At 36.9% G+C, this 67,579-nt stretch overlaps 2 protein-coding genes across 2 annotated transcripts; both read left to right on the top strand.

The window, feature by feature from the left end:
* Window positions 1-33,078: 33,078 nt before the first annotated feature.
* LOC107220233 lies at window positions 33,079-66,989 on the top strand. The gene is made up of 12 exons (XM_015658738.2): window positions 33,079-33,905; window positions 34,112-34,226; window positions 36,702-36,901; window positions 55,469-55,589; window positions 56,258-56,423; window positions 62,766-62,959; window positions 63,080-63,249; window positions 63,332-63,514; window positions 63,597-63,675; window positions 63,767-63,945; window positions 65,665-65,853; window positions 66,638-66,989. Exons 2-12 carry the CDS (start codon window positions 34,215-34,217, stop codon window positions 66,702-66,704), a joined length of 1,560 nt encoding a protein of 519 aa, XP_015514224.2. The 5' UTR covers window positions 33,079-33,905; window positions 34,112-34,214; the 3' UTR covers window positions 66,705-66,989.
* LOC107220234 (probable small nuclear ribonucleoprotein E) lies at window positions 61,347-62,184 on the top strand. The gene has a single exon (XM_015658743.2). The coding sequence runs from the start codon at window positions 61,478-61,480 to the stop codon at window positions 61,760-61,762; it is 285 nt and encodes a 94-aa protein (XP_015514229.1). The 5' UTR covers window positions 61,347-61,477; the 3' UTR covers window positions 61,763-62,184.
* Window positions 66,990-67,579: the final 590 nt, after the last annotated feature.

The raw sequence follows: 67,579 nt of genomic DNA, 5'->3' as shown, positions 1-67,579 counted from the left end.
TAACAATCTCCATTTCTCTTCACTCGTATCTGCGAAGCAGCAAACTCCGAATATCAAAGAACATGAAATAAATTGAGAAAAAAAAAAACGAAATATAGTAACATTCCTTTATCGCGAGAATCACAAGCGGAGAAGAGACGAAGAATCCGTTTTGTAGTGACGAAAGAGTTTTATCGGTTGCCTCGCGGAGGTTTTCATATCGCTGGCTGCAATATCGTGCACCTACCTACCTACTTTCAATATGTCGTCATCGATGAGTATCCAACAGGCAGGCGCGTCTTATCTTATCTGAAAATGTGTTTTTCGTCAAGAAACGAGGTTAACAGCCCCGCAGGATCGAGGCAGGCAGGACGTTCAGACTTGGCTCGATTCCCTGGCAGTTACACGAGTATTTCCTCAACATCCTGGCCCCTGGATTTCGAGTCGCGGCTCGCGTTTCACGTTCGAAATATCGCACTCGTGTATTAAATATTCGCCCGTTGGTGCAGCAACTGCAATTCCTTCCGCTCCTCTTATGCGACTTACACACTTGGTGTAATCTTCGACAATAAATGGCGTCTGGGTACCGCGACGAATTCACCGCAGAAGCTGAATTTCACCGAGGCAAACTTCTTATGGAAATTTATGGCTCAGCTGTATATAACAAACTTATATCACCAACGCTCCGTTTCATAACCAACTCACCGCCAAGTTTATAACACCTAGGAATACTTTTCACGTGGCACGTTAAATATATTACAAACCGCAGAAATGGGAACCAAGAACAAATTTTACAGTGGACTGTAAACATTCACGAATTACGAAGCGTTAATCTTCCAGGGGAAAAAATATTCACTATTTTTTTAATAATTTTTTTCACACTGTATATGAATTTGTATAAAATGGTCTTCTGAATTGAACGATTAAACATCCTAGAGTTAAATGCAACGAATTTATGGGATTTTCAACAATGTTCAAGCCATTTGAAACGAAGGATCGATATCTAAGCTTTTATTTATAATTTTAGCCGTTTTTATTTTCGCATTTCCAAAGTGATCTTCATACCTTACAATCACAACAAATTGACACATACTCAATGGACGATTGTTACCGCAATAAAATTAATGAAAAGTATCGATTTTCGAAAAACTAACCCTGAATTATTATTACGTCGATTTCAACGCGAGTCAGATTGGATTTTTGAAATTTGATATCAGATTTGTAATCAGCCACCCCAAAAATCACAGCATACATTTTTTTGACCGGATTCGAAGAAATTTGAATTTTTCGTCCGCCTATATTGGATCTGTCATATCCAATCCGCCATCGTAAATTTTCCAAATCTGATTTCAGATTCGTAATCAGTGACCTTAAAAACCCACACACAAAGTTTTCTTTGAATGGATTATATTAAATTAGAGGTTTTTTGAAATCTGATTTCCCATTAGTAATCAGCCATGCCAAAGTTTTTTGACTGTATTCGATTAAATTGGAACTTTGCGTCCACCCATATTGGATCCACCATCTTGTATTTTTCAAATCTGATTTCAGATTAGTAACCAACGACTCCGAACCCACCGTCATCAGTATTTTGACCGGATACGATCGAATTTCAAATTACCGTCCACGACATCGGATCCGCGATCTGGAATGTTTGAAATCTGATTTCAGATTTGTAAATAGCCACCTCGATAATAACTGCATTAAGTTTTTTGACTGGATTAGATTAAATTAAAAGTTTTCATCCGCCATATTGGGTCCATCGTCTCGAATATTAAAAATCTGATTTCAGATTAGTAATCAGCGACTCCGAAGCCACCGTCATCAGTATTTTGACCGGATACGATCGAATTTCAAATTACCGTCCACGACATCGGATCCGCGATCTCGAATGTTTGAAATCTGATTTCAGATTCGTAATCAGCGAGCGTAGAAGCCGCGGAATATCGTCTTGTCGTCAAAGTTGACTCAGCGCAACAATGTGTGACTCAAAGGGTTAAACGCATACGATCCCAGACACCCAGAAGATCTGCACTTCGTCGATGGTTAGAGTTTGCGGAGGAAGTCGAGTCGTAACAACAAACTTGAAGGCGATTAGTCAATCCGGTTTAGCCGGTATTATTGTTAGGCTTGCCATAAACCTATCAAGGGCCTCATGCGGGGCTCGTATAGCAGTCACTGTGCCCTCGGTGCTTCGCCGCGTGAGCTACTACCCAATGTGTCATTTCGGACACGGTGTGTATACGCACCCCATATCTACGTATAAACGAGAGAGCCCTCCTCACCTCGCACGAATATCCTCCCGCCATCCTCGGAGAAAGGAACGCAAACGTCCCACCAGCGAGCCTCTTTAGTCTTTACACTATTATCGTAGCAAACGATACGGTTGACTACTCGGCTGCTCTCCATCTTTATCCTCCTGCTTATTCTCGCGCCTCTTTCACACTTGAAATCTGTCGCCTGGCACTTTAATGCAGGAGTGTAGTATATTCGAGGCGAGATATCATCGAGGTGGAGCGATTTCATATTCAAAAATAACGCCTCGGTGATGTTCTTAATTTGTTGAAGTTATCGCTAAATGGTCCAGATGTCGACTCAAGCTTTCACCTTTTTCGACTAATTCGAACTGTCACGGACTCACTACAGAATTATTCCTAACCTTGCGGGACTTTTACTTTTACGTTTCTCGATATTGTTCGAATTGGGTGAATTGATTGAGCTTCGGACGACAAAAGCTCATTTTAATCAGATTCGTATTACAGGGCACAGGAAGTAACTTCATCTTCAGAAATAACGCCTCAGATGGGGGTCAAAGTATGGAGAAATAAAAAATGGAAAGATCGCAGTACCGAACTTTTAAAGAAGTGAAAATTTGATTTATGGAATTTATAAATGGTGAAAGTCGAAGCATGAAGGTGTAGAAAAATAGAAAGGTCGGAATTTCGAAATTCAAAATCGTCAGAATTCGTTTTAAAAATATGAAATCGTATACAGACCATAGATTTTAGCGTTCCATGTTTTGACCTTCCTATATTTTGTCTTCCAGTATTTCGATTTTCTATATTTTCGATTTTCTATACCCGGATGTTCTAGATTTCAATAATTCTCCGAATTAGATTTCATCGTCTTTGAGAATTCGATATTTGGGTCCTTTTATCAATCGGCTATTCTAGTATTTTACCCCCGCACCTTAACGCCTCAGTGCTGTTCAGAATTTATTGAAATTATCGTTAAATACTGCAGGATTTGATTAAAGACTTGAGCTTTATCAATTAAATCGAATTATTACTGATTCACTTCTTGAATTTGTTTTCTAAAGAAGTCGAACGTTTTTTGAAATTACTCGAAGAAGATGAATCGATTGATCTTCGAACGAAGAACGCTGATTCCGATAAGGCTAAAATATTTTGTCAAAATGTTTTCAGATTCATGAAAGTAAATATAAACCACGATTATTAAATTTGCATTACAAATTAAGATTTCTGCGTACATCTTTTTTTGTACTGTGAAGAAATGGTTCACTTTTGAAAGATTCTGTGTGAAAACTAATTTGCTTTCCTGCATTATCTTATCTTCCCTACTCGTGATTTCAAGATTCTAGAATAACAATAAAAATTTTACCCATAATAATAAGCGTTTCACAAAAGATTGCAAATGATTTCATTACAATTTTAATACAATAGTAAAATTGATGTGATTTCAAAATATTTGACAGACAAAATTCTACGAATTTAAAGACGTGTCACAGGATTGTCCAGAATTTCAGAAAACCGCAGAAAGGAAATAAGGACAGGAAAAAATTGAACCTGTTACCACACAATGTATACCAAGTTTCAAGAAGATTCGCTCGATTTTGCATAATTTTAACAATTATTCTCTCAAATTTCTCGGAAACAATTGACAAGGTTTCATTTCGAAATTGAAAATGCGAGACACCATAATTTGGTGTTTTCTACATAAAAATACTTGATGCAAAACCATTGGAAATGTGTTACATTTATCCCCGTAAATCGAAGGTATGTAAAGACGGGTAAAATTCATAATGAGTCTGTCTACAGCACCCGAAATTAACTTTACTATCGCGTAGATAAACTACAGGCGAGACAATTAACGATGGCGTGAGATTGTCGTGGAATTCAGGGAGCTTTACGACTTTTGAATGACCGACTCGAGTGGCGGTAAGCCGTAAAATTGGGCGTAAAAGCAGCAATTTTGACACGCCAGCTTGTTTGTGAATTAGGCGAAAAGTGTATTCCACATTTTTCCGTTACCTGCATGGACGTTTGGTCGAAGAGACGAAGGCCAAACTCCGGGTAAAATTTTATCGCACCAATAAAACTAAACTACCCCGTAATTGATATTTAAGATCAACGCCGCACGCGGAGATTATGGTTAGGCTCATTTTGTAGAGGCGAAATCTCCCCCCGGCAATTGTACAGAGATAATCTCTCCTTCGAGGAGGTCTCAGATTTAACCGAGGGAATTAAACTGCTCGGGTAGGTCCGATTCGAACGGTGGTTGGAATACGTCAAAAATGGGCAAAAAACACGTCAACGACTGAAAGTGAAATTTGTAAGATTTGCAGTTATCGAAAACAAGAGATTATCTCTTGTAAAATATGATCAAAATAATGAAGACTGTTTTGAAATGAATAAGGGATGAATTTGGCACAATATATTCGAAAGTATCGAAGAAAAAATTTTCAAAATCAGTCAACTTCTGGCGATACAACGGAAATTTTCGTTTCTTAAGACGAAGTCGACTCAACTCTTGGACCTAAATTAATCAACCTTAAATAAGTTTTTATTCCAATTTGCGATTTTTATCTGAAATTTTAATTCAATGGCAACAAATTGAGAGAAAAAGTAAAAACACAACAATGTCGACACAAGCTTCAAAGTTTGTTTTACGTTGAAATGCGTGGAAAATTGAAAAAAATTTTGAAAACTGTCAACTTTTACAGATATAAAGGAAAAAACTTTAACTTGTTGAAAGTTACGATTCGATTTCTCGTATCCATTATATTTGTGTATATTTTTATCACCAAGTTTGCAGCAATTTTTTTATCAAAACCTATCGAAGTTTCGATTGCTTGCTTTCATAGCCTGCAGGTATTCGAATTTTTAGAAAGTAAAACTTGAACATTGTTTCAAAATAATTAACTAAATATTCATATCAGAATTATCATCGTTTCTATAAAATATTGAAAAAACAATATATTTTTAAATCGGATAACAGAGAATAATTTTCTCCTCGATGCAGTCCCGGCGTAATTTTGCCGAATCAATCGAATCAAAGTAAATACACAGGATCATGGTGAAATAAAATGACAGTTGAATCAAAAGAATTGAAGTAAAATAAAATGGATCGTTGCAATTTTACGGTGTTAAAAACGCGAAAGATTTTTTCAAGCAAAAATTCGATAAGAGAAAGTGCAGCTGGTATGTGAAAAGTTTTCAACTTATTTTACAGAAAGCTTATACAGGAATATAATGTGAAGTGGAAGGCGATTTGAAGAAGAATAAAAACGAGGAAAAAAGAAAGTAGAAGTTCCGCGTTTTCATTTGCTTGAAATAAAAATTATTATCGTTTGGTTAAACAAATTACCTCTAGATTTAATAATCGCTAATTTATAGACAATGGCGCAGCCACTCTTTTTCTCATTCTTTCTCTCTCTCTCTCTCTCTCTCTCTCTTTCTATTTCTCCCAAGTGGCTTCATTAATGTTTCAACTTGATTGTGAATCCAGTCGCAACGAACCGCTGCTCCGCAGGTTACTGGCTATATATATATAAAAGCCGTGTGCGATTATACTCGCTCTTTTAATTGGGTGGAATTTGCAATGCAGATTACGCAAACTAACAGACTGTCTACATGTGTCGATTGCTGATTACGACCGGACTGTACGCGATTATTCCCAACTCTTCGCAATGTATGGGGTGTAATCTTACGTCAATTTTGTGTGTATAAGGCATTCCGACTCAAGTTGAACGTTATTCTTTCCTTTATTACGTTTTAATTATTGCATTTATATCTATTTATGTAGGCGGCATTCCACGCCAACTTTGTAAACGGTCAATTCCATCAAGAATTTTTCCTCTGTGAGTACGACCATTGAAAAGTTTTATTTTAAAAGAAATCAAATTCCTTCAATCACTCGATTTTACCGTCAAAAATATTTTTAAATCCTCTCGAAAAGACCCAAATTAATTTTTATGAAGCATAAAAAAAAATTAATATTCCGTTTTTGGAATAAAACATTTTCGTACAAGGTTCGGAGTGAACGGACGTTTTTTTTATTTTTTTTTATTTTTTATTATTATTAATGTTATTTTTTTTTTTTTTTTATCGAGATTCACGGAAATTTTCTGTCAACTGAATAGGAATTTGATACAGATCTTTTTTTCGAAGTTCATCACTTTTTTTTTTTTTTTTACGAATAAACTCAGGAGCCGTAAAATGTTCTGCAAATATACCGTGGTATACTTTTGGACAGAATTACAATTTAGGATCACAGTAATAATTATCCTTCAATCGACTTGTTTTGAACGCGTGTAATTAAACGCATGAATAAACAGCGAATGAATCTCTCTGAAAGTTTTATAAACGTTTTTCTACCGTTTAAATAAATCGTTTGATTTATGTAAGCGTTTATTTGTTGAGCATACCGGGAAGGACTGTTGATTATAATTTTGGTTTTCGTTTTACACTACGTATTCATAATTTCGAGACAGCTTCTTCACTTAATCTCCTTTTAATAGACAGCTGAATCTGTATCAAAAGAACAGCTTGTCCAAATAAAATGAGTACTTTTTACTCGCTTCAACTCGTCGTAAAATATTTAAGTTTAGAACATTGATTGATATCAAATTGTATAGGAATATTGAATTAACTAATAAAAAATGAAAGAAAACGATTTCAGTGAATTTGTAGAAATTGGTTTTCTGAATAAAATGAGCTTATCAAATATACCTGCTAGATTTTTTACTGAACCGAAATAATTTTATGGATTGCATCGACGTATCTGAACTTCTGTTTATGATTACCTTATTTTTTGTTTTTGTATTTTTAAAGAGATCTTCCGAGCCTGCGAATGTAATCCGAAAGCGCCAAATTCGAAAAGTTTGGGTAGCGAAGCCTGAAGTAAAGAACTCAAACTTTGACGGAACATCAAAATTCCGAAAGTGCAAAAATGAGAAAATTCAAAAATCTGAAACATCGAAATTCCGAATGATCGAAGATTTTTAGTTCGGTGAATTTCTAGCGTGGCGAAATTTCGCCACTTTGATCTTTCTTTCTTTCGGATATTTGATATTTTTGCGTTCGTAATCCTAGTCACTCTGATTTCTAGTTTTTCTCATTTTTCACACCCACTCGTTGAGTAAACTCGAAAATTTATTTTTCGCAATTTCGTTCCGTCAGAACTTTGCTCTATCGTAACTTGAATATTCGAAATCTTGTATTCCGTAACTTTGAGCCGTCGGGTTTCCGACCATTCGAAACTTTGTTGTTTCTTCAAAGTAAGATATCTTCACTCCAAGTTTCGCCTCCAAATAATTCGGACTCGGACGCTTTCGGGACTGTTCAAATTCGGAACTTGATCGCCCCTTTTTTGTCGAGCTACTTTATCGAGCCACACAACAATGTAAAACGATTCCTCAGCCTCTCTCTTTCTTCTCCTTCTTCTTCTTAGCGAGTGACTCGCATTATATCGTTCAGCAAACTTGTAACCATAATAAAGATGGGTAGGTGCAGGACACATACGAAGATGTTACGCCGTCACGCATTGCGGATAAATAAATAAACACGGGTGGCTGTATTATTTTACAACTAACGGTGGCTTTGCTTTATGTGTGCGTATAGCCGAGAAACACCGAGGCTCAGGATTCATTATTACACCTCCACCGTCTCTCTGCTGTGTAATTAGGCAGCTCTATATGCCTCTACCGCCGGACCCATTGTATATACTTAGGGTGTTGATGATTTCTTTTCAGACTATCCCCAAAATCAACTATAAATAATTAAAAAACAATTTCCTAATTCTTTCAGATTTTTATATCAATTCTAACCCGTGCCTGTAAATGGATGGATATCACCAATTAAAATATAACCTGTTTCAGATACATGCTCAGCATATAATTTATTGTAAGAGGGACGATGTTCGAATCAAACTGTAATTGCGAAGATTTAGTGAGTATTAGTTCTACTGTCTGAGAAAAAATTCACATCATCGTACCAACCAATCTCGACGAATTGCACACCCCAGAAATTTGACTTTTTCTTTTTATTTATAAAAAATGCAATTGTCTATATTACCTGGTATGATGATGTGAATTTTTTCTCAGATAGTAGCACTAATGCTCGTTAGAACCTCACATTTATGGATTTTTTCGAACATTATTACTCTTACAGTAAAATATATACTGAGAACGTGTCCGAAACACGTGTATTTTAAATTGGGAAATCCTTTCTCTTACAGGCACGGGTTACAGTTGATTTTCAGATTTTCAAACTCGAGATATAATCAAGATTTTCGCGTTTTTGAAAATTTTACATTACATGTTTTCCAATCTTTCTGAATTTTTACTCTCACACGAGCAATGTCCTCAGTTTTTTTTTTTTGTGAGAGTCAAGTGTAATTATGAAGAATTATAAAACCAGGTTTGTTTTAATCAGATTCAATATCAATGTCGTTTTGTTGAAATAAAAATAAGAAAAAATCAAGCGATGTGAAAATACCGAGGTTTCATTTACAGCGATATTGGATTACCTGCACGCGTGTAATTATAATTAACGGATAATTCAATCAAACAAGGAAACGGTTGATGAAGAAAAAAATTCTAGCGAACTTCAATTTCGTCCCTGTATTAAATACTCATCGTTCGTCTGTTGATTTAATTATCGTCAATTGGTAACGAAACACGCGCCTGGTATAGAAAAAGTATTTTTTGCCATGCCAATCCGATAAACAAATTAAACTGAAAAATGAGAGTGGAAAAAATTGTATACTTGATTTTCAAGTTTTTACTTTTATCGAAATTGAATGAATTTCAATGTAATTTTATAACAAACATGCAATAACTATTATAATAAAAATTATTGTGACGAGACAGAAACAAAAATGTAACCTTAAACAAAGATTATGTCTCATTCATTCAAATATAAACGTAATATCACTCAATTACAAAAAATTGTTGTGTTCAGACCGCACTTTTTCTATTGCATCAAATGACATTTCTTTTTAACATAGAAACAAACAACTTCATCGTCGCGTATTTAGTAAAGTGAACGAATCATTTCACTGTGTGGCAAAAGATTGGTATTTATTCAAAAATTTGAATGAAAGCTTTTTCATATACTTCATGCTCACGATTTTTCGCTGCGAACACTTTTCTCGTCAAGAAAGAAAAATGATGAGCTTGCGTCTTGCATGACTTAAAAACTTATCAGTATAACGTGGATACAGTATCAGAAAACGGAGTGGACGAAACAGAAACAGGAGAAAATTCTCATTTAAGAAATTCTTTTAGTAATTAAAAATTGCCTCGTTGCAAAGTCGAGGCGCTTGAGGTGTCATCGTTGGCAGCCGGACTGTCAAAGGCAAAAAGCTGAGCGGTTGAAGCGCGAGTTTCGTTAATAAATTAATGTCTTTTTCCCGCAAGGATGTTCTGGCGGTTTCTCGTTCCAGCCAGTAGCCGATTTGCGACGGGCATACAGGCGGAATTTCCGTAAAGAGACGTCGAGCTTGCATGGCGAGCGCGCGAATTATGCACGCGGCAAAGAAGCTTTACGAAAGCTATTTCAGCCCACTTCGGCGGTGAGGTCTTTTTAAATCGTATCTGCGTATGATATTTTAACTCGGTTGTAGGAAATTTTCTTACCTTCACTTATCCTTCGGTCGTTTCTTCCACTCGACTTCCTCCTCCTCCTCCTCCTTCTCTTACTGCTTCTCACCAATTATCGAATTACCTGGAACAGGTAAACCGAGCTTTCAGCGCAACGTTTCTCTCTTCAGGATCAAGCGTTGTTCGAGGTGAAATATAAAATTCGAGATGAAATCATTTGATTATAACTATGAACAACTACGTGAATAAATTAGCGCGTGTGGAAACATTTTTGCTCAAAGATACAGAAAAAAAAAATAAATAAATAAAAAACAGAACACAGCTTTTTTTGTTCACAAGAGTATATTTTCTTCACCATTTGGCTTCAAGCTTTCGATTAATTTTTTTAATTCGGTATAATTTTTTCGTAAATTCGTAGTTCGTGGCTAGATTTTTCATTTTAAAAAGTACACGTTTTTTTAGTTTAATAATTCTTGGTTTCGATAATTTTTAGAAAGGTCTCATGCGTTAACCCTTTGAGTAATAGTGGTAAGTATTCTTACCACCCATTTTACATCCGTTCTTTGTATATTACCCTGCGGTTTTTTGCTATTTCTTATATTATACTAACAGGTTTTCAGTGCTCGAGAGTAATCATCGCGATATAACGGTAATTATTATTTTGTTGGAAACAAATCGATTGAAAAAAATCGTTCTCCACATTTTGAGGAATCTCTAATAGTGTGTGTGTGTGTGCGATCAATTTTTTCAGGAACAGCATTTTTTTGTTTCAACAATTTAACTGGGAAGCGGGTCGATTACATAAAAAAAAAAAAATTAGCTGAACTATATCCGAGCTAGTCTCAAGAATAAAAATGTTGTTTTAATATTTGCGAATGAAGAGAATAACGAAAAGAGAATGAGGAGTAATCTTTTCAGACCAGTCAATTTTTCACCGTTAATCGGTTTCGTTTGTTTTCGAAGAAATTTGCAATTTCAGGAAATCTTAACCTCTTACAGATTAGATACAGTCCGTGCAAGACATATCGAGTACCTAAAATTTCGTAATAACCGCAGAATATACAGAAAATCTACAACTTGTGGCACAGTTGAATAAAATTCAATATAAGAAATCAAAACAACTTCACCCCGGACTAAAAAGACATGTGAAGGATGCTTCGACGCAATAATAATCACTCGACGTCGAATATCGCGAAGGTGAACCGCGAAATACGGCGAGAGATTGCGCGGCGGGTTTCGAGAAGATTGGGGAGTGAGGATTGGTTTCATTTCCCGAATGGGACCAGGATAAAAGTTCCCAACTCGACTCGACTCGCGTGATCTTACTATTCACGGGATAAGTCCGTGTAAGAAAGGGAGTAGGAAGGGAGGGATACGAGACTGGATGGGGTCCTGAGTCATCGAGGACAAAAGTAATACTCATCCCGAGAGTAATTCTTCACCCCCGTCGAGACTCGGTCTCTGGAAGACAGCCTGGAGGCTGGTATCAGCGACAGGAATTACAGACCAATACCAACGAGTCCATCGCGAATCCAATAATAAACGGATCTGCGGGGTTTGTTATGCCGGTGAAACGGGGAACCGTCGAGCCTATAAACCGAACAACCGCCAACCACGCCCCGATAATTACTCCTCACGGTGCGGCCAATTATCCGCCAATCACCGTCGACCTACCATTCGTTGACATCCGGGCCGTTATTGAAGGTCCTCTCCTCCATCCGCCCACGCAGTCGAAATACGGGGGACCCAAGCCTCGAGTGCCCGCTGAGAATTGGATTGCATTAGGTGTTTCATTAGGCGCTTGATAACCAAATCCAACCCACAAAACGGTCCACTTGTCCCCGTCTTCTCTCCACCTTCCATTCAAGGGAAACAAATCATCGCTCCGAATCTTCTAGCCTTCTGACAACTTCCACTCTGCATACGACAGGCGACGTCTAGTGTGACCTGGAGTACCTGATCGGTTGTTCCGGATGAAGGGTTTTGTGTCGGTCGACTATCGGTGGCCAATTATCTGATTCTCCTCGTGAAATCGACGAGGTGAAAGTACAAGTTGGATTACGAGGTCAGAGGGAGAAGACATCGCCACGGCATATTTTGGTACTTGTAGTTTAGTTCAAGTACAAGCACATGTTTAGTGTAGTTCTGAGATATGATAAGTTTTGTCGTTTGATGAATTGAGTAGTGGCTACGATATCGTCACGATTCATTCAAGAGAAACAAAATTCCGATCGCCCTCTCATCACTTCGAATCTTCTCATCTTCTGCCAACTACAGGCAACGTCCGGTAAATCCTGAACTTTCGATAATCCGTGGTCCTGGATGAAGGCTTTTGTCCTGTTTAACCATTGCTATTCAATCATCTGAATCTCTTCAATTCTGGTACAGTGAAATCCACAAGGGGAAAGTTCAAGTTGGACAGCGAAATTAGAGAGACAAGAGATTGCGACAGTCTAGTTTTGGTACTGATTTACAAATGGAAGCCATGTTTAGTGTAGTTCTGAGCAATGATAAGTTTTGTGGTTTGATGAATCGAGTGACGGTCGCGACATCGTGACGATACCGCTGCCGGGAAGCTGTTAATCTAATAATTGTCAGTTTGAATGATGAATGGTTCTCGATGTGGAATCAGTGAATACGCAATTATGCCCACTGATCGTTGGTATGGACAGTGCGTGTATAATTACATATTATGTGCAACCGCAATCAGTGAAATGTCGGGTACATTCAAACGGAGAGATGAGACATGAACAGACTGGTCCAATCAGTAATTAAAACAAATGTGTTTGGCACAGAGAAGGAAGAGTTACTACTCCAGCATCACGTCACGTTGTAGCAATGTCATCAGAATATTCGTCGCTTTATCTGGTTTGCAATATCGCCACATTTGGTGAAATTGTGCAACATTTGAACAACGAATACGATTAGCGTTTATTTACGGCATTTTATTGATAAACAAACTTCTGAAATCAGAATGTTTCACTGACCATTAAATTCGATTTATGAAACACTGGAGAGTTTTCTTTAAGCGACTGAACTTCTTAGTACTTACACTTTGAAGATTTCACGTGGTTTCACTAATGTGATTTCGAAGGAACCTCTAATCAATACACGGTATTGATAGATTTATTGCGTAATCTCACCATCCTCATTAAGACTCACTAATTCACCCCTTGGTCAAGAGAAATCTTTGTGGATAAGTAGTAGAGCTCAATTAAAGAACGAATCGAGTGGAAACCTCTCTATCTCTCTCCTTGATAAACAACTGTGGATAGTCTCCGACGAATTGAAAAATGGACTACGAAGCCGATGCGATAGGATTATAAGCTAACTTCCCTCTATTTAATCTATCAGAACTTATTATACACAAATCAAGATTCCAAGCGAAGAAGATGAAAGAAAATTTTGACTGAAATCAGCAAAATCATTTTATGTGTCGTTTCTTCTTGTTTGCCCGTTTTTTAAAAGAAGTGGAAGATAAATTTAAGCATTTTTCCTCCATCGTGAGGTTTTCCAATGATCTTCAATATACAGTGGAATACATTCTTGAGTTTCTCCGAGTGTTGTCCAAATCGTGTTACCTATTTTTAATCCTATCTATAACGATATCATACTTGGCCATTTTGAACCCACTTAGAAGTGTCCCAAAATTGCAGAGCAATTTAGGGAATTAGCTTAACATTTCTTTTTGATGATCTAATAGTTTTGCAATTTTAAAAAGGTACCGAAAAACCCAAAAGTTAGACGTAACGATATCGTTACAGATGGCTGACGTGGGGTCGACAAATCGGAAGTGGGAAGAAAAATTCTAGCTCCGACAAGTATTCAACTTTTCACATCTCTCTATTCTCTGGTCGGAAAAGGGCGAAGATAGATCAATCCGGAACGTGGGTGCATATAAATAAGAGTTAGCATGCCGGGAGGTTGGAATGGACGCGTGTCTCGAGCCCCTCGGCGCTGCTATCCGAGGCCAATAAGCGGAATGGGTACACAGAAGAAGTACGTGCACGACGGGCGAGAATTACGATGCAGGAATAATCACCGCAGTATCTAATACACATCGCAGTGTTGTCGAGCTGTCGGGAGACAATCATGGACCGCTAAACACACATCAACATCACCGAGAGAACGAAGGGGGACACGGACGTGTGTTTCGTCCAATCTGGATATCGCCCCGGGGAAAACGGAGAGGCGTGAACCGCGAACCATTTCATTGGTTCACCGCGCACTGAACCTGCAACCGGCACCACCGACGACCAGCTTTTGTCCACCCCGACCTCCGGCTTCGAAACCCTTCGACGCAACCGGTCTCTGCAATCCTCAATGTTATTCGTACGCATTAGACACCCGAGATCTCGCGATAATAATCTAATCGCACGTTGATGGTGTTGCACGGATTTGATCTCGTGCGGAATCACCCTTCTGGAAACCCAAAAAATGGCCGACCCGATTCGTAGTCGTTTTTGGTTCTGCTGCAGAAGTGTTGCATTCAAAAACTGTACGTGTTTTTGAGACACGAGGTTGAAGCTGTTTCAAACATAAACTCAATTTGTAGCTTTAATCCTCGTAGCTTAGGTCCCAAGAAACAGCCGAGTCGCAGTAGTTTTTGGTTCTGCTGTACAAGTGTTACATTCAAAAGCATATATATGTTTTTGAAAACCGACGTTCAAGCTACTTTAAAAATGCACTCAATTACTAGCTTCAACCCTCATAATTTGAGTCCAAAAAGACAGATAACAACGATTCACAGTAGTTTTGGTTCTGCTGTAGAAGTGTTAGATTTAAAAGTAACCAATCTGTGGAACGTGAGCGCGGTGATGAGGACACGAGATCTTCAGCATCTTTTGATCGTGAAATTAACTTTGAGGGCCAACATTCTGCGCAGTGTCAAAATTTGCCGATGCGAATTGAATCCTCAATCCTGATCACCGTACAATACGAATACTATATATAGTGGGACAAAAATTTTACTGGATGGTGAGAGTTGGAGGTATCAAAGAGCGCGGTAAATACGAGTGACAAGTCGAACCGCGCCAACTCTAACCCAATGAATATGAATGAGTCAAAGAGAGAGAGAGAGAGACAGAGAGAGAGTGAGAGTGAGAGGTGGCGGTGCGGACGTGCAATTGTATGAAACGGGTCCGTGCCGACAAAATTACGGTGTAGAAATTTGAAGCCTATATAGCCGGAGGGGTGCGCGAACGAAGTATATATATGTGTGTGTGTGTGTGTGTGTGTGTATATATATATACCCACGGTGCGCTTTCGACGGGGCGTCGCGTTGCTGAGCTTCCCTGTGGAAATGTCAAATCGGAAGTGACGTAACGGGGGAACCAACGACGAGTTCCCAGCGGTTACCAGGTCTTGTGCGTTTTAACACAATAAACTTTCACGCTATGTTATATTATAGACATGCTTGTGTGAGTGCAGCGTATAAATCATGTTTCAACAATTGTAAATTCCACTTTAGCATGAACTAGATTATTTTTGACGTATATTAATTGTCTCGAATTTTATCCGTGATATCATATTTTAATAAGATTTTTAGTATCTCGAACAAGCTACTCATACGAATGACAAATTTTTTTGGCTCACTACAAATACTTTTTAATATACTTCTTTAATCGTATTGGCTGAAATTTGTACGATGTAATAATATGAAACGATTGAAAGACAATTTTGCCAGTATGATATATTCGGTGAAAAAAGTCACCGAAAAAAGCTTCCAATATTGTGCAATGAATGCAACCTCATTTTGAATAAGAAAATGTGTTTGAAAAAAAAAGTTGTGAAACGAAGCGAAAACTTGATTGGTCAACTAAATGAAAAGATTGAAATATTGTTTAGACGGATCACACTCCACTTGATCAATTTCTACTGATAATTGTGCTCGAGTAATTCGCGTGATTCGAATCACATGTTTTCTTTTTGCTCTGAATTACAAACTAGGGAATCGAATTTTGTCAAACAATGATGACATCTGCTACATTCCATCTGTGGACGCACAGTTTTCGCAGAAATATTGGAAAATTAACTTAGCTGCGATGACGAAGCTCCCTCAATGGAACTGTGTGTCTGTGTGTGTGTGAAAGAGAGAGAGAAAGAGAGACCAACACGGATGTGAACATGAGAGCAAGGGCCACGGGCGGTCCATCATGCTTTCTTACCCTTCGTTAGGCAACAGCCGTTACATTTCGAGAGGTTTTATTCAACCTTCATGAAACGTTCGATTTCACGGTTGCTCTGCCATAAACGTATATATACACGTTTTACGGTACGTGAAATTACTGAATGTTTTGCTTCCAATGTATCGGAAATGTCAACCCTTGAAAAAGTTCAACATTCTCCAACATTCGTAGGTTCGTTTTTTTTCCAGATTTATTATATATGCAAAAGCGCCGATTTTTCCAAAATCAAGACTTCGAATGCAATCCAAAACGGCTTTTTATTTTCTAGATAAACAATAAAATGTATGCCCTCATTTTTTTAACATTCTTTTTCCCTCTTTTTTCCGTCTGAATTTACGATATTGAATATTATAATAAAGCCGACTGTTGCTTTAGATCAATATTTTAAACTGTTTGAATGAAATTGATGAATATAGCAATTTCAAAAATAGCCAATAAAAAAAGTATTCGGAGATGTGAAATCTTGACACACTGAGAGAAGAGTTTTTTCACTCCGAACAAACGCATATTTGGATATAGAGAAATAAATGTGTCGTTATTGTTATCAAATTTTAGTCGAGTCAAATGACGATCGATAGAAATTTATTAATTCTCAACAAATCCAATCCAAATATACGTTTGTTAACAGTAAATAGACTCCTTTCCCAGCGCAAGTATATTAAATATCGTTTCTCCACTTTGTCATCGTTTGAATGACACTTCGTATTTTTCGCAAACCAAACGCGTAACGTTAGGATGAAAAATCAGGAGGTTATAAAGTACGAAATATAATACACAATCCAGCCGAGGATTTGTTAGCCCGAAAAACAAATTTTCATTACAGCGGCTCGGAGGTGTTTGAATGAAAAAACTTTATTTAACCAAGTATTTCGAAACGATGTTTACAGTCTGAGACGAATCGTCGCGCGGCGTTGAATTTCGCCCTCTTTTAGTTTATTCATTTTCTTGCAATTCCTTCATTTGCCTCCACGGACTCGGATGTAAATCTCTACACGTGAATGCATACACACACACACACACCCACACGCGGACACAGGTCGTTTTCGCATGCAAACAGCACAAGGGCAGCCGAGGTCCACGTAAATAATTACGTCGGAACAACCTGAACGCAACTCGACGGCTGGAGGAAAGGAAAGGGAGAGAAATCGTTTGAAGGCGAGGCAACAAAAAGCTCTGCAAAGCGAGCCAAGAGTACATATACATTACGAATTCAAAACTATCGTACATGCACGTATACCTGCAACTTGCCAGGCGTTTGAAGAAAACTTTTTTACTCTTATCTTCTTTTTTTTCTCTCTCCTCTTCCTTACTTTTTTTTTTTGTTTAATTTTTTTTTTTCTTCACTCTCACAACAGGGTAACAAATGTCCCAACCTTGCTTCAGCCGGCAAACAACTCGAGGAACACGAACGCCAAAATTCATCGCTGATGCAGGACTTGCGACATTGACGAAGAAAATTTTCATCAATTTCAGCCCTGATATCGTAATCAATTCTTACTATTCATAATCCCGTTTTATCGCAGTTATTGTCATTTCGTCGTAGTTATTGGAATTATGAATTTTGGTGATGAAGAAGTAACGGCGAAAATACGTTTTACGATAATTGAATTGGGGTTTTCGAAATATCGACAAAGTGCAATCGTAAGCTTCTGAACTATGAACGATGAGATCGAAAAAAAAAAAAAAAAAAAACAACAATTCATTTTCTGAACGAAGAAGAAGTTTAGGTTAGTAGAAAAAACTTATGTTATCAGCTGAAATGTTTCTAAAAAATTAATGACTTGATAGAACCGAATCGAATTGAAACTGTCATATTTTCAAAACAAATTTTGGAAATAAAAAATTTCTCCAATATACTCTGCAAACAATATTTTTGAATTTTTCACTCCGTATCGATTGTTGTGAATTAGATACTTATATTTTTCCATAGAAATTGATTCATTCAATTTTCATTCTATCGACAATTGTCACTTTCATTGATTTCTTTCATTACTTTAATCATTCATATTATCAATTTTTTCGTCTCATAACCATTTCCATTCCTCATTTTGACTTTTTCGTTCTTACGATGACCTGTGTAGATGCCATACTATTTTTCTGATCGTCAGATTGCATGGTAACCGGTGAATACTTGCTGTCAATATTATCGGGAAATAAAATAAACATACATATTATATTAATAGACTCGTACGTCAATCTCGATTTTGAGTTTCAATAAATTCTCTTCCCTATAAATAGAACTTGTATTACACGTACGTGATATAGATTAAAGCGGTTGGATATTTCGGAACCAAGCGTAAAATATCACCCGTGTAACCGATATGATCGCGACGTTATTATTATTTCTATGTACACAAATGCGTATAATAACAATGAAAATTCGGGGTGCCAAGATTCGACTTGGTAGAACCGTGATTTGAGTGACAGTAGAAGATAAGACCCTGCATCCGTTTTCCCCAATATATCTATGCCTATATGAATAGTATGTAACATATATACACCGTGCAACCGCAGTAGCTCTCAATTTCCGTTTCGCGCTCCGACAGAAGAACGTTTGCTTTCCTCTTCTTTTTTTTTTGTCTCTTTTACTCTTTTTCATCGATATCAATCCCCGGATGCATTCCCAAGTCCGTTTTCTTCTCATCCCGATTTCTCCCATCAGCCTCACGGACTATTCTATCCTGCGTGTAATGAATATATAATAAAACGTACTTCCCATTTTTTTGACAAGTCCGTTAAGTTGGCAATCCAGAATCAGCTCGCAGCGCCACCGCCGGCCGGCTTCGAAACAGGTTCAATCTTCGTAAGCGTAACATAACGCATGACCGGCGAATTTTGTATTTTTGGTTGAAATTCTACGGTTACAGTTCGATATTGTATTTTAAGGTTAGATTCGACGGTCATGGGTCATGGGTTATGTCATGTTTACAAAGATTGGTCCAAATTTTGTATTTGTAACTTGGATTCTACGGTTAAAATGCAATTTTGTATTTTTAGGTTAGATTGGACGATTACAATTCAATTTTATATTCTCAGGTTAGATTCGACGGTCATCGGTTATGTAATGTTTACAAAGATTGGGTCAAATTTTGTAATCTTAGGTTATATTCGACGGTCATGGGTTATGTAATGTTTACAAAGATTAAGTCAAAGTTTGTAACCTCAATTACAATTCAATTTTGTTTTTATAGATTAGATTCGGCAGTCATGGGTTGCGTCATGTTCACAAAGATTGAGTCTGTTTCGCAGTCAGTCAGCGGTGGCGCTGCGGGCTGATTCTGGATTGCCGCGTTGACCAACTTGTCGAAAAAACTGGTCGTTATATTGTCAGAATTACTGCGGACAAGTGTACTTGCATAAAATGCTGATCCTTAGGGAGAATTCGTTCGGGCAAGTCGAAGCAAATTGGACGAGTTAGCGATCTACACGTTCGAACGGATGTTACGTGTCAAGTTTCGCAATTGGACTTGTTTGCGCATGTGTGTTTACGCATACGGAGCTCTAGTTTTCTCATAGAGCTAGTGATGCCCTTCCCTTCGAACAAATCTCTGCTGCACAATTTTTCCCGACTGTCATTTTTTTACCTCACATTTTCACCTTCATGCACATATGATACTGGAAAATTTGTCATCTACATTGTATCTTCGAAAGAAATTTGTCGTTGAAATTCTCACCAAATTTTCACTCAAATTTGATTCCAACATTTGTTTCTTTTTTTTTTTTTCTCTCTCTTCGTGTGATTTGTGTATAATCGTGGGATCAGAGCGTTATATTCTGAGCGTCTTCGACTTATAGACGAGGCGCAGAAACAGCAGCAACAGCAACAGGCAGGAGCATTTAGGAGCAGCTGCGTATTTGACTTAGATTAGTACGTTAACATGTGTAAGACACGCGATATCTCTGCGAACAAACATGTCAGTATGAGCGGTCTGACACCTTGTCAAACTGATATAATAATATACCCTCGACGTTGCTGAGGTATAAATTTTTTCGTCTATTTTACTCTTGGGTTCCAATTAATTGAAAGTCATGTTCCGGTGCAGCAAACGGCTTGAAACTAGTTTCGTATTGCAAAAGCTCTGTGTGTTAAAAGTAATTTTCAGTTGCTGAAATCCTTCCGTATAATACAGACTTATTTTTCGGACTACTTACCGGTCACTTATTTCAGTTTGTTCGTATTATAGTTCACCACGATTTTACTAGTTTCTTTCACACGTACCAAAATTGTGGAAATCAAAAGTGTTCAAAACCTTAGATACAAATTATTTAAACTTAAAATTTACAACAAATATAGGAGTCAGAATACGGTATTTTACGAGATCACTTGAAATGTTGCTAAACTTGGACCATTTTCAATCCGAACAATCAAAATTTGCGTGGATTCAACAAAAAACGATGGGAATTTGGGAAAGCTTGTGAGCATTTATCTTGGACATTTTAATTCGAAAAAAAAACACACACACACATACACAATTTATCAGTCTAGTTCAATCGATTATTCGCGCAATTCTAATATCGATTCAAACTTGTTTTGAATCTTGGTATTGAATAATGGTATTACCTTGAGGTATTCAATTTTATAGAATCAAAAAAGGCTATGAATGCCTGGGGCTAGAAATTTTTGAAAAACAGAGAAAAACTATTTTTCTAGCTGTGGATTTCTTTTTTTCTTTTGTTCAATAAAAAAAAAACTGGCACTCGCAGTTTTTTTAATTCTTTAATTGAAATTACAATCTTCAACTTTAAGTATACGTGGAATCGCATAATAGAATTTTGCTGAAAAATTTCTAATCGTAAGCTGAAAAAAGCTTTTTCCTCGCGGCTGGTTTTGGATTCACGCGTTCCAACACCAAATTGTTGCGGCAAGAGCAGCAGGGTTACGTCTTAATTAAACGTTATCACGGTAGCCGCGTAAGTCTGACTCAACCAAACTCGCACATCGCGCCGTATCACGTTCAAAATAATTCTCTTACAGAGGCAATTCGAGCCTGCAAACTGCCTCGGAGGATTTCGTCTACATATCGTAGACACCGCCTGATTCGGGACCACAACAACTAGGAGTGCTTGAGCCCTTCCAGTTACGAATTAATTAGACGAAACATACCCGTAATATGGTTGCGTGTAGACAGCTGTAAAAGCTGCAATCCACGTTATTAACCCACAGCACGTTGCACAAAATCCTGGACGGTGTAATCTTTGTATTCCCGAGGTTTATTCTAGCTCTTCAATGGGGATTGATGATCGTTGTAAAATGATACGCGAAGAGAATAAGAATCAGGCAAAAGGAAGATGTCGGGAGATTTAAAATATTCGAGATAAAATTTACACACTAGTGTGTTACTACAATGAGAGAAATTTTTAGTTCCGGTTGCCGCTCAGTCCTTAACTATTTTCATTTTTTACCAGAATTGAAAAATATAGTTCTAGGTACGAAATGAAAATTAGATTTGTAGTTTTTATCAGAAAGTCTAGCATCTGTTATTATTCTTTCTATATTTACTATAGTTTACTATAGTTACTATATTTTCTTGTAACTGTTGCGAAAATTTAATGCTTGTGTAGCAATAAATTGATGCTAAGGGCTTATTTAACTAAAAAAGCAAAGTAAACCGAACAAAACGATTTTGCGTTGCAATAACCAAAAAAGGATCGACGATAGCGCAAAATGGTTAGGCGAACCTCTTTTCTCGTAATTCCAACAATATTCAAACAGTTTTTTTTAACGATACCTGTTTTACTGAATTTTCCTCAGTTTAGTCCGTTGAAATGTTACGACTGAGGTGACACGACATGAAAATTCTGACTAGTTTGTAATTAAGAGAACCAAAAATACGATCATTGCGAGATCATATATCCAGTATCCAATTTTTTTATTTGTAATTTACTTCGGTAAATATAATCGGAAATTTCTCTTTTTATCTCGGCTTCTGGTTACCTAATTTTGGAAGAATTGCAGACTGTGAAAGTAGGAATATTTGTAGTTTTCGTATCCTGATGCGTATTAATTGAATAAAAATTCTTTATTTTCATATTTTTCGAAAACATACTTGACTTGGTTTGATGCAGGATAATTCCAACTGCTAATTCTACTCTGAGTAGTAAATAATATCTTCAAATTGAGGATGTCCTGATTAATTTTACAATTTTTTCATTATTCTTCACACAAATTCTATATTATAGTTTGTAAAATTATCAATCATTTTCTGATCAACAGAAGTATAAGTCGAATATCTTCCCTATGAATTCTATGAAATTTTTTTTCAGGTTACATAAAAACGAACAATATCACTATGACGGATAGCAAAATAAAAAAAAAAAAAAAAGATAACAGTAGCGGTGGAAGGGAAATTTTTGTTCATTGCAAGACTTGAGTCTTCGGTCTAATGTTCCTGCGACTAAAACTGATGATTCTCTGTCTACAGCAATTATATTCGGTTAAATGTGTATAAAAGCGGGTACGAACAGAGAGCAAGAACGAGCGCATTGTCGGCTCCGGCAGTTAGGCACTGCAGGTGGTAAATCCGGGGAGTGAAAGAAGGACTGCAGGAGCTGCTGCAGGGGGAGAGAGAACCGATGTAATATCTTAATGCATCAATTTGTAACGCCGGTTTTATACTTGTACCTCCGTAAAATACACGTGTGCAATTCGTGGGATGCGAAACGTTTATGCACACATAAATGAAGGACCTTCGTACCTACGTACATACTTGCAGAAATGTGTGAAAGCGCGATACACTCGCGATTTCCGAGTCCGTTAAGTGATCACTCAGTAATAATTTACATTGTCAGCGGTATCTCACGTATCCATTTTTGCCATGTCATATTAATAGTAATACAAGGAGAATTCCGGATAAAGATTCCTTCTACCGACACTTACCGACACTTTACCCAGACTCAAACCCTTCTTCGCTAGGACGTCACCGCGAGCGGACTCCTGCTGTACCGACCGAATTGTTAAAATGAAGCTGCCTTACCGACACCTCTTTGTATTACTACTTATGTTTTTACTTCCATTTCTATTTTTTCAACGAGATTTGAGGAAAGTAAGTTTTTTATGATGTGTTAAAACGTTTATTTATCATTCAGGCTCGGAGAATTTCTCACTTTGAATTGAAGCGACTTATTAGCCCAAGTTTTCCAATTTTTGTTACTGTGTTCTCATGAAACGATTATTGCAATGCTCAGTTTGACGGAAGTTTGCAGATATTTCAGCGCTTTTAAATATCTTCAACGATTTTTACCGACCGAGCGTAATTAATAATTACGATTGTTCGGTTACCAGATATTTTTTTAAAGATTTGTTAGGTTCGAGTAAAATAATTTTAAGAGCATCATAACTTTTTTTTTTCTTCTCTTTCTTCAAGACTGACGGAAACAAACGTTTTTTCAATTGTTCATTTGTAACTTACAATTTGATTCAAAGAAATTCAATGATTCCTATATCAGCTACGTACAACTATATAAATGGTTCGCATATCTTTTTCAACCAATAAAATACTTTTTCCAATTCTTTATGAATATCATTTCAATTCGATTGAGGTCAATTCTAACGACTAAAAAAATTAAATATAAATCATTCGATGAATTGAAATTGTTTGGAGAGTCGACCTTATTGCTATTACAGATAATTTAGTTTTATAATAACTATTAAACCAGGAATGCATTTTGTCACAGTCAGTCAAACATGATTCCAAGGAAATGAAAAACCAATTCGACGCTGACACGAGTTTTCCTAGTTCCTCGTATAAGCGTTTCAACAAATTTAATCGAGTAAAGGTGACTTCACATTTTTTCAAAACGCGTACTCGAGTTTCTGAAAATGTCCGTTCGAGCTTGAAAAATACGTTATAAAATAAGAACTCATTATTGCAACGCCACCTTGTTTTTTCCCGAGGCGCGAAACCGCGGCCCAGTAGTATTGAAAACTTTCAGGGCATACAATATTATACGTACAATATGAGGTACAGTTAAGCGGCAAGTTTCCATGGATATATTCCCATTCACACGTCGACTGTGAGAGGTAGGTATTATTTTTTTAGTGCCAATGCAAACCTAGAGCATAAACATGTACCGCGCATAATGCTGAACTGCGATGTAGAGACTCCGTGCAAGCTGCTGCAGTTGCGATGCAAAGAATCTTTTCATCCATACAAAATTATACCTCGAGCTATTAAAATGCGCTCACATATATACAATACGCGTATAATCTATTATTACTTTTAGATTTTCCCCTGTTATTATACAAAAATACTATTACTAAAATACCATTGTCACTAATTCCACCTTAATCATCGTGAATTTTGATACATTGAGAAACTCTCTATCAAAGTTCATGTATAAAATGCTGGAAAATAAATCGATATCGTTTTGTGCAACTCTTTCTTAATTTGAGAAATTTCTTTGTCGAGCAGTCATAATTTATTAAGAAAGAGAAAAAGTAAGAGGAAAGACAATTTCCAGACTTGAAGATCGTTTAATTCTTGATCACATCGTGTCTTACAAGAATTTCAATGATACAGCAGAGGAATAGATTTTTACACATCTTTTGACATTTTTAGCAATAAACAATCTAAAGTATGAAACTATTATCTCTTCAGAAGTTTTATTTTTCCTGCATTTATCTGGTCTCGCAGTTCTCAGAATCCAGACAGTCTCGTTCTACACATTACAAGTCCAGTAGAATATTTCAATCCCCGAATTATGGGTAGAATAAAATTCCTAACATCTCGAGTTCGAGAAAAACATGAAACTATTTTCTATAAAATATTCATCGCCAGACTTTGGGAAACGTAGAATTTTTACTGCGTAACTGTTCAAAGAAGGCTTTCGATGTTAAGAGATGAGGGGAAAAAATTAAAGCAGATAGCAATTTTTTCAAAAACAGGTACACCGATAATTGAGAATTTGATGCGAATATCGGTTTACAGAAGATTTTCTTTTGGAGTATAATATAATTCAACGACTCTTGTATCAATGGGTTCAACTATTTGAATGGTTCGCATATTTTCTTCAATTAATAAAATACTTTTTCAATTATTATATTTAAAAAAAATTCTGAAAAAATTTCAACACGTTCAAAATATAACAAGGCAACTTTTTTCCTTCTTGAGAATAGATTTTCAACCCCATAGGCTCGAATTACGATGGATTTTCGGAAAACTTGACTTCTGCACAAAAAGTTGAATAACCTTGCATTAAAAGATTGCAGAAATTTTTCGAAATATGGAATCAAAGCTGAAACTCACGCTTATCAAATTCCATCTAAGGAAAAATTTACCTAATATTCCTTAAAAAATTACACGCAATTTTATGAATGTAAGAAGATCACAAAAAACCATCTTCAACATGACCTAGTGTGTGTTAGAAAAATCGTAAAGAATGTTGCAAAAAAAGATAATGAAGCAGATTCGTTCTTCGTTCAAATGTGACCTTAATCATTTCTTTACGTGATTTTGCTTTTTTTTTTGTTTTTGCCGAGATATCTAACTTTTTGTTCCGATCGAAAATTCGATAGGCGATACCGAATTTATGGACGGTACTGCAGAGTTTTCGATTATTTAAACCATTATAACCGTTTGAGTAGTATCATTTTCTGGTAAGTAAAACATGGATGAAATTTTTTCCCATTGCGGACAAGATAGTTGGTGAATTCTGAATTATTTTTTTCAATTCGCGAATTTTCGATCCCGATTTCGCGAAACTCGATTTCGACTTTGTACCCTAGTAATCGAGCCGAACGATGATTCGTCTGTTTTCACCGACTCCCTTCGTCTTCCCTCGCAGATTGGCAAATTTTTCCCCATTGCAACCAAAATTGCTGGTGAATCCTGAATTATTTTTGTCAATTTGCGAATTTTCGACTCCGATTTCGCGAAACTCGATTTCGACTTTGTACCCTAGTAATCGAGCCGAACGATGATTCGTTTGTTTTCACCGACTCCTTTCATCTTTCCTAGCGCATTGGGAAATCCTCAAGAGCCAGACGCACCGCGCGCTGCACAGTCGCGAGGTTTTGCGTGTTTCGGAAGGGCTTCGCGATCTCTTTAGAATCGAGCCGACCGAAGTTGAAGAGGACTTTGAATAGGCCCACTTGTCGCGAAAAGGTGAATACACCCACACCTCCACCCCCACACCCCATGGAGTAAGGACAAAGTGCGTATAGTCGAAGGCTGCCGGCTGTCAGAGGCAGCGGACGCCGTCTTCTAGCTTGGCGTTCAAAGAATCCGCGCCAGGGTGAATTTTCGAAGGGCAGCCGCAGTTACGGACGTTATCAATGTTACGTGTCCTGCACAGCAGGCGAAAATCCATTAACGGCATTTCCGCAGACTGCGCCAATTCAAACATACGAAACCTCAACATCGACTTTCGCTGAGAAGACTTACGCATCGACCCTGTGTCGTTTCAATGGAACCGCGTGAGAGCGTGGCTGATATCGTTCTCTTGTGTTCCACGATTCTGAAAGCCTCAAGGATCAGGCTGATTGGCCTACAATCGACACTTTGCATCCGTAAAGGCTCCTTTAAGAGTACCAAAACAGAAAATACCGGAATCGTTGAACAAAAGATTGGGGTTCGATGCTTCGTTTCGGATCGCTTCAAAAACGTTGGAAGTCTAGTTGATATGCGTTGGATATTTTATTCTATGTGAATGTCCTTAGGTACTCGTCTTATTCGAAAGATTCTTCTCTGCAAATTCAGAGAAAAAACTTTTGGTATTGATTAGAATCAAACAATGACAGATTGAATTGACTACTGGATGAAAAATAAACTCTGTCCGAGAGACTATTTGGAAGACAGACTTTTGAATAACATCAGCCATTGTAGAATGAAATAAAACGATTCTACCTGATTTTGATTTATTGTGAATCGATTTGAAATTACGCACCGATATCTGAGCACTCGTTTAAAAAGATTTATGGAGCTTTCAGATAAGATGAATTAATAAGAACTTGATGTACGATTATCTAGAAAAAAGCTTAATGAGGAGTATTGATTACTTATCAAAACACTTTTTTAAGACTGTTTTCTTTTCGTTACAATAAGGGTGATATTTTATTCGCACGGTGTACAGAAAGCCAATCGCAGGAAATGATTTTCTATGTAGAATTGTGAAAATCAATCGAATTCTCGTCCGTAATTTCGCTGAGAAAATACAATTTCTTTACTATTGTTTTCGTTCACATTATACTTGTTCGACTGTCACAGTAACGAACGAAAAGTTGGTTCAATAGTTGACTGATGAATGATGATAAAGAAAAAAAAAAAAAAAATACAGCGAATGGATGAAAAAGAAATTTATGTACCGCTACAATTATTTTCAGATAGCTTAAGTCGCCATAAAAGAATAATTTGACTAATTTTCTTCTTTGTCCTTTATCAGGCTGCATTTAGAGCTCGAAACATGCTAAAGCTTGCAAGCAAAGCTCAGGGTGTAGCCCCAATTATTCATAAATGACCCTTGCAGTTGAGACGCGTTTAATAAATTCTTAGCATTTGCCTCTAATCTAACAGTTAAAAATTTCTCCAGATGCGGAGTTGAACAGTGCGTTGAATTAAAAAAAAAAAAATATACAAAAAGGTGAATTCAGTGCTTTCGAGGGATGAAGAAACGTAAAAGAAAATCATTTTCCTCAAAATTCAAGATCGAAAGCTGTGCAGGTTGCAGTTGCGGAGAGAACAAAAAATCGGGTGAGAGCCGAGAAAGTAAAATCCGATCCGTTCGTTATTAAATGCAAAATTTCCTATGCACTTCTGGCCCTGTCTGCCTTTCAGCCAAAGCTCACGGGAGGGTCTGTCAAGTGACGTCATATTATTCAAATGTGCAGAAACGGGCTCGAGGCTAGGCAGGGAAGTACGAAGCTCCCCTTCGTGCTTGCAGATAAGACATTCGCGGCTTCCCTTCCAGGCACTCGATCCTCGACTCCGCTTTCGGATCGCAAAATTTATGCGGACCGGTCGGCGTTTATTGACTTCGCCATTTCCGAAACCATACTCCATAACGTTTCATCGCTGTCTAGTAAGGAAGCGGAAAAAATGGACGGGTTAAAACGCGGGGAAGAGACAGGAATTAGAAGGGGAATCCTTTCTCCTATTTCATCAATATCCACGATATGTTAATGCGCGGAAAGAACGTCTCGAGCTTTTCGTTCTTTCTAGGTTTTCCCGAGTATCATCTCGTGATTACTTTCCTCATGACTTATTCAAGACCCTCTGATTAAATCAGCAATCCACCTCTGAAAGGTAGGATTTCTTCATTTTTTTATTTTCTTCTTTTGCAATTTACCTTATTTTCTTGAAAGGGTTACGGTGAAATTTTTACAAACCTACCGTCGGCGATTCTGAATTCAACGATTCTAATACCTTGATCCTCGTCACTGTGACCGTAAAAAAACCGCTCAACAGGATCTTGTAATAAAAATGACGATGTTTTATCGATTCAAATAAGCGATTTCAAAATTGAAATCATTGAAAATTGTCAGTGTTTGAAATCAAGTGAAATCCTGTAACGTCACTTACAATTTTATAAGATTTTTAGATGCCAAGAAGTGCACAGATTTCACATACCGTGTAGAATCTTTCAAAATTTTGATGTTACATTATGCAACACTGAAACAATGATCGAAAACTGTACTTGCGGTAACTCTGGCAAAGTGTTTACAGTTCAATTGGATTACTTTCTGTGATAGTTTGCTGTATGATACTCCAGTGTTCTCACACACCAAAAAATCATTGAAAAAAACCGTCAAATCATTGGAGTTTAAAAATGTTGAGACCTGATTCACGACTGCAAAAATTGGTCAGACGGCAACCAATTCTGATGAAAAACACCCAACATTCAATGATTAGTCAAGTTCTTCTGAAAACCGTGCCTCTCCGGTGAACGAGAGAAATATTTTTTGAGGGCGCAACTTGTGCCTCTTCAAAAAATTACCCATAATGGAATACGCGGAGTGGATGGAGAGAGATGTGTTGTTTGAATGGAACCCGGGACAATGGGTACGTGTCAAATGTACCATGAATGCGGAGACATTCGCCCTATCAACACGCGGACAATGACCGCACTCGCATGTCTGTCCCGCATGCGTACATAAAAGCTTCCGTGTCTGCATCGACGCGAATGGAGCTTACACCTAGTTGTGCTCTCCGCGCTTGCACGCGGGGTGTGAAGGCAACGACGTTTGTTCGTTCGCGAGAGAGTAACAGTCTGCAGAAATCTCCCTCGAATCATCGCAACCCGCAGCCCCGATCCACCACAGTATAGAATCCCATTATGTTCCGATGAATAGAGACCATCCCTGACCGCTTGTGGATGTATGTCCTAGGCGCATACGCGTATATATATCCACAGTTTGCGGTTACTCGACAACTCCGATGACATCTGGAAATTTACCCGCTCGGACATGCCGAGCTTTGATCAGAGAAAATTTTTATTTATACAATTGTTGGATATACTTAAACAGAACGCAAGAAGCCTCAATGCTGTTTCAAACTACGCGGGTCAACGCGCGATCTTCTCCGAGGCTCGGCAGATGGCGCGTCGATCGCGTAGCGATTGATCGATGCGTCGTTCTAATAGACGCAAACTTCACGACGCACTGTTCGATAATCTGATCCAATATGGCGACGATTTGATGACGTAAGATGTCCGGTCACGTATCGTTTCTGAATGAAGCTTCTTCATTTTATTTCTATCTTCTACAAGATTTCTGAATTGATTTATTTACATAACCTAACTGTTATGTAGGTACACTTTGCTGAGGGGATTGTGTACGGATGTAAGGTTGCTGAAATTCAGCGAAAAAGTAACAGATTTACTGTGTTAAGCTGCAATCATTCGATTAACGATCATTTTTATTGTATCATAAGTTATATTTTTATTTTTTACGGCAATCGAGAAATTTATTTCTTTCCGATAAAAAATGTGAAGAATAAGTTTTGCAGCTGCAATCTGCTGGAGGTCTCGTTGGCGTTGCTACATTTTTTGTAATTTATGTTGTTACAGCAATAGATTCATGTTAAAGCCTTGTTTAGATAAAAAAGAAAGTTGAGTAAATTAAACAAACGAATTGAATGGTGCGAATATGATAATACTAAATAGTTGCTTGTAACACGGTTTCCTGTAATTCTAAAAATACTTAAATTGTTATTTCACAGAATACCCATTTTGCTACAATTTTCTAACAATTTTATCAAACAAAACAAATTTTTCTCACTAAAGTTCTATTTTTGCGCATCAAAATCTATTGCCGATGAAAAAAAATCTCTCAAAATTTCTGTAATTCGGCACACCTTCAAAAGTTTTCGTAAACGGTGTGAAAACAATAAAAATCTGTGAATAAATAATCGTTTCTTTTTAACAATATCCTAAACACAAATATTAATATTAGAAATTATCTGTACGTATTTCAGGCACCGCGTAAGTACATAATAAACGATTTTAAAATGTCAAGATTAATATACACCGTGGTTTTTGATGAAGAAAAAAAAAAAAAAAAAAAAAAAAACAAAATTGCTGTTATAATTCCGTAACACAATTAGTACAGCCGGCCGAGCTGAATTAAAAATAAATCCATGGCGGAAGGAAGGGAAGAAAAAGCGACGCTGAAGTAACAATGCCCACCTAGAGGCTGCCTGGGATAATTATGTTACCGACGCGCAAGTCTTTTCACCTCGAATAGTAATTATCAGGTGTGTTTTCCAAGCTTCTGGCTCCTGCTGGCTCATTGTCTACGCCGCGAGGTGAGCCGTGAAACGCAAGAACCTTGTTTCACAAATATGTCTTTATGCATACTCACGCGTCTGTACCTGGCGAATTGCCATTCGTCGGTGGAGGAAACGTTGGAGCAAAAACCCGTGAATTAGTTATGAACAAAAAATTACAAGACTGAACATTCTTGTTTCACGACCGAGTGAACAGAAATTACGATGCGCACAGCGACCGATTAAATCGCAGGATTTATATTAGAAAATGAATCGATTTGCCCGAAAAATCCAAAAAACTCCATTTTTCCCGTTGTTCGAACAGGCAATCAACTCTTTTAAACTCACATTTCAGCTATTTAGTCACTCTTGAACAAATTCTCAAACACTTTTCCCATCTTCTGTGAAAACGTTGATGAGTTTTTATAATTTCTAAAATGTGAGTACACTGATGGAAATTAACACAATTGATGATTCGAGTCGTATTCGTTGATGCTGCTTCTTTCAATATCACAAAATTTCCGGATTCGGAGTACGGAACTTTGCTAAAATATTGTGAATGTATAATATGCGCATTATTTGTACTTTGAATTTCAAAGAATCGTAACTAAAACACGTTCGAAATTTTTTTTTCAACCTTTACAGAAAGCAGTTTGCAGCTAAAAAAATCGATTCAGAAAAATCATAGATGACGAGAGTCTGGAAATAGTGAATTTTGTAGGAATGGCCCCATTTATCGGTAGAATTTGAATGTAGTCGGTACACTGAATCCGAATAAATTGAATTTCCAATCATCGTATAAGTTTTCACGCTTCGGGATTTGCAGTTGAAATATAGGCTCCAACTCTTCAATTCGCCCGAGTTCGATGGATGCCTGCAGGTAATTACGAATCGGATTTTATCCGGAATGCGATTATCATTCGGCTGTGAACCTCGCGAGCTAGTCTGAACGAGTATAAGTTAATTAGGTATAATTCAGAATAAAACGATCTGAGAATAATCGTAGAGTTAGAGAATATTTGAAAAGGATATTTTTTCAAAGACGTTTCAACTTGTCGTCGTCGTTCGTCCTCGGGTTATTCAAAATGAATTAGTATCAAGTTCTATGAAAGGTTCGTGTATGTAGGCATGCTCTGTGGTATACAGAAATCCTGTGGCTCAATGCAATATGTAGACGATGAAAAATTCTTTTCACATTCAACCATTGTATACGGAGAAAAAGAAATTGAGGGGAAGGAAAAAGACAGCTAGGAATGAAGAAAGAAAACACCGAGGTAACTGCCAAGCTGCTTATAGACCCTCTACGGAACTCTGACTAAAACAAAATTGCGTCAAAGCCGAACCACTCCGCATTCAACCGAGTTTTCACCGGGAGATAATGCGGTAATAATTTCTTTGGGACTTGGATAAGCAAGAGAGTAGAGCAAGGCATATGACTCTAAGATCGGCGACAATTCTATGTGTTTTTGCGATTTTATAATTTTAGTGAATAGCGAAATTGTGTAACACTTTATTGTTCTTAAAAAATTTTTTTTCAACATTTTCCTGGTCTAATTACGTTGGTTGTGAGAAAAAATCAACTGTCAAACTTCAACGCATTGAACAGAAATATAATGGAATACTATACTCGGATGAATTTTACTAAAAATCTGGGTAGATTTAAAATAGTTCATCAAAATGGAAATCTTTCAATTTATCAATTCATATCCTAATCCAACTGTCAGCCTGCGTTAATAAAGTTTGCTTACCATCCGTCGGTAGCCTGTGTGCCATTATCTTACGAGTCAGATGATCAATTAAAATGATCTATTAGATCGTTCACAAGAAAAAGTTACAAAATCAGGTTTACAATACATGATAACACTGGTGCATTTCATTAGATTTCATTTGATACTATTGTCTTAAGAAATACAAATGTTTTTGATCTGTATCGATTGATGGAAATAATTTACCGACCGCGTCTCGTGGAAAAAGGATGAAAATTATCGCCAATTTCGTGTACACCAACATTATTCACGTCGTATTTTTGCGGTGATCGATTAATTAGTCTAATAAATTGGAGGTTGAATCGAAACAGCGGTTAATTGACTGGTAAATCATCAACTACGTACTTCGTTGATAACAGTTACCGACTGCTTACCGTACCGCCGAAGCTTAGCGTCGGATAAATCGATCGAAATAACTGACAATCGATCAAATTGTGGTAAGTTACCGTACGCAAATGGTACAATCGAAAAAGGATCGGTAAGGATCGACGGCCTCGCGACCGCGTACGATCATTACCTCGCTGAAAAAACGAGAAAAGAAGAAAGAGGAGATCGGAGGAGGAGTTGGTGGAAGGAGGGCCAAGCACGACGTTGAAAACTACTCAGACTGGGTCGGACCAGATTCCGAGTGAATTGTGCTCGGCGGTAAAGAATTCGTGCAGCCCGCGGTTAACGATCCGGTTACAATCGTCACGAAATAAAATGGCCCACGTGGTAGTCTTGGATCGTTGCGGTTCATCGGGTTCCGCATTTTTCGCAATTCGTCCGCGAAATCTGTCCATCGATAGTTCGAGTTACTCTCCAAAAAAACAATCAGTAGCACATAAATTAAGCTAAATATTTGAATCGGAGAGGCAACGCGATGAGCTCGACTGTGAAAAAACAGGGACTGCAGAAATCTGCAGCACGGTGATAAACCGGAAGTAAAGGGGAAAAGGAAAAGGAAAATTGGTGAAAATTTTTTCATCGTTCTCGGCGTTCCGCTGGAGTGATTTTTTACCCGTGTACAGGTAGCGCGATCCTCTCGGTTCGAGAGGACGTGGCAACATCGGTGAGGAGAGTTTATCCTTTCGGTGAGAAACACACGTCGGTTCCCGGTCTCAGAAGTGGCCGCAGGTCGATCTCAGCATCGCGCGCGCAATGATTGTCTGACCTGGGTTTATCCGATTCCGGAAAGCGGTGATTTGTGGTCCGGTGAAAACAGGAAGAGAACGGGGAAAAAAATCTATAGATCGGATCCTGTCGTGCGATCGTTTGGATCAGCGAACCTGTGAGCGGTGGGACGTCGAATTCCTGCGGAAGTGCGGGAGGATATAATATCGGTGAAAAACGTGTTTGTTTGACGGTACAGAACTAGCTAACCACCTCAGAGGGTGAGGATAGGTGATCCATCTTGGGACGAGGTTGAAGTTGGTAACGTTATTGTAACGTAACGTTGAGAAAAAATCAATATTTTCTTACAGTAACAATAATTTTTAAGTAACTAGGATTACAAAATACAAGCTTGTTTTCCTTCATTACCGTTTAACGAGTTTCAAACAGTTCGAAAATTATGAAATAACGGTTTTTCCTCAAGCACGAATCGTTACGGATAACGTTACCAACTCCAACACGATGTCTTGTGCTCATTTATAGTGCTGTAATAAAGCGTGGTGGAAACAATATCTGGAGGATTAATTCCGGTATTCGATTCCTGATCTCGGAAGGATCTTTTCGGGATTCTTAACTCTTGGATACCATGATCAGACGGGTTCGTCGACGTTTATTATTTTTTTTTATTTTTATTTTTTTTTTCCTTCACTCGGATTCCTTCGCATCTGACTTTGACGATTCGAGATGGACGAGGAGATACGCGCGATGCGATTATCTAACACGCCGTTCCTACTTGTGTGGATCATGTTGTGTGTAAATCCCGCACGCGACGCGTCTTCTATCATGACACGCGCGAATGTTTACAAACCGGGATTTCATGCCGAAACGACGGATATCTTGCGAAAATTTTAGAACAATTTTAGAGACAAGTACAGTCTGGTAGAAAATTTCACGAAATGGAAATAAATCTGTGACACGAAGTTGGTTAAAAGTTGATCTTACAATTAGAATGGTCGATTTCTGAGGATTTGAAGAAAATCGCGTTATTGAATAATTTTGCTCTTTTATTGATCGAAGAACGCTATTTTCCGATTCTGATGAATTATTATTTGTTTTTATTCGGAAATAAAATCTCTGAGAATCACCCGAAACCTTCTTATGATGGATCTAATGTATTTTTGATGCAAGATAAATGAATTATTACGTTAACTCGTGTAAAAATTTGACGTAACACGTATTTTTGATTCAACGAATAGATCGAAAAGAAATTATGAATTCAGAGTTATATCTAATTAACTTATAATGCCGTTATTAATCATGTTACAAAAATAACATTACACGTAATTTTAACTGGAAAAACTCTCTGATTCCAAAATTTTAAAAACCGAATGATGATATGTAAAAATTCTTCGCCTAATTTTCCGTTTACAAATCAAAATTTTTACATCTGTAGTGAAATTCATTGCAATTAAAATCAGTTTCGCATTTGACCGTTTATTTCTATTACACAAAACGACGGTTTTTACAATTCGATTTGTAGAAACAAATTTCTTTCTACTGAACCTGAAAGTGTTGAAACTATTTTGCGGTAGATTGTATAATTATTTCTGGCGTCATTTGTTCCCACCAAGTATCAATTCGTTGATCGAACCCAACAAAAAATGTTGCCTCATCACGTTTAACGGTTGTACTCGTGCCTAGAATTGATCAAGTTCATTTGACTAGTTAGAATAGCATGTGCAATACGAACACAGTTTGTGACAACAAGAATAATATATCAACTTGACAAGTATAAAAATTGTTTGTTAAAAAAAAAAAAAGAAAAATTGTTTTCTTAGAGTAAATCAATGCTTCAATGAATTCCCAATCGACAAATTGTCGACGAAAATATTGAAATGAAATAATTTGCCAATCTCATTCAATTAACATATTATAATCATCGGGACGTTGGATGAAAAGCAATTTCACAACGAGTGACTATTTTATCAGGAAATAATGAAACGAATCACGTAGCACCTAATATCACGAGCCGTTTGCTGGTATAAATACGAAATCTTCTCCCAGCAAATTGAATCGAGTTTGAATTGAATTCCGAATGAACAAAGTGAAAAAAACCTTGCAGGGCTTCACGCCGAGTTTTGCTTCTCGTTGTCCGTTCGTCGTTTGTAAAACAATTGACGTATGACGCATACGGTGGTTAAAAAACTGCAAAAAACCGAACCAATTAAAAGAGGATCAGCTGCATCAGAGATCGCCTCTTGAGCCTGGTTGATGCAGCACCGGCATCAACGGCAAGCTGTGCACCGGACACTGATTAAATATTAATTACTCAATTAGCACTGATTGTGTTTTGATTGCGTTCGTTTTTAGTTCGACATAACCGCAATTATACCCCCTTCACCCTTGACAAGCGACACGTTTCCCGGAATTTCTGTCACGGCAACGGCCATTGTCATCGCTCAAACCGTCCCTTCTATATTATTTCCCGAAGTATTTACGATTTCAAAACGTTTTTCCTTGTCACTCGGAATTTGATAGTAAAAAGTTGAAATCCGTTCGGATTTTTTTATTAATGCAATACGAACTCAGACGTGAATTATGTAATAAAATAATTTTACTGCTTTTGTGGTTAAAATTGTGATATTTTTGTAAAACTTTTTCGAAAAATCGATGAGAATTTCTCATAATTGAAACTTGTGCCTTGAATTATATCTTCTGCACTTCTTCGGCTTGAAATTGAAACGCAGTATGATTATTTTTTTGCAAAGACCGAAAACTGCTTCTTCGTATTTGCTTCTGCATAATATCTTGTACAATTTAGATAGATACTAAATATCTCCAAGTCAAAGTAACGGCTAATTACAATTTTTGTTTCAACGGAATGAAAACCGAGAAAAAAAAATGACAATTTCAACTCACCGCAAAAGCATTTCGTAACGTTTGTCTCGGCAACTTCACCTGGAAGAAACAAACAATAAAAACACAAATCAGTCTGTTAGGACGACTAATTGTTTTCACGTGCAATGGTCATAAAATCAATGGAGATAAAATTGGAAAAGTGAGAAATCTGGAACGGAAGAACAAGGCTACTGTTTCCGTCGTGATTGCCTGATAATTTAGCGATCGTTTTCAGAGAATGGCGGGCAGGTCCGCAGTCGGAGGATCGGCTGCGGGGGCGGCTGGAGTGCCAGGAGAAGCAGGACTCGCGGGAGTTCCTCGACTACTTGAAGATTTGGCAAGATTATCGGAGGACACGGAATCCGCCGATATAGTATTTTTACTCGGCAGGGAGGAAACCCCGATCTACGCCCACAAGATTATCCTCCAGTCTAGGTGAGTCCGAGCAGAATTTGATAATCGCAAAAGTGTAAGTGTAAAAAGGAGGTCGAGAGAACGGTTGAAATAATTTTTATCACAAGTTTTGTCATTGTCGAATAGAGGTACGGATTTATATATATATATAATAATATATATATATAATATGACGGGAAGGGGTTGAAATTCCGAATTTCAAAAGTTCCGGAAGAGCCAGATTCCAAATTTTGTGGTGGCGAAAGTTGAATTAAAGAAATTAAACTTGGATGAAATATCAAAGTTTCGAACGGTCCGAAACCCGACGCTCAAAGTTCTGAAAGTGCAAAAATGAGAATATTTAAAAATCTGGAATAACGAAATTCCGAATGATCGAAGATTTTTGGTTCTGCGAATTTCTGGCTTGGTGAAATTTCACCACTTTGGTCTTTCTCTGTTTTGGATATTTTATATTTTTACGTTCGGAATCGTGGTCACTATGATTTTCGGTTTTTCTGATTTTTTACACTCACTTGTTGAGTAAACTACGCTGTGTGAGTATATTTTAATATTCGGAATTTTACTCTATCGAAACTTTATTTTTTGTAATTTTGTTTTGTCGGAACTTTACTTTTTGGAACTTTGTTCTATCGGAACTTGAATTTTCGGAATCTTGCATTTCGAAACTTTGAGCCGTCGGATTTCCGACCATTCAAAACTCTGTTGTTTCCTAAAAGTTTGATTTCTTTTCTTCAAGTTTCACCACCAAATAATACGGAATTCGGTGCTTTCGGAAATTTTTGAATTGGGAACTTCAACTCCGCTCCAATATGGCAAAGGTAATGTTTCGATAACTCAGTTGAAAATACGTAGTCTGAACAAAAATTTGCGCTATCAATTAGTGAGACTACATTTATTTGATTTGATAAAATGTTTCTTTTGCTATATTTGATCGCCATACTTTACAAATACAACCAATTTTTTAATTTTTCAACTCGACGCATTTCCATTTTTGAGGATATATCATCGGCACATAAAGAGATCAAAGACTTTTTCAGACAATTGACACGTACTTATATATTTGAGAGAACCGCCAAAGATTAGTTAACTAGATATGCTATAATCAGAAGAACTTTGCCCTCGACGCACAAAAATGGTGGGGGGAGGATTAGTTCAAAATTCTACGCTTTCAAACGACAAATATTTCTCCTTCTATTGAACAAAAAGATATTCATACACACAGAGAAAGGATTTTTCGGATCTACAAAATACAGAGAATGGAAAGTTTTTTCGATTCAAAGAACCGTTATTTTATCCAGCAAAAAGGTATTCAGAACAACAACTTGTGTTACTAAATGAACAAAAATTAATGTGAATCAAGAAAAAATTTTTTTTCAACATACTTAATCCTCACATTCGTTAGATTCGCCAAGTTTTCAAGATACTCGAAAATCCACGCGGCAATTTCCTAATATTTACAAAAAAAAAAGAAAAGCGTGGAAAAGCTGCATTTTCTTATCGGTCTAGATTGACGCAATCTTTTTTGGAAACAAGAAAAATTGACCCATCCCCAACGTAACGATGGATTGTTAGCGATGTGGCGCAGCATTACGGAATTGAAGTGGGTATAGCACGGTGATAAATGTTACACTCTACACCGACGACGTTACGTCGGTGAATCCGTCAGACGATCCGTAGTAGATTCCCTCGAGTGCACACCGTGTTATACGACATCACGTACAGTCGGTGGCGGGGGGATGGCGGTGGTGATTAATTATTAAAAACAATTTGGATTAAAATTTATCGACTCAGCTGCAGCCTGCTGCAACAGCCCGAATGGTGCAGGTGCGGGCAATGAGGGATGATCCTCTCTGGGGTTGAAGAGCGCTCATTGATATCCGTTGCAAGTGTTGACAGTATAGCGAAACTCCAACGACTGCGTGGTCCGTCGTCTGCTAAGATTTAACGCGCATGCGCTGCGACGCGAGAGAGCGGCCGTTTGTCAGGGTAGCCAACTGTCTCTAGCCTAAAATTTTTTTAGAGTTGTTGATTTTGAGCAGACGACAGAACGTGCGGTCGTAAGGAATTCACGACGTATGTTTGTGAAAAGAGACGTGAAATCGGAACGTTGCACTGAGAAAAATTTCATTTTTTATAGTAACTAGAAAAATTCAGTAAAACAGGTATCGTTGAAAAAATTGTTTGAATATTGTTGGTATTAGGAAAAATGAGGTGCGCCAAACCATTTTGCGCTATTGTCGATCCTTTTTTGGTTATTGCAACGCAAAATCAGTTTCTGAGGTTTACTCTACTTCTTTAGTTAAACAAGGCTTTAAGGTCAATTTATTGTTGCACAAGCATTAAATTTTCGCAACAGTTGCAAGAAAATCTAGCAACGGTGATCGTGATGAGAAAGAATAGTAACGGATACTAGACTTTGTGGTAACAGCTACAAAACTAATTTTCAATTTGTACCTAGAACTATATTTTTCTATTGTGGTAAAAAATGAAAAAGTTAAGGACTGAGCGGTAATCGGAACTAAAAATGTCTCTCGGTGTGATAAACGGTGATTGAAAACGATTATTAGCGACTCAAAAAACGCGCGAAATGAAACGTACGTGCGATTAATTCCTGCAGTCAGTACCTATTCGACTTGATTTATTCGAAAAATACGAATTTGATTCCCATCACGAAACTGTTACGCAATTCAATTAACGTAAAGAAACCAGATTTTCCGTACTGCATAAAACTTTCTTCATTCTGCATTCATTCCACGAAATGAATCTTCGGTTCGAGCATATAATTTTGGTAATCACATCAGTTACATGTGTGGAAAAAAATTCTTTAAACTTGTCTTCTCTTATTTTTGTATTTGTAAAAGATTTGTGAAAAATTCTGATATTGTTTTTTACTCAAATCGGTATGAAAACAACGAGCGTCAAGTGAATATCCAAATACGTAAGCTGTTTGATTTTTTTCTAGAGAAAGCATCCTGCGCTTTGATTTCGGATTAAACAGTCACCAAAATTTGAAAAGTCAGCAAAAAATAAAGATGATTGAAATTATTCTACGTACTCGTATCGTTCCCCCTGACGTTGCTTGTGCCGTTTTCGTCAGTCGTGACGGACAAAAATTGTATACATACCTTTTCGAAACTTAGTTACATGAATGAATCCCGAATCCCAGGGGTTTTCGAAGCGCTCCAACTTTTTTCGGAAACTTTATCCCTCTGGCTTTGAAAGTTTTCGATTTATGCCGGTACTCGGCTCGGTATTCGAAACGGGAATCGATTCTTCCCAAAGAAAGTAACCGTGTAGTCTTGTGCTCACTTATTGATGGACTGGATTCTACAAGTCGAGTTTATAGATCAAACGATTTATCGAGGCGAGTCACTCTCGGCGGTTGGTATATTTTTATCCGCATGAAAATATAACTGATCAATGGAGCCGCGGTGTCGATGTTTCGCTGAATTCAGCGCAGACATTTTACCTCATCGCTTCATTTTTCATCACTATACAATGTCAAAATTTACTATTTTCTCATCAATTTATAAAAATTGTCCGAAGAAATTATCAAGAATTCGATCAATTTTCTACGACTGTACTTTCAGGGTTCACTGTAAAAAATAAAATTTTCCAGTTATAAAATTTCAACAATTTACTCTGAAGCTCCTAACTTTTGGAAAGTGGAAAAAATTTGCCACTTGAAGAAAAAATGAAGGTATCGATGAAAAAAAAAAACGTCGACAAAATATTGATCGATAGAATACTTCATTGGTTATTTTACGATTTTTAAATTGTTTGAAAAAATGTTGTGTTTTGTTCAAAATTTCTATTTTTGATTCTCATAAAACATATTCGACACTATCTACGACGTAAGTTTCGAAATAATTTTGTAACCTCGAAAAATTCACCTAACGTTTTGAAGTTTGTAACAAATTTTTGATGAAAATATCAAACTGTACCGACTGCAACGAATATCAGAAAAAAAATATCAATTTTACGACAATCTGATCGAACGAATACAGAAAAAAAAATCTACCATCTAAATTTAACCTCTAATTTACGTCGAGTACAGGCAAAACATTTTCCATTTCTTCTGTAGAATTGGATCTTTTGAAAGTAAGTGAACGGAAAAAGTTTTGAAAAAATCACGTGTATTTGTGAGTTTCACACCTCTCCAAAGAAATTCCGAGATAATAAAGAGGTCGATAAAAACAAAAAAAAAAAAATGAGATTCCAAAAATGTGGAAAGAAAAATAAAAACGCGGAAGCGTTGTAAAAGAATTAAATTCGATCCCCGGTAAAGTACTTATTATAACTGGTAATAACCACAAGCGAGCGTTTAAAGCTTTGGCAGTATTTTAATTGGGACGAGATTCTTCGGATGAAAGGAAGCAATTATAGGTGCGTAGATATTATACAATATTCCCCCGAAAAATCGGCACTTTGAACCAGCCGTCTAACAATAAGCATTCGGAACCCTCGACGTGTATTTGAAAGCGCCGAGTGTCGAATCCCCTCGAAAAACCGGAACAATTCGTTTTTGATTTTGCGTGTATGAGGTAATTATTGTTCGGATTGGTATATTTATTAACGCATACACGCGACGCGAGCGAAGCCGCGGGAATGAAAGCACGGCAATTACCGCGAGCAATTATAAAACAGTGCCCGTCTCTGTTTGACATTTACGCATGACGATGGGTGCGGATTTTCTCGCTATCATCTCGCATCTCGTTGTAGTAGGTTATTCAATTCGACGAATTAAATCCCATTCACTCGTTGAACCCGTTGACGGGACTTGAACCGCATTACTCGATTCGAGCTATTTTATTTACCGTAACAGTGTTCATTCATTTTACTCACGTGAAATTTCGCAAAATTTAAAAACGATCCGGGAAACTGCAGGATGAGAAAGAAAAAAGAAAAGAAAAAAAAAATTACCGAGTCTGCGGCCAGATTTTGCTAATTATAATTTTCATTTCTTTTAAACACTTTTCTTTCGTCCCATCCATTTGTCGAGATCCCAGAGAAACAAAAAAAAAAAAAATGCCTGAACTTTTTTTGTTTGATTCGATAACGGAAATGTCTTTAAAATTTTGTTTTCACAATTTCATAAGAAAAATTTCTATCTTCCATTAAAATTTCGAGTAATATTTTTCATTCTGTTTTTCTGTTTCGGCAGCTGTTCGGTAGAAAAGAAAAAAATTTTTTTTTTTCCATACTTTTTAACAGGGACAATGTCGGTAAAACAAGAAATGATATTTTAGAAAAACTTTAAGTAATGGTTCGGACAATTTTCAACAAAATTTGATCAATAATCAAAATTTCAAATTTAAACTCACGATATTTTCTCTGTAAATATATATTCATTTCAAATATATTTCAAAATCGATTTAAAGTGAATAAAGTTTATTTTGAATCGTTTGGTATAATCGCTGAATTATTTACAATGGTTTTTTTACCTTCCAGTGCGCGATTCCTTTACCAACAGTATTCGGAGATAAAATAAAAGCGGAATAACGGTACGTCGGTTTTGTGAAATTAAAACAAATGTAAATTATTCCACCCTCAAACTCGATAAAGCGAAACTTTGAAATGACTCGAAGCGAGCAGTTTGGATGGCGGAAACTTCGAGGAGCAAGATACAGCGATATTCGCCGGTATCTGTGAGGGTGGATTTCGCGCCCCTTCGAATCGAGCGTCGGACCGTCGACGTTAAAAGCTATCAGGGTGACAATAAGTCAATCAGTCCTCCTCCCCACCCCCCACCCCCTTCTCACTCGCTCTCTCTCTCTCTCTCTCGCCTCTAGAAGTCGTTTCGTTTCAGATTTCGCATCGTGTTTCGAAAGATCGGTTCTCTGCGGTTGACAGACGAGAGGGTGGCTGTATTGTGCGGCTTTATAACATCGTCGCAAAGAGCGTCATGCCGTAGAACGCTTTCCCGATGTACGCTGCAAGATTTAGGGAGGAATAACGGACCCCGATTTTTTCCACTCGACGATGTACAGCCGTTATGTTGTTGTTTTTGTTGTTGCGTCGGATTTACTTCACGGACTTTTTTAAGGGATGAGGAAATTTGGCGGACTTCAACCCCGGCGAAAAGATAGAGACAAAGAAAAGACGCGATGTGCAAGGAGAGAAATACGAAATTTTTAAAGCGTTAGGAAGAAAGGGTTGAACTATTTTTTTGATTAAAGTACTTTCGGGAATAATTGTATATGTATATATCGACTCGTTGAATTAAAAATGGCTTGTTGAAAAAGTTATAAGTTTTTGGAATTCACGAACACTGCGACGACTTGCGATGAAAGGATTCGTACAGGAGAAAATTTACCAATTATAAGAAAAATGAGCCTGGTGAATCAGAATTAAGGGTGAAATATATTCGGATTCCATTAGAAGAAGAAAATCAAGAAACTCTGTTTCAAAATTGTTGAAAGCTGCGCTTTTTTAAATAATATTTTTTTTTCAAATTGTTTTTATTCTATTATTACTGACCAATATATTCAGGAGCAGAAAGCACTTAAAAGAATTGTAAATTTCAATCAGAACATTTCACCTTCTAACAATTTTGAAAAAATGCTTCTCTATTTTCTACTTTTACGCAGATTGTAATTTTTCATGATTATTATGTTCTTATTAATAATTGTTATTTATTTACCAATCTTGGGGCTTTGACACTCCCTTTGTTCTGGGCATACACGGTTTTCGAATATTTACTGAACCTAATTATTTTTTTTTCGCATACGGGAGTATACCTACAGAAGAATGTAAAGAATGTTCTTTGATCTCATCTAGGAATATGTTGGACAGGATAAATATTTGCCATCGAAGTTGTGTTTTATTTTTCGTTCTTTCTTTCCGTTCCCGATAAATTAAGGATCTGAAGAGGTTCTTTTTATCTTCTTGGCGCGAATGCGTCAACCAATTAAATAGAACAAAAATACTTTCTGTATCCACCACGGATTACAAATATTTTATAAATCGCACGAATACTTTGTAATTGCGTCATTGAAAAAATAACTGTCCAGTGGTAAATTTTTAGAGTAATGAAGGAACAAACCATGATTTTAAATACTTTTTTACTCTCAAATTTTCAAATATCGTGTACATAATCCGCACTTTATTGTAACCTGCATTCAAAATTTGAACATCTGTACAAATCAACCGCTGTTTTAAAATCTATTATTGATTGTGAGACACAGAGAAGCTCGGATTTAAATCTTGAAAACTCGTATCTTTCTAATCGTCGAGTCTTTGATATAATTACAAAAGCAACTGCAATAAAAATCGCGAAAATTATACCAGAAAATCAGTAAACTCGGAAAAATTCAGTATAATTTAATTCTTCGAATGACAACACAGGTTCGAAACTTATATGTATAATATAAGTGATGTGAAGCGAGTTAAAAAAATTCAATTCGTGACTCCAGTTTCATTCCATTTAGTTTGGTCATTTACTTGTATAAATAAGAAACATTATTTGGAACGAAGTATAATCTTTATGAAAAAAATAGTTCAATTTTAAAATGATGGGATTACATTATTTTTTTTTTTTTTATTATAATAAAAGAAGTATTTTAACTTTAAACATGTAAAAGAACGGTACCTTATGATATTTTTATCCAAACATTTTGCGAATTCAGCCGCTGGGAATTGGTTTTTGAAGAAACAAGTATTTATCTGAAATAAAAAAAAAACAATATAATTTTCGTTGATAGGTGAGTATAGTTCGTGATTGAACAAAGGATTTTTTTTCCTATGTCACAACTTATTTTACCGAAAATCATACCGTTCTGCATACAACACTACCGAATAATCAAATTTCAATTTTTTCAAAAATCCTTCGTTCATTCACGAGCTATACTCACCTACCACCAAAAAATATTTGTTCATTTGATTTCAGATAAAGTTATCATGAGCTGTCCCGTCCACCTCGAGAATACTTGAACTATTCAAAATTTTCGATTGAAAATTTCACAAAATATTGCTCAAATATCGTTCTTTTTCATGTTTAAAGTTTGACTAATTGTAAAATAACTCATTGAGATCATATTAAAAAAGACATTATATAAAAAATGTTTTTTTTTGGCAATTTAAAAGCCATGTAACACCTTAAAAAAAATTACAAATTCTCAGGGCTGTAATGAGATACATCGGAGGCGGCCCAATTTCGATTTTCAGTTTGAACGAGACGCAAAACCGCTCAGCGTTTGCGTTTTGCTCTTTCGATCCAGGTGTGCGAATAAATAAATACATGCACGCGGCATCGGCGTCGTCGGGGGTGAAAAGTTAAAGTCTTCAAAGTCTCGTTCTCGGGGGTCGTTAGTATTATGTCGGCGTTTGCCCGAGGCGGCAGAGAGCGTCATTCAACCCCATCGCGGAAAGCTCGCAGCGAGTGACAAAGGTGGAGAAAAAAAGCTCCCCTAGAAACTCGGTTTCGCCACACGCCCCTGGCACCGATCCTCTTTTCTCTTCCGCCGCTGTGGCGCCAGCAGCATATATATATATATATATTTACACCCTTAGACCCGGTAATTTTTCGGTTTTCTTTGATTTCTCGCCGAGTTCTCCGGGTGATTAGAGCCGAGGCGTCGCAAATTATGAGAAAACAATAAAAATTTCATTTGTTATAGTAAGGAGAAAAATTCGGTAAGACAGGTATCGTTAAAAAAACTGTTCGAATATTGTTGGAATTACGAAAAACGAGGTACGCCTAATCATTTTGCGCTATTGTCGATACTTTTTTGGTTATTGCAACGCAAAATCAGTTTCTGAGGTTTACTGTACTTTTTTAGTTAAACAAGGCTTCAACGTCAATTTATTCTTGCACAAGCATTAAATTTTCGCAACAGTTGCAAGAAAATTTAGTAACAGTGATCGTAATGAGTAAGAATAGTAACGGATACTAGACTTTTTGGTAACGGCTAGAAAACTAATTTTCATTTTCTACCTAGAACTATATTTTTCGATTTTGGTAAAAAATGAAAATAGTCAAGGACTGAGCGGTAACCGGAACTAAAAATTTCTCTCAGTGCAGGGTACTTTTTTTCATTTTCCGAATGTTCATCGTCCCACCTCAAAAATTGACCTAACCTTATCACAGTTTATTTACAACTTCAAATGATCTTTGTTGCTTCCTATGACTGATATTATAATATAGAAGTAACAAGTTTCGGCGAAAATCATAGAATTTTTATGGTTTTTTTCGATTTTGTATCCGCCATATTGAATCCGCCATCTTGGATTTAAAAATGATCAAATACTGATTTCTGATTCGTGATCAGCGACCGAAAAATACCCGGTTATGAAAATTCAGACCAAAATATTGAGTAGAAAAATGTGTCAATGAAAGGGTTAAATATGCACTATGCGTATTTTTTATTTCACCTTGAAGAAAGCAAGCTTTTATTTCTTAAATTTAATTTTTCACGTCTTTGGATTTTTCCTTCGCGCCAGCATCGCTGGTTTTTCGTTTCTTCATTAATACCGAAGCCTGCAGCTTGCTGCGAAACTGCACCGGTACACTTATTAATGCAGTCGTTAAATTTGACCCGCGAACGTCATTATTGGAAATTCTTGATTGCAAGATAGGGTTCAAATTACAAGAAAAGGAAAAAAAGAAAAGCAAACCAAGAGAAAGAAAGGTCGACGGAAAAGGCTTGACAAGAATCGGAGGTTGAGAAAAAAATGAATTAAAAACGAATGAAATGCGGTTTTACTCGTACGATTTTAATGATTTCACGTTAAGTGCGTTATGTGCATAGTACGCGTGTTAGATTCGATTTATAATCGATGTATTGCGAAATTCAATGACCGAAATGTAAAGGGTGAGAAATTTTATTCCAAAACATTTACGTTTTTACTACATTCGTCAGTTGTTCTCACATTTTAAAGCAAATTCTCAAATATTTGAATAAAAGAGTGACAAAAAATGAGTTTGCCTCAGATCGTTATAAGGTATGATAAAGAAATTATTTTTTGATTTTCCTTTTGCAGTAGAAATTTCAATTTCACTTATCAGTACTTTCAAACGCAACCCTATTCAATGTTTAATTATACCGATGAACTTGAATCTTCCGTCATGTGGAAGAATATTATATTTTCACGCTAAAAACGAACCTCATATATCGCAGTGAAAAGTAATGTGATAAAAATTATTCAAGCGAAATTGAAACGGGTAAGGAAATGTCCCTTAAGTGTGATTATTATCGTCAAATATTCGGTCATTGCCAAAAATTCTCTAGTATGTGAAGCAAAAATAAAATCAGTTTTTACACAATTAACGTACGTAAACAAGCACAAGTTTCATTGGAATGATTTGAAAAACGAAGCGAATTAAGTAATAAATAACTCTAATTGAATAAACAATTTTCCGGATACATCCGTTGAATGTAATAATAAAAAATAGGTACATGTATGTACTGAGAAAAATTTTTATTTCCGGTTACCGGTCACTCCTCGACTATTTTCATTTTTTAATACAATCGAAAAATATAGTTCTAGGTAGAAAATGAAAATTTAGTTTTCTAGCTGTTACCAAAAAGTCTAGCATCCGTTACTATTCTTACTCATTACGATCACTGTTACTATATTTTCTTGCAACTGTTGCGAAAATTTAACGCTTGTGAAACGATAAATTGACGTTAAAGCCTTATTCAACTAAAAGAGTAGAGTCAACCTCAGAAACTGATTTTGCGTTGCAATTACCAAAAAAGTATCGACAATAGCTAAAAATGGTAAAGCGTACCTCATTTTTTCGTAATTCCAACAATATTCGAACAGTTTTTTTAACGATACCTGTTTTATTTATTTCTTGCAGTTACTATCCCAAATGAAATTTTTCTCAGTGCGTATTTTCCAGCAGAATTGGGCAGCAGAAATTACTTTCGTCATTTCATTACCCGTAAATTACAATTACTGTGAATAACTGTAATATTTAGTAACTAATTACAATTGCGGGAAATAATTATAAATTTTGATTTACCAATTACAGTTAGTATAAACAATTGTAATTTTATGATTATCAACTACAATTACTCGAAATAATTGTAATTTTTTTGTTGTCAATTAAAATTACTTGAAAAAATTGTAATTTTTTTGCTACTAATTACAATTACTTGGAACAATTGTAATTTTTCTGTTATCCATTACAATTAATGGAAATGATTATGTTTTTTTTTCAAATTTCAATTGTTTTTCATAATTTATTTAAACAAATTACCTTTGGAAACGTAATGTCGAATTCTCAACATAATTTCAAATTCCGAAAACATCGGGAACTTCATGGAGCTTACATATTCACATTGACTGGTCGAGCAAATTATTTAAACAAATTAATTTTTCAAAATAATGTGAAATCCTTGATCAGCTACCCAAAAAACTTTGGTAACCATAGCCCATTCACATATTGACTGTAAAAGACTCGTTCCGATCACACCATTTGAATACTCCAAAAACGGAGTAAATTTATTTGTCTATTTGTTATTATTTCACAGGAATAACGTTAGAGAAAAAAATTCAATTGGACCACATCGTGTGGTTTACAATTACTCAAAAGAATTTTAATAATGTCTGATTTAATTACAATCACTGAGGATAATTGAAATGATTTCTGATTAAATTCCAATCACTGAAAGTAATTTTGATAAACTTTGATTAAATTCAAATTACTCAATGTAATTTTAATGAAATCCAATTCAATTACAATTACTGGAAATAATTTCGATGAACTCTGAGTCAAATACAATTATCAAAAGTAATTTCACTGAACTCCGATTCAATTATTATTACTGAAAATAATTTTAATGAAATTCAATGTCATTAAAAATTATCCTTAGTGATTTGTAATTGTTAATTTTTTATTACAATTTTGCCCAACACTGTTTTCCAGTAATACGAGTAACGACATTGTCGCGGTTTTGAAACTTGATCGAGTCATTTGAGCGGAGATCGGAAGAGTTTGTTTCGACGGATATGCACGTATGTACGGAACGATCGCGTCGCCGCAGACAGGTTGAAATGCGGTCACCGCTGGATATGCGCTACCCCTTCAATTTCACCCTTTAACCCGCGCCGATGAGTAATTTTCTACCTCTCCAAATGCGGTTTCCACATCAACGCTGCAAATTTTCCCGATCAAACTGCGCGCTGTAGATTTCAATCTACACTCGTGGATATAAAGTTTATTATGTACCGTACCTATGTGTACGCGAAAAATATGCTTATACCAAAATTGAAATTGCAACTTTTACATATAACGCAAAACATGTTGCGAAATCGCAACGAATTCAATTTCCCCACGATTCTCGCTTCTAGCCACCGATTTTGCGGAATAATAAAAAATAAACATCGCTGTTTCAATTAGAGATCATATTTTTGCGGGAAATGATAATTCACGTTTCACGAACATTGTGATATATATTTTATGATATAGTTATTTCGCAACTATTCTCGACAGAATGATAATTTTATATAAATAAAACCTTGAACTTTCATTTACGAATCTTATGCATCAGAGCTTTTTTGCGGAATGTTCAAATCTCTACAAAAATATCTTTTATCTATTGTTGTCCTTATATTCGTCAACGACTTGCGAAATTTCAAAGAGCAAAAAGAGTTTTTCCCACGTCATTTCTGATTTTGTTTAAAAAATTTTCTGCAATTGTCCCAACTCTGAAACAGTACCTCAAGTTTTTTCAGATTTTTAATTCAACTGCTCAATTGTTTATGAATATTTGAAGTGATTTTAAAAGGCGCGTATTTAAAATTAATCTCAACATTTATAAATAATTAAGCAGCTGTGTATAAATATATACATGTAACCTAGAAAACCACAACCGGAATAGTTAAACGGTGAAAAAAATTACCAAACTCTGAAACAAAAGAATATATTATACTTAGTGAAAATGTGAACATTAAAGTAAATTATACTGGAAGTAGAATTTTCAGGAATCTTGCATTTTCAATAAATGAAATATAATTCGCGGATGACGATTCGTGCGAAAGAACATAAATTCGATGCTTTTCTCGCTTTGGAAATAAAAAATTTTCTCGCTTGAACGGATTTGAGATTTGAAAATTTCATACAATACGCAAAAATTACATTCTCTTCTATAAATCTACCAACATCAATCACATATTTCACGTAATTTTAAATAAACAACGAGACACGAAAAGGATGGTAAAATCGAGTCAATGAAGAACTATAAATATGGTTGCCAGAAAAATTAGAAAAATCTCCACAAGTGCAAAACGAGAAGTAAGCCTTCGGCAAATCTCACGTGATAAAATTAATAACTAAATATGTAAATTATTTCCAGCCAATGTGTCAAAACTATAGGACAAGTTAAACGTAAACGAGAAATGTTCCCCTCTGAGCAAAACATCATTTAGGTGTTATCTCGTTCACGCACGAATAACTCTTAACAAAGTTATACCTGAATTCGATTCGGTCTTTTACAATGGAAACTAGCTCAACATGGTGACAAAAAACTGCGATAGATATAAGCTATATTATACGGAATCCAACTCTAACAATTTCGATTTGATCCACGAACTTATTCATGTTATCGTAAATAATTTTTTATTCTTTTGTTATGCGGTTGAAAAAAAATTTGCAATAACAATTTTAAACAACGATAATTTTTATACCACAGAAATTTTCCCATCATCTTATTATATGAAATCAGAATCATGAAATTTTCCGTTATTTATAGAAAATCGTACGTGCTTTGTAAAGATGAATCAGTTAACGATTTACGCGTATATAATTTTTTTGATTCTTTGAATTTGTGTCTGTAGAATCTTTTTTTTCTCTTATAAATTACGATTCATTTTTTTTATCATGTATTTAGATGCGTTCATTTTCTTGAAAATATATTTTACTATAAGTTTTTACTCATTTCCTGTGATAATTTTTTTCCTCATGTACTTGGATCTTATTCTTAACCAATCGCAATAACCGAATTAAAAAATTCAATTTTCCGTACAGATTTTCATTAAAATTATTGTTCCGCAATTATCCGTCACGGTTTGATTTACAATTTTTGATACATTTCGGTTCAAACTTGGAGAAATTTATGTAGCTCAAAACCAGCTTTAAAAAAAATGATGAAAGTAATTTACTGCGTAAACGACGCTGTAAAAATGTCTAATTGAAATCCGATACGGTTGTCGATAAGGTGTCAAAGATTGATTGAGTTGTCACGAAATTTACGAAACCTAATTTTCATTGTTTTAATCCTGTGGATAACAAAAGTTGTACAACAGGTATTTTAAGGAATCTAGTTTAAATCACTTGTTGATGCAATTCTTAACAATATTAATTTTGAAAGATGAGCATAAAGATATATTGAACAAGAAAAAAAAATAAATCTTTGGACGAGCAAGTTTCAGTGTTAAAATACAGACATCAAGAAAAATTTGTTGCGACAGTTAGAACCTTGCAAATTCGAGTAAATCGAAAAAACTGCCTGCAGGCTAATATATAGTTTAATTAAAAATCATTGTTGTACTGCAATGAGAAATAATTCTTACTGTCTCCTTAATATCCTGGTCCGAGTTATTATTATTTATTACTATTTTTCACCGTCAAAGTGTGAAAGATGGGAGAAAAACCGGTCTGCAAAAATGTGTCAAAGGGTGCTAGAACTCCCGGGATGACTGAGGTTCCGATTGAGGGGTAAAAAGGTGAGGGGGTGAGAGGGGTCGGCGTGCTTGCATGCGCGTGTACGCTTACACAGGTAGCGAAAGGTAAATGGAAAAGCACAAGACGAGCTTTGAGCCCCAGCATGGTCTCTGCATCGGGTTCTCTGTGCTGCAAAGCAATGCAGCAAAGCCACGTCGAGACGCGATACGCGATCGTGTATGTATGTATATGTATATATACATATATATAGGTGAAGGTACGTGTGCATTGAGGGCATGTAATATACGTGTAATAATTACGTCTGCAGTATACATCCATGTCACCCGTTTATTTTGCAAAGAACGCTTTTAACCTGGAAAACTGGCGATATGTGAAATCGCAAAAGTCCCTGACTTCGGACTTAAACCTACGTAGGAACAAAAGAGGAGAAGCAAAAAAATTCGAATCTCCTAATGGTGAGAAGCAGAGGAACAAGAAAAAAAAAATAATATAATAATAAACAATTCCACTTGACCAAAAAGAAATTCGGTAAACTTTCTTAGCGTAGTTTTATTGTATCACACGTGGATCACCGTTCGAATGTTGTAATTGATCGTTGAGTGTTTGATTGAAGAATAAAAAAAAATGTTGATTGGTTGCAAAAAAATTTTACCAACAAACTTTATATCAACGTAAAGAATGATGAATAGTTTTCTGAAAAATCGATTTTTACTAATTTATCGAAAATAATTTTTTTTTTACGGAGCTTCCACGAGCATTCGTTAATTTTACCTATAAATAATTCAAATCCGGTTAAAATTGAACAAGACTGATAGACTCAAACGTGACTTGTTATTGTTTGATGGTATTCGGGTGACATTAAATTTTCACAAATAAATTATCCTATCACGTGTCTATGTTATTCAAACAAAAAAAAAACCGACTCTCCTCCGCGCGATCTCAGAAAGGTTTATCATCCAAGCCCTCGAGGCTGTATAAAAAAAAAAAGTGCAACTTGCGGGCGAATTCGCGCACCACTTTTGCGCCTCCGAAGGACCGGATATTGCCTCCTCTGGACTGACAAACATAGGAACGTGCCCAACAAACTCCACGGACTCTCTATGCGATGTACATTATAGTATATATACTCGTATCTATATATATATATATATATATATATATATGTATGTATGTATATACACATTATACGGGAGTTTATTGGCAGCGTTATTGGCTTCTGACCGAATCGATGAGTCTAGCTGCACGTCGATCCATGGCGATTCCATTTGTATTTGCTATTCGCCGAATAAATTTTTACCCGTTGGATTTGTTTCCACGTAAATTCTTGCCTACGGTCTGCCACTTCGATACTGGAAACATTTTTTTCTACAATTCTTTTGGGTACATATTTACATGTACGTACAAGATACAATTTACTTGGGTTTACGAAACAGATGTTTGTGCACGGGGTTTTTCACACAGCTTTGCTGAAGACGTCGCTATAATGTTTGAAAAAAAAACTCATGTAGATTAGTTTCAACAAGTGTAAGTTGATGTTGAAGTTTCACAAGTTTTGAGGGGTTCGTTTTTGAGTAAATTCGTTTGAAAAGTCATTATGTATTTTGAAACGATGACTACGTCAATGTTTCGGGGATTAACCTGCAGTGAAATTGTTGACGCAATATTTTTCATTGTTTGCCCTTCAAAAAAAAGGCTTTCAACGGTTGAAATTTTAAACACGTTTTTTCGAGCTGTAATCGATGAAATGACACGAAATTTGTTCGAATTTTCAAGAATTTTTTTCTCGTCGTCAAAGAGTGAAGGAGAAAAAAAATACTTTGTCAGCCGAAAGCCAATACGATGTAGTTGATGAGCTTATTTTTTTATTTTTATATCGGACCACCGGTACTTGCGATGTTATGAACATCGATCAACTGCGCACGAAAATCATCGACAAGTGTAAATAGACAAATCTTTAAGGAATAATATTTTCTTCCGATAAAAAGTTTTAAACAAACTCCTCAACGTTTACAAAGTTGGTATCAAAAAATTATTAACCTTGCATCGGTAGTTTTTGTCAAATTAATTCCTAAAAATCAACCTGTTTCGATGTTCGTCACAGTATAAGCTGGATATCCGTTAAGTTTCCAAAACTTTTGTCAAATTTTTGCAGTGATTTTATGATACTCATAGGGCCCAAACGAGAGGTGAGGGGGGGATCCAAAATGGCTGAAAATAGCGTCACGTAACATTTGAATGGCCCCTTATGTGTATTTGCTGTTTTGATGTGTTTTGAGAATTCGATCACCAGCTTTTAGTTATCGATTTTCTCGACTCAAAAATATCAACACCCGGTTTCGTTGAATTTTTATATAAACTAACTGAATAACACAAGATCAAACATTTGTACTTCTTTGTCAGTGAGTGATGAGTTACGATGATTTATTTACGCATCGACGATGCTGTTTTTATTAATTTCAGTATGATATCTGGTTGAAAAGAAAGAAAAAAGGTATAATAGTATTCCCTCCGAATAGGGCCCAGTCTCATTCACGTCAATGCGGTTTTGTTTTTCAGGTGACAGTTTTTTTTTTTCACCGATTCTAAACTTATTGAGAGTGTTCCCATTGGGAGGGGCTCTATTGAGATGGGCCCTATTGGGAAGGGTCCTATGGAGAGGGTGTCTATTAAAAGGGGCCCTATTAAGAGGGAATACTGTAACACACCTGCCCGAGAGTACAAATATATTGCTGAAAATTTGGCACAAATCTGTGGTTTTCGCATACGCTACGCACCGTATTCCTCTTCAAAAACAGAAAGAATAAAACAAAAAAATACGTATTCAAATATTCTCTGGGAAGTAAGCCGCTGCTGTCATGCCGGGGTGACAAGGGCAGAGAGAGAGAGAGAGAGAGAGGGAGAGAGAGAGAGAGAGCGACTATTCTGACGAAGTCAATTACGCTCTTTTGTAACGAGAATAAGTCACGTGTAATACGCCTCATAGACGCAGAGGTGTGTACGGTATGCGAGTGCAAGGGCGGCGCACACCCCCTTGCATCATATTGCAAGCCCTGCCGAAGTGGTGCGTCGCGTCGGCATGACTCGACTTTGGTTTGAAGACAGACAGGGCTGCGAGCAGCGTGCAGCTGGGATCGTTAGAAAAGGGCGTCTAAGAACGTTGCATCCCTGCCTTTTGCGCTGGGTAAACATATATCTGACTCGAGTGCGATGCGAAATTTTAACAACGAAACCTCACGTCCAAAGACGTGTGATTTTACGGCCCTAACTTTGATAGCGGACAAAGATTTAGGAACTATTGATTTTTTTAGAGTGCTACTCGAATGAGGATTAGTTTTCTGATTTTCAGGCAGCAGGGACTGGTAATAATTGTAAGACGGAATTGTTGCGGCTGAACTTTATATTGAAAAAATACTTTTCTAATTTGATGCTGTTTTCTTTCTTACATTGTTAGAGTCACTGAAAAAACAGTTTGCGGAAGCGTGGCAACTATACGAACAAAAAGAACTGGACAGAAAAGTTACTAGCTATAAAGGAAAGCGGCTAGATTCTGGCACTAAATTTGAAAAATTGGTGTATACGCCGATAAAACCGGACCAAATTTTCCATTGGTTTCGATAAAGAGCAATTTCAGATTGAGCAGGTTAATCGCCTACGTTTGCAATTAAGAAGTTGGCATTTTTCAGTCCAATTCTACTAAAATTATTCACTGAAAATTGGTAACAAATTTCGCGGAACAAATCGGAAAGAGTATCATCGGAAAAGCGTTCAAGAATGTTGCGAAAATATGCATACAGTATTCAAGCATTTTTATCATAAATCAAACGTCCAAACTGGCTTATAAGAAAATTATAATACACGGCGGAAACATTTTTTTCAGTAACCTTTTCTGCACAAGATAAATAGGGTTTTGCAGAGAACAACGTCGTGTATGCAATATTCGTTTGTGTTTGTTACAGGTGCAAAAGTTTCACGGCATCGAAAAGGATGGGATCTCCTGGGAATCCAACACCCGTAAGAATGCCTCATGCACACCCGGAAACTTTCCGACAGTTTATCAATTACATATACACTGGAAAGGTGAGTGCCTCATATCATATATTTCGGCAAAGATCAAAAACATTCCGACTTTTGCCCAATATTAAAATCTTGACGGAAATATGGGAAGCGATAAAAAAATATCCACATGGTAAAGAAGAATATACAGTGCAATCAGTACTCAAAAATCTGTGCATTATCAACTGTTATCTGATTATAGTTTATGTTCATAACAATTCAACATAAACTGTGTTCACAGCTGACACTGGTAATTTGCCCTTGAAATTCGTTCGAAAGTTCGATATATATTCTATAATTCTGATACTCGTTACAAAAATATTAATAAAGATATTTCGTTCTCAGGTGTATTTGTTTTTAACTAAGCACTGTTGAGTGTTAGTTTTGACCTAATCTTGAAACTTGATGAGGCAGTATTTCTATGCATCAACAAATTTAATACTTTCATCATCGCAACGGTGCATCCAATTTTCCAACTTAAAAAACGGTTTTGTTCGTTAGAAATTATCTACGTGACCATTCTCTCAAAAACTTCAGATAACTTATAATATCGAAGTCCAAGGCATCTAAAAACTCAACTATGTAACACGCTCTATTTCCAACGACGCATCCAATTTATAAATTTGAAAAAGAGTTTTGACCGTCGAGAAATTGTTCAGATGGCCTTATTTTTTCTCAATTTTTTCCGATAGATAATGCTACAGGACAGTGGAATATTCGAGATGCTAGGTTTGGCCCAGGAACTGGGCGTCGAAGAATTGTGGCGGAGTTGCGAGGATCATGTTTCGTCAACCCTGAGTCCCGGAAACGCTTGCACCTTGCTGACGGCAGCCCTCGAGGCTCAGGATAACATGCCAGGTGATATTATTGAAATAATTACATTATGAGCGCTGTGAGATACGACTATTCTTAAATATCCTCAGGTGCTCGAGAAATTTGATTTTTCTGTCTCACATGAGCGGTGAGATACGACTATTCTCAAATTTTTCAATACGTGCGGAAAATTTGATTTCTCTTTCTTGCATGAGCGGCGATATACGACTATTCTTAAATTTTCTAAAGTGCACGGGAAATTTGATTTCTGTTTCTCGCATGAGCGGTGACATACGACTATTCTTGAATTTTCCAAAGTGCGCGGGAAATTTGATTTCTTTTAGCAGCTCGGGTGTATATTTTAACCCTCGTTTCATCGAATGAAAGCATTTTCTTTGTATACTTCGTTTTCCTTTCTCGTCCTTCTTTTAGCATCGGCACAGCGACGATGAGTTATGAGGCGGTATTGTGGTCTTTTGGCAAAGTGTCACAACCGGCGGAGACGGACAAAGGCGCGATGGGGAAGGGACAGGTTTCAGATTCACCGTTTCCGCTCCTGCGGGGTGACACGTTGAGCTTTCGTAAATTTTCCCCTTTAACAAAGGGACGCATCACGCGGCTTTCCCCATTTGTTACTCCGCGAATCGCGCTGTGTGTACGCGGCGTTTGAGGGGGCTAAAGGGCTCCCCGAATCTCACCGTTTTAGCGAGCTCAACCGCCCAAATAACGTTTCGCCTTTCGCCTTTCGCCGCTCGCTTCGTAAGCTTCGAAAGACAAAGCGGAACTCGCCCCCCCCCCCTTCCGGAGATAAAAAGGAAAACGAAAATAGAACGGGGAAAAAACAAACGCCGCTAATGGCTTTCCGTAACCTGTAACCTAATTTCACGGGGTTCCGGATTCTAAAAAAGCATTTATCGCTTAGATGATATTCTGGGCAAAAATATTGCGCAGATAATTATATTAATTCACAGTTCGGCATTATTCATAATTGATATGCATCGATGCAGGAACTTAATCAAAAAACTTTTAACCAGTGAACAAATTGACACCTCTTTTAGTTGGAGTCGAATACATTTCCAACTCTGTAGCCTTGGACATACAGAAAAGTCTACCCATTTTTTGGAAATATTAGTTTTAACGTGCTGTTTGGGGATGGTTTCAAGTTCTTATGAGAATTAGAACCCTTGTAGTTATCATACTCTTTTAACGGTTCATACAAATGATTGGCAAGGACGAATTTCAGCTTGATAAGAAAGTTTGAATATTTTCAAATTGGTCTGAGAAAATAAATTACATTAACAACAGTTTTCTGTTAGTTTCTAGACAGTCAAAATTTTGGTTGGACAACATCAGCAACGTGGTTATGAAAATTGAGATGTTCTCATTAAAATTTGAAAAAAATAATCAGTCCTTCGAATCTCGGTAAAATACAAGTTCAATATTCCTCAAACTTCTCGTCAAAAGTTAACATATTCTTATGTTTTTGGGAGAAAATTTTCACCTTTGAGTGTTATGGCGATCCCGATGCGTGAAATTAATTTAGCATTTCATGGGAGTGAAAATCGAGTACAGAAAATATTTGGAATATATACTCTGTGAAAAGATGATACGTACATTTGCACAAATTCAACGGAAGTGTAGCTGCATAAATTTCGTGCAGATACTTTGATCTCGTATACGGTATTGTATTAGCCATAATGGAGTCAAATCTTAATGAGATTATCCGCGTCTGACAAGCCCGCGCATTCGTGAGTTATACCCTCCAATTCGATTATTCAACGGTCAATTGACCTGCCTGCCTATTGCTACGCGTTCTATAATAATGAACCACAACAGAAACGTCCCCTACGGTAATTACCATGCGATTGTGTCGGGAACATGAAAGTTGGATGGAACTCAATGTATGGGGAGGGGTTCGATTCACTTTCAAAAATACAGATTTAGTCAGTATGCAATTATATTTTTATACAGTTTCATCTATACTCGTCAAAATATGTTTCGTGATTTATGTATACTGAAGATAAAACAAAGGATCAAATTCTCTTTGTGAATTGAATTTCCGAGTGTTAAAATAGGTAATACGACAAATTTTTAGTTAAGAGTCATCATAATTCTTCCAATTTTTTGTTCTTCTGATCCCCACACCGTTTCAAAATTGTAAAATGTCATTAATGGATAAACGATCAAAGTGCTTGACTCATGTGCTACAGGCTATAATCCTGTATAGAAGGGGATGATGAGCGTGGCTTAATCCTTGCAGGGGCTTCTTTGTCTTTTCGGCATATTGAAGGCTGACTGTAAGCCACCCCGATGAGAAAAAAAAGAAAAAAAAATTGATAAACGAGTAGAGAAATTAGGTACGCGTGATGCCGGGGTGAGAATTAAAAGCCACCCTTCGAACTAATACATCGCTTACATCTCGTCGGGCATAACGCGTTGTACTCGAAATCGGTTATCCGCGTATTTTCATTTATGAATATGCAGTCGAAAAGAGATTTTCGAAATACAAGAAACAAAAATGAACAGCCTTCACAAAGCCAATATCACTATCAATACGCGTGTTTCAACGAGGGTTGGTTGTAAAGCTTTTGTATTTCACAGGTATTCATTTTGAACTGAGTCGAACCGGATCGAAATAGAAAATTCCACGAATATCCAGAAATCCTTTCACCGGGTAGTTCGAAACAGCAACGCTGAATTTAATTAACACTGGACATAAATTTGCCACAGCGTGGAAATTTTCTTACCCCCGTGTAATTCGATATATGTATAATATGTATCTACACTACAGTAGAATCTCGATGATCCGAACTAATTGGAATCGAGCCTAGTTCGGATAATCAAAAGTTCGGATAACCGAAATGAATTTTTTATCTTAAAGTATAATAATATATACTACACAAATTTAAATCGACGAACAGTCCGTATTAAACATCCAAATACATATTCAACCTCTTTCAAACACGGAACGATTATTTTAGTACTTTGGTTTTACATAGTCGTTTATTGTCAATTGACGAACGGCTGCTTCACATTTTTAGCGAGAAATAATGTATGTTTCGCACTAAAAATGTATTTTTTGGGCCAGAGCTCAGATAAATCAAGTCATGGTTCGGATCATTGCAAGTTCGTATAACCGAGGTTCTACTGTTGTAGGGATATGGAAGTTGGTTGAAAAATTGACTATGTAATGCAGTTCAAAAAGAAGTAATGGAGAGAGAAAAAATGACCAGGTACCCCTTTTTCCGCGTGCCAGGGATTCGGAGAGAAAAAGAGTGAGTGAGTGAGTGAGAGAAAGAAGGGAAGATCGAGGGCGACGGCTAAAAAGGTGACATTCTTGAGTCCCCATCAATCTTCATTATTTTAATCTCGATGTATGGGCAAGAAGTGGTATCTGCACTATATATTATATATACGTGTACATGTATTACGGCTTCGCCGATACGGTTGGACGCGAAGGAAAGAGAAGGATAGAGCAAGGGGGAGAGATTTCATCCGGCATCGTTAGGCGTGAGTGAAATGTCGTTCCATGTCACTACCGTTAAACCTTAATCCTTTACGTGCCAGAAATTCGTAAAGCTCTTCTGTATAATTTCAGGCGATATGCGCATGCCGTAGTTGTAGGTATATAAGGCATTCTTGTATGAGTAAATATATATAATACATGTCCGGAGGTTAAAAGGTCTTTGTTTTCCGAGTGTCACAGGTCACGTAATGCTACGTTTAGCAGTAGGTATTGTTGCGCAGTATTCGTGGAGTTGCCTCTGATTCCACCAGCGTGAATCAAAGTTGAATGTTCAGCAGAAAGGTCGCGTATTACACTGTGGATGGAATACGCGTTGTGATTTATTGTATTCGCCACGTTGTTCAAATCGTTGTGGATAACGAATGGCAAAGCGATGTCATTGAGAAATTGAACATTTTTTATGTAGAAAAAAGTTACTTTTCTTCATATTTTCAGTAACGTGATTTATTTTGACATTTCGTTTAACTGTTTTTAAGTCGTTGCAAAAATGATCAGCTTCACATTTAACCGTTATTTTACGACAGAGTCAAAATAATTGTGTTGCAAAAAATTTGTGCGAAGAAATCTGAAAACTGGAACACATTTCTCTGTTCAATAAATAATTTTCACGAATCGCAGTTTTACAATTTTGACAAATATTTACTTGCACGAAAAAGTATTTACTTTTTGGACTAAGAATCCATGAAATTAAACTTACGTCATTTGCCAAATATTAACAATACGTATTTCGAAAATTTGCTTAGTCATGTGGACATTGAATTTTCAGATTTCCCATAAATTTGCAGCATAATATGGATATCTAATTAACATTTTTTTCACGAAATTCATGTACAATCACAATTTTTGGCTAGCTATCAAAAAGAAATACACAAATCTACAATGAAATTAAGAAAATTATTATATTTTTACAAAATGCTCATTTCTTGCTCATTTTCACCATATAAAAGTAACGTAATCGGTTACAACCATTCAAAAACGACTCATTGAAACGTTTTACATGCAACCATGTATTTTTTATTAAGTATAAATTGTTATTTGTCAGTTGATATCAATAAATTTCCATTAATAGATCGCTTGAATGAAGAAATTTTTATTAATAAAAAATTTCGTGAAATCTATTCAAATTTTAGCGCGTCGCGGTCATAAAATATAAAAGCATATGGCCGCTTTCCTTTTACGTCAATTTTCTGACACAACACAACACCAATTCATTTTATTGGCGTATTCCGTTAGATTCGACCAATGAAATCCCTTGACGTCGAGTTGTGTCAGAAAATCGACGTAAGATAACATTCCAAACTCGGCGACGATGCAACGATCCTTTATATCAACCGTAGTGTTGCTGCGCTAGTTCGACATGCTTCCACCAAACGGTGCGGCGTCACTTGCCGACGGGATTAAATAGCTTAAATTGAAAAAGTGCCGCCAGGCTCATCGCGGCGGCCATATTCGTTATTCAGATCCCAGCATACAACGCGTCGTGGTTTACGCGGTATCAACGTATCGGCCGAATTTGTTTAAAACTGAAGCTTACGCTTAAAAAAGTGACGGGCAATCTCAAAGACTCGCAAAAATGTCGTACAAAGGACCGCCAAAGGTGCAGAAGGTTATGGTGCAGCCGATAAACCTGATATTTCGATATCTGCAGAATCGCTCCCGAGTACAAGTCTGGCTCTTTGAAAACATCAACCTGAGGATCGAGGGTCACATTGTCGGTTTTGACGAGTACATGAATCTCGTCCTTGACGATGCCGAGGAGTATCACGTCAAAACGAAGAACAGAAAACAGCTGGGTAGGATAATGCTGAAGGGGGACAACATCACCCTTATTCAGAATACGAACCCCGGTGCGAACTAGAACGGGAAGAGAGAGCGGCAACATAACCTATCCTAACCTAAAAAATTAGAAACCGGCGCGCGCGGCGCGCATCGTTGGAAGTTCGGAGACAAGAACGACGGGAAAGAAGAGCGGCGAAGAGCGAAATTTGCTCAGGGTCGAAACCGTCGACGAACAAAGAACGCGACCACTTGTAATTTAAATAGTTTTAAAGCTTAGGATTAGGGCACAGTGTTTAATTGAATTTGTATTATTTCATTCCGATTCAGAACGAGTCGACTCATCTAGCATATTAACTTACTATGTACTCATCGAAATAATCAAATTGTAATATGCATATTTGCAAAAGTTTCAAATCAAGTATATAATATCTCTCTTTCTCGCTGTGATCAAATTCTCATCGCCTCGACTCGTTGTGTTCAATAAAAACAGTACAAATTTCACGTTGCGTGTGTTTATTCCTAGACTTATTTTATACCTGTTTTTTATCTACCTATTCTTTTACCTGAATCACTGATCGATTATTGTTTAAGGATTTAACAACACTGTACAAAAATCCAACTCCGTCGACTCGAGTCGCCTCTTAGTTAAAGAGGATATTCGAATTCTATGTCTTGTTCCATGCTTACCCGCACTTTGCTATGTACTCTAAGTCGCAATCGATCGAGCTTATTTGCACAGTTTAAAGTTACCTAAGTTGCTTGAAATCTTGAAATGTTACGTACGAAATTTCCATATTGGCAGCCAAATGAGTTTTCTATCAAAGATAGTCAATCAGAACTTTGTGTAGGTCCTTTTCTAGATACTCATGTGTCAGCAAAAAATAGAGGATTCAGGAGACGAAAGCATTCTAACAAATTGTAAATAATTGCTGACTGACAGAAAAATATTCATATCGAACTTCGAAATCCTAGGTTTCAAACAAAAGTGAGCAAAGACAGCATTTTTGTTCACTTAATTAACATGTATCTATGGAGTTGCGAGAAGTGGGCCAAAAAATAATTACTCTTGATGTTAAACGTAGGTGGAAAAAGTGCCTGCTCGACGTTTATAGACCGCTGTTATGCTTTTATCGGTGAGAATGCGGTCGAAACGGTAAAAACGACGTCGTTTTGTACCCTGCCAAAAGATGCATTGATCAAGCTGATTGCATCCGATTACCTTGCACTCGAAGAAGAGGATGTTTGGAGGGCAGTTCTAAGCTGGGCAAAGTACCAGGTTCGAGCTTCAGTATTATCGATAGTTCTTCCACATCCAATTTGTGGAATGTTCCAAAAAGCTGAATCTGCTATGATTAACTCGTGTTGAAAAAACAGATTACAAAATTTTACATTTCAGGCAGGAGTTACTCAGCCTACTCAGCACTGGACCGAGGAAGAAAGAGTTCGAGTTTGCCAGCACTTGTCTGGCGTTATCAATTACGTTCGCCTTCTCCTGATCGACAGTCAAGTATTCGCAGAGGAAGTTGAACCGACCGGAGCTGTGCCGATGGAATTATCTTTAGAGAGGTGTGTTCAGTACGCTGAGAAATGAAAACTATCAGAATCGTGCTCGCTGACTTGACTGAATATTGCCCTGTTTTATTTGAAGGTACAGATATGCCGCCCTACCGAACAAGTATGCAGAAATATGCTCGGACAAGAGACTCCAGCCGAGAGTCAGTCTCATCCTGTTTCCAGGATCCCAAATACTGTCGCGAGACAAAATTGCCTTCCAGCGACTCTTGAATCAGTGGTACGGCATTCACAAACAGACGTGGAGACTCATTTATAGGTGAGTTTTTTCAGCAATCCGCTGAGGAGTTTTTGCAGCACAACTCATGACTGTGTTACATTGAGTTTTCTAATTTTTTCAGAGCTTCGAATCACGGTTACTCAGCAGCATCCTTTCATCGACACTGCGACGGCATCTTTCCCACATATGTTCTAGTTATGGTAAGATTTATTGATTTTAAACCAAATAAAACCAACGAGAACCCCGAATATGGTTTTAGTAAAACAACGCTTCTTGACTTTCCAATTTCAGGGAGGACGTGGTGAAATATGTGGAGGATTTAGCGATGTTCCTTGGGGAAAGATTACTACGAAGGGGTATTACGTCTCATCGGAAAAAGCCTTCCTCTTCACACTGACCAACAACCAAGATGTCCCACCCACGAAATACGACATCGTCAAAAAACCATTTGCAATTTGCTACCATCCAGAGTAAGAGGCAATTTCTCGAACTATCTGACTTGACTATGCCTAATGCTGTTGGCTTTCAATTTTCTTTCAACACTAAATTTTAGTCAATGTCACATACACAGAATTTGCCAATTTGATGTTAATTTTTCTTTAACAGTTATTAGATCTGTTCATTATGAAATAATCTTCATTATTTTACCAAGGCATTGAATTATTCTACTGAAACGCACCAAATCGAATGCTAATTCATAAAACGCTTATAGTGCCACCGTAATTATATCGACTCATCGATTCATTGAACGAAAAAACGAGATTTTTTCCCTGACCACTTTTGACGTTTTCGCCCTTTTACTCACTTGAAGTTCGTATTGAAAGCATCAAAACTGAATTTTTTCAGATTTTCCTGACCAAGCATTTTCTTACCACAGCTCGTCGAAAAATGAACTTCTGACAATTTCTCATTTTCCTATGCAAAAGTTTCGCATCGTTGTATGAAATTTCTAAAAACAATTTTACGTGCCCCGTTAAAGTATAGTTTTGATGAACAATCTTCTAAAATATTCTGTAACAAAATGGTGCCTTAATCGAATTGGCTGAAATTTTTACACAGCGTTTCTTTTTCAATAACAAAGATTGTCTATAAGTTTCGTGGTAGTGGGAAAAGTAGTTCAGAAGTTGCAAGTAATAGTTTACATGGAACCGTGAAATTTCTCATGCATACGTACTATAATAATGGCGGTACGAATGGTAAAAGTTATACACTCGGTATTCCGATAGGTAACACATCGTTGAATTCTTACCTTGGATGAATACGTTTAAAAAATATTGTCCGGCAATACGGAACTCACACATCATGTCACGAATCGTAATAAATGATAGAAAAAGTCGACTGAGGTTATAAACAACACCCGTAACAATTGAAGATCGCGCTCGAGCGCGCAGCAGTACAACGCGCAGGGTAAACAAATGCTTGCCGCGCCGCGAAGTTTGAACCGAACTCTCGCCATTGTGTGAATATTTGTTGATATATATTCTGAACCACTGCACTGTCCACTATGAAATTTTCAGACAACATTTCGCAGTGAAGACGGCACGCTGTGTATAAATTGTAGCCCATTCGATTAGGGCACTTTACAGTTACGAACACTTCGTGCGTATTTTCTATCAATACTAGACTGAAACGCGTTATAAAAAATCCTAAAAATACTCTCGAGAAGTTCAAAAGAAAACCTAAAATTTTCACATGTCGTCCAGGTTTTATAGGCATGAAAAATCAAAACATTGTTTAAATCAATTCATTGGATCAGTTGCGAAGAAATCATGTGTCGAAAAAATCTGAAAAAATTCAAAGTCCATGCTTTCAATATGTACTTTTACTGTGTGAAAGGGCAATCAGATTAAAATGAGTCAGGGATACCGAGCGTTCGATTTGACGTGGAATATCCCGTATGCATACCTATTCAGTACCTTCAAAAATTCAAAAACATTGCATATCTGTCGATTAGTATGCCAAAAACGAAACAATCGATAAAGTACAAATCCGAAATTCTTTCTTGTTTCGATAAGTCAAATTCCTATCTTTTCCTCAGGCGTGAGTACATCTGACATACTTATCAACTCTCGATACGTGTTCTATTAACGTGTAAATTGTCGCGCCGAAAAACTATTCACATCGAATGGTAACCAAGCAATAAATATTCCAGCGACTCACCAACGGCTGCTGCTTCCTTTTCTTTTCAGAATCGGTCCGATATTTGGCGCAGGTGCCGATCTCCTGATAGCCAGCAACTGCAACGTCAACACCGAAAGTTACAGCAATTTGCCTCACAGCTACGACGGCGAGCATGCATCTAGCAGCATCTTGATGGGGGATTACCACTTCACAGTCCTAGACTATGAAGTATTCACTCTGAATCATACTGGTGTTAAGTAATCTGTTCGATATTAAGGCACTGGTTTTTTAAAAATCTCATCGACAGTGCACCTGATGTAAACAACGAACAAACACTGCCCACTCTTGCATTCACTGCACACTATTTTAATATCTTTAGCTGATTAGTTCGTCCGCCAAAACTCGACGAGAAATAGTACAAACGTTTTCCTATTCTTTCACGTTTGAAATCAGGTTTGATTATTTTCACATTCAGACATACATTGAGTGATGAATATGTATTTTTATTTAAAATAAAAATGAAATATGTTAAATATTAATTTTATGATCGAAAAATTTGTACGGAATATCATTGAATTTAAGATTTATGCGAAATGGTATACGTCCGTGTTTGTGAAACTGGTTTTGCCAGTAGTTATACGTTATATTTTTGTAATACGTTTTTGTATGATATCCATTAGTGTAGATCAAACCCTGTCAAATCCGGCTCGCCTTTGCTATTGGATTGAAATTATCGTAGAATGAATTACCAAAGTCGCGACAAATTTCTCACCACCGAAAATGCCATGGCATCTAACACTTCAGTGCCGAGATTTTAACGGCTTATCTCCACTCTAAATCATTCCAAATAATTTCGGCGAAAGCAAGGAACCTCTATCGCACAAAAGTTCGTGATTTATGGCGAATATCGACGCTGTGAGAGTGTCGAACGTTGATATTAGGAACGCTTCGCATTTCACCGTCTAAATTAGAAATAGCGATCCGCACAGCCTTCGCTGTTCTTCTCAAGATATACTTTCTTAGCGTTATCGCAAAACCTAGGCCAGCTCTAATTTTCGCACGGAGTTCCGATCGCCGACGCAGCTCGAAAGCGACTGGCTGCAGATAGCTGATCACGATGTAAACAATCAACGACACTCGGTACTCGTTCGATGTTCTGCGATCCATTTACAACCTTCAGAGACACTGAAATTCAGCTTTTGTTTTGGTCGCGTTATGTTCCATCGCTGTAGTTAGGTTAGGTATCATATTTTAAGTTTAGCAATATGTGATTTTATTCGTATTACGTATGTAGATTGTAGTATGTTACGTTATATTGTAAATATTGTGACATGTGACTGGTACAAAAAAAAAAATAAATAAATAAACGAAAACAATAAAACAACACCCTGAATAATTGTAGCGTTGTCGATACGATATTCATTTTTTTTTTTTTTGTTCCAAAACTTGTCTTGATTCATGTTTCTAGAATGTAAAATTCATTACACGCGGAATAAATTCGGTAAGACTTATTTTCTGTTTATTGTTTTCTCAAGCGCAGATGAGTTAAGAGTAATTTGTATGGGGTGATCTGGTAAAAGAACTGGGGCCCCCTATGTGGAACTGCGACGTTTTAGGGTCCATAAATTCGTTTAATTGATAAATAATAGCCGTGCTGCGGCGGCCGTATCTCCTGAGGATCGGCGTTCAAAACGTAGTGTTCGTGTCGTGGCCCCGCGACTGAGGAGACACTTTGGCCCTACAAGAACCGGCATAAATTTAAAACTCGTTGCCCCTGCACGCTGTTGCTGCCTTTTCCAGGGTCAACTTGGATCCCCTGCAACGGGACAGGAAACAAAATTTGGAACAATTTTGTGTTCAGTTATCACATGGCGAATTGCAGTAAAATATGATATCTTTCGAGTATACGATGTACACATCAACTCTTTTTGAGTTACATTTTAGCCGTCTTTTTTACACGTATGGTCAAAACGTTGAGGTTTC

Source organism: Neodiprion lecontei, chromosome 3 (genome assembly GCF_021901455.1).
Source record: "Neodiprion lecontei isolate iyNeoLeco1 chromosome 3, iyNeoLeco1.1, whole genome shotgun sequence".
NCBI classification, from domain to species: Eukaryota; Metazoa; Arthropoda; class Insecta; order Hymenoptera; family Diprionidae; genus Neodiprion; species Neodiprion lecontei.
This window is presented reverse-complemented; position numbering and strand designations above follow the sequence as displayed.

Coding starts and splice junctions, on each gene's coding strand:
- LOC107220233 (XM_015658738.2), top strand. Junction 36,902..55,468: donor AAGATTATCCTCCAGTCTAG/GTGAGTCCGAGC, acceptor TGTTTGTTACAG/GTGCAAAAGTTTCACGGCAT. Junction 63,946..65,664: donor GCAATTTGCTACCATCCAGA/GTAAGAGGCAAT, acceptor TTTTCTTTTCAG/AATCGGTCCGATATTTGGCG.
- LOC107220234 (XM_015658743.2), top strand. CDS start 61,478: ATGTCGTACAAAGGACCGCCAAAGGTGCAGAAGGTTATGGTGCAGCCG.